The following is a 72089-nucleotide window of genomic DNA, read 5'->3' on the forward strand; positions in this document are numbered from 1 at the left end:
CGCAAAGAGTCGGACACGACTGAGTGACTGAACTGAACTGATTCTAACCAATGTGAAGTAATACCTCATTGTAGTTTTACCTTTCACTTTTCTAATTATTAGTGATATTGAGCACCTTTTCATGTGCCTCTTGGCCATGAAGACTAAAATTTTAAGCCATGGCCTAAAACTCTGTATTAGGAGTTTTATGGTTTCAGGTCTTATGTATAAGTATTGAATATATTTGAGTTGATTCGCATGTATGATGTAAAAGTTGTCCTGCTTCATTCTTTTACACATGGTGGTCCAGTTTTCCCAGCAGCAGTCTTTATTCAAGAGACTTTCCTTTCCTCATTGTATATTCTCTGTTGTGTGTATTATTTGACCATAAATGTGTATTTATTCTAATCTCTCTATTCTGTCCCACCGATCAATGTGTCTGTTTTTATACCAATACCAAAGTATTTTGAAAGTTATATAGCTTAGTAATACCATATGATCAGGAAACATGATGCCTCCAGCTTTTTCCTTCTGTTTGAAGCTTGATTTGCTATTTGGGGTTCATGGTTCCATACAAATTTTAGGATTCTTTGTTCTATTTCTGTGCAAAATCCCATTGGAATTTTCATAGGGACTGTACTGAATCTGTAGATTACTTTGGATAGTTTGGATATTTAACAGTATCAGTTCTTCCAATCCATGAGCACAGGATATCTTTCCATTTGTGTCTTCTTCACTTTCTTTCATCAATGTCTTACATTTTTCAATGTACAGGCTTTTCACTTCTTTGGTTAAATTTATTCTTAAGTATTTTTTTATGGTGCAATTGTAAATGAGATTGTTTTCTTAATTTCTCTTTTTGATAGTTCATTTTTAGTATATAGAATTACAGCAAGTTGATTTTTATATCCTTAATGAATACATTTGTTAGTTCTAACAGTTTTGGGGCGGGTTGAGTGTTTAGAGTTCTCTGTATATTACATCATGTCATCTGAAAATAGTGATAGTTTTATAGTTTACTTCTTCCTTTTCATTTTGGATGCTTCCTTTGTGGCTTTCTTGCTCTGGTTAAGATGTCCAAAACTGTGTTGAATAAAAGGAGCAAGAGTGGGCATCCTTGTCTTGTTCTCAATCTTAGAGGAAAAGCTTTCAGCTTTTCACCCTTTAGTGTGATGTTAGCTGTGGGCTTCTTGTATACTGCTGATATCATGTTGAGATATATTCCCTCCATACCCACTTTGTTGGGAATTTTTATCATAAGTGGATGTTGAATTTTTTCAAATGCTTTTTCTGCAGCTATTGAGATTATCATATGATGTTTATCCCTTATTTTGTTAATTGGTGTATAGCATTGATTGATTTGTGGGCATTGAACAATGCTCACATCCCTAGACTAAATCCTAGTTGATCATGGTATAGGATTCTGCAATAAGAAACCAGTTATTTTGAGTTCCTGCCTAGGCACTTTCCAGTATGGCAGTCCTGCTCACACCTAGAGTCTGCACTTTTAGAAAAGGACTCAACTTTAGGATTCCTAACAAAAATTCTCATTTTGCTTTTCTCAGGGCACCTTGGGAGGTGGGAGGGGGGTTCGTGTTTGGGAACGCATGTAAGAATTAAAGATTTTAAAATTAAAAAAATCAAAAACTAAAAAAAAAAATGTATAAAAAAATAAAATAAAATAAAATAAAATAACCACTTAAAGTTAAGCCTGAGAAAAGTTAGTGATGGCTACCCCAACCACCTTATAAGTAACAGGTACTTGCTACTCTGCTCTGTCTTCTGCTTGCTCATGATCAGTGATGGAGCACTGCCCTTCCCCCGGTTCATTGCATCCACCCCTTTGCTGGGATCTGTAAGGGATCAATAACGAGACTTGAATTTCTTTATATGAGTGCAATGAAACTGCAACTACAATGAATAGTTTGGGGTTGAATTTTTGGTTGTTGTTGCTGTTGTTGTTCAGTTGCCCTGCTGTGTCTGACTCTTTGCAGACCCATGGACAGAGGTTCCTCTGTCCTCCACTATCTCCTGGAATTTGCTCAAATTCATGCCCACTGAGTTGGTAATGCTATCTGACCATCTCGTCCTCTGCTTCCCCCTTCTCTTTTTACCTTCAATCTTTCACAGCATCAGGGTCTTTTCCAAAATGTCAGCTCTTCACATCAGGTGGCCAAATTATTGTTGCTTCAGCTTCAGCTTTAAAAGTGAATCAGCTTCAAGGTGAATCTTTAGGACTCAGCTTTAAAGTGAATTTAAGTAAATTCACTTTTAAATTTACTTCTAAACAATTCAGCTTTAGAGTGAATCTTTAGGATTTTCTATATTTAATATTACATCATCTGGAAATAACAATTTTATTTCTTCCTTTATGATTTGGATCCTTTATGCTTCTTCTTATTAACTAATTACTGTAGCAAGGACTTCCAATGTTATATTAAGAGTGGTAAAAGTGAGCACCCTTTTCTTGTTTCTGAACTTAAAAGTTTTCAATTTTTCACCCTTGAGTGTAACATTATCTGTGGGTTTGTCCTATATTGCTTTTATTATGTTGAGGTATTTTCCTTCTATGCTTAATTTGTTGAGGGTTTTTATTCCTCAGAGAATATTTGAAAGAATTTTGTCAAAATCTTTTTCCGCATCTATTGAGAGGATCATATAAAATTCATCTCCTGTTCTCTTCATGTGGTATATCACATTTATTGATTTGCACATGTTGAGTCATTCTTGCATGCCAGGGATAATTCCCAAATGATTAATATATATATAATTCTTTTAATATGCTTTTGAATTCAGTTTCTAATATTTTGTTGAGAGTGTTTATATTGATATTCTTTGGGGATATTGGCCTGCAGTTTTCTTATTGTGTCTTTATTTGGCTTTGGTATCAGGGTGACACTGGCCTTGTCAAATGAGTTTGAAAGTATTGTGTCCTCTTCAGTTTTTTTGGAAGAGTTTGAGAAGAATTGGTATTGATTATTCCTTAAATGTTTGGTAGAATTCACCTGTGAAGCCATTTGTTCCCTGGGTTTTCTGTGTTGGGAGGTGTTTCATTATTCTTTTAATCTAAACTTAATCTAACTTTACTCATTATTTATCTGTTCAGATATTCTATGTCTTCCTTGTCCAGTCTTTGGTATCTTGTATGCATCTGGGAATCTATCCATTTCCTCTAGTTTTGCAATTTGTTTGTGTGTAATTGTTCAAAGTAGCCTTATGTTAGTGCCAGCCTTTGCTGCCTGGAAAATTCCATGGACAGAGGAGCCTGGTGGGCTACATACAGTCTTTGGGGTTGCAAAGAGTTGGATATGACTGAATGACTTTCACTTACACAGTTTATACCAGGAATTGTCAAACTTTTCGTAAAATGCCAAAAACTTTCCTAGTAACTCTGGACACATAGTCAGACCCATTCTTTATCCAGTGCTAAGACGCTAAAGCTCTTTCTGGCTTCATGCCATCTTTATTCTGAAATAAGCAGAAGAATATGAAATATAAGAATCAGAAGAAATAACAATCTTGTTCAACCCTCTCATTTTAGAGGGAAAAATTTATTCCTAGAGAAGTTCTTATTTACCTCGAGTCACTCCTCGTAGTGGTTGAAGCCACGCTGGAACTTCCTAGAACCTGTGCGTAATCCTGAGTACAGGCACAGGAGCTCTGAAACATGAATGTTCTGGATGGTGAAGGAGTCTATTAGAAAATGTTTTTAGACAGGTCGCTCCTCCTTAAACTGAGCTAACATCTACCTCCAGTTTGAACTTTCTATTCTTTTAAATTTACTCCAAATCTAATGCAAGTCAGAATGAAAAACATGATAAAATCAAATGTAAGTGATACATAGAATGAGATTTTAGCCACGCTTTATTCAGGGAAGACCTTCAGCCTGAGGGTGGAAACAAAGACAGGTCATTGTGGGGAGATAATTAATGGGTATGGCAAGATTAATGCTTACCAATGTATTCAAGAATCTTGACTACTGACATTCAATAGAACTTTCTTCAGTGATGGAAATATTCTGTCTGCACTATCCAATATGATACCAGCCATATGAATCTACTGTGTACTCAAATGATGTGAATATGACAAAATTAAGACTCAGAGCTTTGCCACTCAAAATATGGTATGGAAACAGCAGCAGCATCATTTGGGAGCTCATTAAAAATGCAGACTTTCAGCCCCACCCCAAATCTACCAAATCAGAATCTGTACTTTTTACAGTGTAGTGACATAGTCTATACATATTTGAACTATAGTTAAACACACCATCCTACTACAGAATTAGAGTTTCCTAAGTCTGACTATATATTTACCTTTATGAGCAAGTTGTATACTTTCACATGTTTTCATGACACTGGTTAGAATATTTTCATTTCAGCTTGAAGAACTCCTTTCAACAGTTCTTGCAAGGCAGATCTGGGGGAATGAACTCCTTCAGTTTTTCTTTTCTTCTGATCTGGGAAAATTCTTATTTCTCCTTGATATTTGGAGAAAAAAATTTGCCAGATTGATATTCTTGGCTGGCAATTTTTCTTTTAATACTCTGAGTATGCCATTCTACTCTCCTAGCATATAGGGTTTCTGCTGAGAAACCCTATATGCTAGATTTCTCAGCATCAGTTCAGTTTGGTTCAGTAGCTCAGTTGTGTCCGACTCTTTGTGACCCCATGAATAGCAGCATGCCAGGCCTCCCTGTCCATCACCAACTCCTGGAGTTTACTCAAACTCATGTCCATCGAGTCAGTGGTGCCATCCAGCCATCTCATCCTCTGTCGTCCCCTTCTCCTCCTGCCCCCAATCCCTCCCAGCATCAGAGTCTTTTCCAATGAGTCAACTCTTCTCATCAGGTGGTGAAAGTATTGGAGTTTCAGCTTTAGCATCATTCCTTCCAATGAACACCCAGGACTGATCTCCTTTAGAATGGACTGGTTGGATCTCCTTGCAGTCCAAGGGACTCTCAAGAGTCTTCTCCAACACCACAGTTCAAAAGTGTCAATTCTTTGGCACTCAGCTTTCTTCACAGTCTGACTCTCACATCCATACATGACCACTCGAAAAACCATAGCCTTGACTAGACAGACCTTTGTTGGCAAAGTAATGTCTCTGCTTTTGAATATGCTATCTAGGTTGGTCATAACTTTCCTTCCAAGGAGTAAGTGTCTTTTAATTTCATGGCTGAAATCACCATCTGCAGTGATTTTGGAGCCCAAAAAATGAAGTCTGACACTGTTTCCACTATTTCTCCATCTATTTGCCATGAAGTGATGGGACCGGATGCCATGATCTTCGTTTTCTGAATGTTGAGCTTTAAGCCAACGTTTTCAGTTTCCTCTTTCACTTTCATCAAGAGGCTTTTTAGTTCCTCTTCACTTTCTGCCATAAGGGTGGTGTCATATGCATGAGGTTATCTCAGCATATAGAATCCTATACACAGATTCTTATCTGCTTCTTTCCCAATATTCTTCCTCCCTCCAGTCATGGAGGTTCTACTTCAGTACAAGTGCTTCTGATTGCTGGGCTATACAGATTCTAGGGGTTCTCAACAGCATTCTTATGTGGGCCCAGGAGACTCCAGAGAAGGTGAGGCTCAGCTCCTTGCCTGAGCTTGAGCAAATCAGACTCAAATCAGGCCACTGGTTGGGATTACTACTTGGGCACTGCAGATATGAACTCAGTTTCTACCAAGATTCCTGTGCTGGTAATAGCAAGTCCCTCCCCTCTTCTCCATCATAGTCAGATTACCAGTGGTTGAGACCCTGAAGATTCCACTATAATTCCTAAGGGGTGAGATCAGAGCAGGGGTTCCCACAAAAACAAAAAGACCCATGATGCTGGGAGGAGGTGGCTAGTTGTTCCTCTGGGCTCTCTTTCACCACTGGAGGAACAGAGGCTCAAGGAGACCTCTCCCGGTACCATGCCGGCCTGGAAAATGTGGTCAACTTGTACGTGTTTCTCTTGCCTTCTAATGTACTCTGTCTTCATCTCTGTGGTCTGGGGGTTGCTTCAGCCTTAACACTGTGTTCTAGGATTCTCTTGGTGGTATCTTGCTCTTGAATAATTGTTAGCTGTTCCTCTTGTGAGGGGAGTAAAGTCAGAAACAACCCATATAATCATCTTGGTGAAGTCATTCTCCTAAAGTTTGACTCTATTTGTAAAATTAGAATTCTATTAGGTTAAATCATACCCACTATAGTATTTTCATAAATATCATTGATATTACTCTAACTTCTTGCATTATTCTTAGAGCTATATTCTATTCTTCCTGGAAAAAGACATTGGAAATTCAATAGCATCATTGCACATAAAATTTTTCATCTAATTATCAAGTCTCTTCTTAACTGGGAAGAGGGCCAGAGGATGAGGAGGACAAGGAGGATGAGAAAGAGGAGGAGGTGGTAGTGGAGGCAGAAGCAGCTAGTAGACTTAGCAATAATAAAATATAATGTCTTTGCATCCAAGAGGACACATTCCTAGGGACCATGATAACTACTCTGTAACAAATTATTCTTTGGACTTGAAAGATTAACTTTGTCCTAAGGACCAAGTCCTTCTTTATGTATGTAGAAATATCTGCTCCATACTTCAAAAAAAAGTCAGTGGAAAGTATAATTAAGAGTGTCTCTAAATGTGTTTTAAATAAAAATATGAGGGTTTTTTTAAAAATTACAATAGTCAGTACTACAATGTAGCATCTGTAAAACTTTAAATTTAAAAATTAATATTGTAGCAATGTAGACTTCTTTAAACTGATAACTAAGTTTGAGATTCTTCTCTGAAATAAAACTCCTGATATATAACATTTGTCACCAGATTTCTAAAAGCAAAGGAAACATTTTGAAACTGTCTAACGACTACAAACCCGCATATGTGTACTACCCAGAAGAGGCAAGGAGGAACATGCAGGGTGAACAGATCAGGTTAACCAATTTACCTCGAGGGATTATTTTTGAAGTTTCTCAGGATGAAGGTGGAGTAAGAAATAGTGTACCACTGACTCGGCACCAACAGACCTAAGAGCTCTGAGGATAAGCACTCCACCCACACACAGCTGCATGGCCCAGTTTAAGCATGTGATTTTGAGAGGAAAACGTTGGGAAAAAACAGTCAGAGATTGCACAATTCAGGAGACTTTTGCCAAAGTGCTCCCCAGCTTGCCTGAGACACCCTGGATCTGGCTCTCAGACATGCTGAAAGGGCTTTCCTTGATCTCTACAAAGCCAGAAGCAAGGCTGCTATAGCAGCCAGCTGATTCTCTTGGGTCAGTTAGACCCAAGTTCAACAGCCTTGTAACATCTGGGCTACAGCAGAGAAAGATCCTTCTCTTTGTTCTTGTGTCCAACATCAGCACAGCGCAAAACTAAACTAACTAAATAATATTCTGTCTGCCTTTTTATATATCCATGTGTGATTGTCCTAAATAAAACTAGGGCAGAGTTTGTTTTTTAATCAAGTTGTAGTAGTAGACTTCCCATTATAATGTGTTTTTTTAAGAAACATTAAATATACTTATTCAGTGGTAAACTAGTTAAACATTGCCATAAATAAGAAAAATCAAATTCTCCAATGGTAAAACCTGATAAGATCAACAGTAAGTTAGAGGTAGAAATATAATTCTTTTTTTTTTTTTTAGAGGTAGAAATATAATTCTTAAAAGCATTATTATTCCTGTGAAGATAAAAATAACCCTTTATTCTATGTTATATTCTCTATTTCAAAAGATACTTGGGAGACCTGGGTTTGATCCCTGGGTTGGGAAGATCCCCTGGAGAAGGGCATGGCAACCCACTCCAATATTCTTGCCTGGAGAATCCCCATGGACAGAGGAGCCTGGAAGGCTATAGTCCATGGAGTTGCAAAGAGTTGGACACAACTGAGCGACTAAGCACACACACACAAAAGATACTTAATAGCTTCAGTATATTTGATTTTTTAAAATCTGGTTGTCAAGTCCTCTCTTCTAAACAAAGAAAGTAGGTGTGAAGGAGAGAAAAGAAACCAAAAAAAAAAAGAAAGAAAGAAAGAAAATGAAGAAAGAAGGTGTAAAACAATAAAAAGATTTCCCTTCTTTAATATCAGAGGGGTTACAATTCTGCTCAGTGTTATGTGGCTGCCTGGATGGGAGGGGAGTTTGGGGGAGAAATACATGTATTTGTATGTCCCTTTGCTGTTCACCAGAAACTATCACAACATTGTTAATCGGCTATACCCCAATACAAAATACAAAGTTCAGATGAAAAAAATATATCAAAGGGCTTGCAGTAAAGCTCCTGGGGATGATGGAAAGCAGTTTGATAAAGTATGGTGTGCTTTAGGACTTTTGTATTTATTTCTTCATAAGCAATACAAAAGACAATGTATGACTGTCAGAAATGTCCTAGGGTCCTAAGAGAAAAAATTCACAACCAACATAGTTTTTCTAACACAAATAGGTATCTAGATATCACATGTGGGCTTTCCCTAGTGGTCAAGGGGTTAGGCCTCAGCACTTTCCTGCTGAGGGCCCGAGTTCATTTCTTGGTCAGGGAACTAAGATCCCACAAGCCACATCGCATAGCTATCACATAAAAGATGTCCTATATGGCCGTGGTGTGGTTTATAAAACAAAAATGCACTTTAAGACACTGACTTTCCAGTACTGTTTTTACTTATTAACCCTTTTATTATGTTACATGTGAGTTCTCTCTATAACTTTGGCAGGGAACCAGCAAAACCATCTAACTGATGCCGGGATGATAGATATTTTAAGCTTCTTCAGCAGTCTACAACCTCTGTCTACTGGAATTCAAACTGTATAGAACCTCAACACTTCCTATTTAGCACAATTAACTTTTCCCTGGAAACAGTAAACTTACTGTTTTAACATTTAATTACTTTATGCTAAGGACATGTGCATTACAATAGATTCACTAAGTCCCTTAGTTGATCCACATGACATGGGCCTTTCTGATCATGGCTATAAGAAAATACAAGATATAGGGAGACAGTGTCTCTAAGGTAGCAGAAGATTTGAAGGAGTCCAATAAAGAAAGATATTCAGCATTCTGTATAATTGTTCACTAATAAATAAATTGTGACTTGTTCAATCAATGAAACTTTATGCAGCCACTGAAAATGAAGATTATAAAATGTACAAAAACCATGAAAATGTATATTCTATGTATTAATTTTTAAGAAAAAGTTATATTCTATATTATGTGCTTGTGCTTAGTGGCTTCAGTCACATCCAACTCTTTGCGACCCCATGGGCTGCAGCCCACCAGGCTCTTCTGTCCATGGGATTCTCTAGGCAAGAATACTGGAGTGGGATGCCCTCTTCAGAGGATCTTCTCCACCCAGGGACTGAACCCACATCTCCTGCATTACAGGTGAATTCTTTACCACTGAGCCACTGGGGATACATTGTATATGTGCATGTATACACATTTGGCCACAGGCTTGTATATACATTTGACCACAGTCTTGAAAATATATTGAAAAATATACCTGGAGAGAAAATGAATCAAAATGTTCACAATTTCTGTGTCAGAGTTAAAGATTATGTACTATTATTTTTGTTCTCTCTAGAAGAGTTTATAATTCATTTTTTCAAATATTTACTTATTTTTATTTTGGGCTTCTTTGGGTCTTCATAGCTGTGTGCAGGCTATCTCTAGTTGTGGTGAGCAGGGGCTACTCTTTGTTGCAATGTGCTGGCTTCTTATTGAGGTGGCTTCTCTCATTGCAGAGCACAGGCTTGAGAGCACAGGCTCAGTAGCTGCAGTGCATGGACTTAGTTGCTCCATGACACGTGTACTTTTCCTGGACCAAGGATGGAACCCCTGTCCCCTGCATTGGCAGGCAGATTCTTTACCACTGGACCATCAGGGAAGTCTGATCATTCATTTTGTTTTTAACCTTTTTGGTAAAAGAAAAAAGATGTGGAAGTCATTGTGGAAAACTTCTAAGAATTTTTTTTTTTGTAAGAAGCAAATCGCTAGTCTGGGTTCGATACAGGATACAGGATGCTTGGGGCTGGTGCACTGGGATGACCCAGAGAGATGATATGGGGAGGGAGGTGGGAGGGGGGGTTCAGGGTTGGGAACTCATGTACACCCGTGGCGAATTCATGTCAATGTATGGCAAAACCTATACAGTATGGTAAAGTAAAACTTAAAAAAAAAAGAGAGAGAGAGAGAGAGAAAGGACTTATGAAGTCAAGAAATACAAGAGAAGAAAAAGATCTGCAATATCAAACCCCCACCCAAAAAAAAAAAACAAATCCAGCGCGGCTTATACAATAGGTTTTACCACATTGGTAGAGATCTTTAGAATATATCCATCACGATTCAAGTAACTTTAAAAACAGATGTATACCCCCAATTAAAATATACAAATTAAAATTCCTGAGTGAAATGAGTTCTTTAGTTTCCAAAAGGCACAAATTCTTTATTCATGACAAAAGTTTAGCCACAAAATGGAAATCCCCTTTTCTTCTGAAGTAAGAGCATATAATTGGAATTTTTTAACATACAATGCAAATGGGAACAATTTTTAAATTATTAAGAAATTCTTAATTGTATGCTTGAGAATTGTGTTATTTCCTGACATAACTCTTCAATTTAACTATTACGTTCCTATTTTTAAAAAGTAGGAGTTATTAGTCCAAAGTGGAGAAAATAAAATGGCTACTTTTTATAGAGTGTTTAATGTTTAAGGGTTTCTAAGCATTTTATGCTGAAGGCTAATCATATATCTCCAGCTCTATCTGTAATGTTATTGGCATAATATTCTCTTACACAGCTTCACCAGCTTTTAACCTCCCTGACACTTTTCCTGTATTTGTGCTCCATTTAACACAAGCAAGCACAACGCTTCCTGTGTGATGGTGATAGCATATGCCTGGCTTTGTTGTTGGCTGCTGAAGTGAAAGGGAAGACAATGCCCTTTAACCTGTGCAAAGTAGAATAAAGCTTATCAGATCCTCCCCAGATATCATTAAAGGAAATGGGCTATGAAGGTTGCCTCTGTTAGGAAACACATATTTTAGAAAGCTGTCGCTGCTAATCTTTTTTGTTTGGGCACTAGAAAATTACTCCTACAAACTTCAGTCCTTCCAGACAATGAAATTATACCAGGATAAACTGGAAAAAGTAACAAGAAAAGCATAACAGGCAATAAATTATTCTCTTGCAATCATTATGGCAAATGCTCTTTACCAAAAGAATTAAGTCACTATGACTATTAGAAATTGAGTCTGAAATCCATTGTGTTTAAAAGTGAAGAACTAAGGCAAATTTTTATAAACTTGTTTATAAAATATAATTATATAATTTTACTTGTATTTAAGTTGCAGTTGTTTTATTCCCAACTATGTTTATTTAGGCTCTTAGGATATTCTGTTAGGCAGAGTATTGATGGTTGAATATTCAAATCTCCTTGCCCTCTCCCCAGTTTCTATCTTCACATACACAAGAAAATTGTTAGTCCTAATAAACAAAGTCAACAAAGTTGTAGGATAGGAAAATCAACACATAAAAATCAGTTGTGTTTCTATATACTAACAGCAAGCAGTCTTAAAGGCAATTAAGAAAACAATCATTTTTCTAATAGCATCAAAAAAGAATAAAATATTTAGGAATAAACTGAACTAAGGAGGTTAAAAAAAAAAAACTTGTATGCTGAAAGCTACAACACACTGCTGAAAGAAATTAGACACAAATAAACAGAAAAAGATTCCATGTTCATGGATCAGATGACATACCTTGCTAAAATTTCCCTACTACCCAAGATTATCTATAGAATCAATCCAATACCTATCAAAATCCAAATGGTATTTTTACAGAAATAGAGAAAACAATCCCTAAATTCATATGGAACCACAAAGGACCCCAAATAACCAGAATAATCTTGAGAAAGAACAAATCTGGATGCTTCCAACTTCAACATTTCAAAACATATTACAAAGCTACAGTAATCAAAATAGCATGGTACTGGTATAAAGACAGACATATAGATCAACAGGAAAGAACAGAGAGCCCAGAAATAAACCCATGCATATACATTCAACTAATCTTCAACAAAAGCGCCAAGAGTAACACAACCGTTTTCAACAAATGGTGTGGGAAAATTAGATCTCCACATGTGAAAGAATAAAATTAGACCCTTATCATACATGATATACAAAAACCAACTCAAAGCAAATTAAAGACTTAAACATTATACCTAAAACTGTAAAACTCCTAGAATACATCAGGAAAAGTCTGTGACATTGGTCTTGGCAATGATTTCTTGAATATGACACCAAAAGCACAGGCAACAAAACACAAAGTACACAAGTGGGACTACATCAGACTAAAAAGCTTCTTCACAACAAAGGAAACAACGAGCAAAATGAAAACACAGCCTATGAAATGGGAGAAAATACTTGCAAACCATCTATCTTATAAAGGGTTGGTTGCTAAGCTATGTGAGGAACTCCTGCAGCTCAATAGCAAAAAATAAAATCAGAAACCTGATTTTAAAAATGGGCAAAAGATTTAAATAGCTTTTTCTCCAAAGCAGACACACAAATGGTCAACAAGTATATGAAACAGTGTTCAATATCACTTGCTGCTGCTGCTGCTGCTGCTGCTGCTAAGTCGCTTCATTCGTGTCCAACTCTGTGTGACCCCATAGATGGCAGCCCACCAGGCTCCCCCATCCCTGGGATTCTTCAGGCAAGAACACTGGAGTGGGTCGCCATTTCCTTCTCCAATTCATGAATGAAAAGTGAAAGAGAAGTTGCTCATCATCAGGGAAATTAAAATCAAAACCACAATGAGATATCGCCTCACATCTGACAGAATGGGTATTATCAAAAAAAAAAGAAAAGTAAAGAAACCCAGAAAATAAAAAATGTTGATGAGAATATGGGGAGATTGAAAGATTTGTGCACAGTTGGTGGAAATGTAAAATGGAAGACAGTTTGAAAGTTCTTCAAAAAATTAAAAGTAGAGTTACCATATGCTCCAGCAATCCTACTTCTGTGTACAGTATTTATCTCCAAGATTTGAAACGTTGATCTCAAAAAGGCATCTGTACCTCTGTGTTCATTATAGCATTGCTCGTAATACCGATTGCAGAAACAACCTGAATGTCCATCAGTAGATTAATAGAGAAAGAAAATGTCATATATACATACAGTAGAAAATTATTCAGCCATAAAGTGTTTCCCTAGTGGTCCAGTGGTTGAGAGTCCACCTGCCAGCACAGGGGACATGGGTTCAGTCCCTGCTCCAGGAAGATCCCACATGCTGTGGGGAGACTAAGTGTGTGCCACAGCTGCTGAGCGTGACATTGGAGCACTGCAACTCCCGAAGCCCCATGCCCTAGAGCCTGTGCTCTGCAACAAGAGAAGCCGCCACAGTGAGAAGAGCACACACCACAACTGGGAAGTACCCCCACTCTCCACAGTAGAGAAGGCCTGCATGCAGCAATGAAGACCCAGCACAGCCGAAAATAAATACACCTTCTTTTAACATGAGAAAAAATTATTCACTCATAAACAAAGAAGGCAATCCTGTCATATGCTACAGCATAGATTAACTTTGAAGACTTGATGCTAAGTGAAACAAGCCAGTCATAGAAGAATAAATAATGTACAGTTCAACTTACATGAGATATCCAAGTAGTCACACTCCTCAAAGTACAAAGTAGAATGGTGATTTCCAGAAGCTGGGGAGAGGCAGAAATGTGGAGCTGCTGTTTGATGGGTATAGTTTCAATTTTAGAAGATCAAATGGTTTTAGAGATTTTCTGTGCAATATTGTGTTTATAGTTGTTAGCATTGTTCTCGTTGTCATTGTTTAGTCAGTTGGTCGTGTCCAACTCTTTGCAACCCATAGGCTGTACCCCACCAGGCTCCTTTGTCCATGGGATTTTCCAGGCAAGAATACTGGAGTGGGTTGCCATTTCCTTCTCCAGGGGAAGAGAAGGGATTCGTGACCCAGGGATAAAACCCACATCGCCGAGTCTCCTGCATTGCCAGCGGATTCGTTACCATTGAGCCACCTGGGAAGTTTGTTTAATACATATAAGCCTTATTTTCCCCATCTAAAAAAAATGGGAACAAAAAAGTACCTCTCTAATAAAAATATGGTGACATCAGAGATGTAAAGTTCTTAGAATAATACGTGTAGTTGTAAATTCCCTTATCATCTCTGCTTCTTTCATTGTCTACACTGAATCACTCAAGTTCAACATAGCTGTTGCCAAATTCTAAAGTCATAACCACCTAGTCCTTCTCCCCAACTGATTCATCATCCTATTTGAGCACTGAACATTACAACACAATAATTTGACTAATATTGGGTCCGCTGTCCTCTATTGCTTACATAATTTGAGGCATGCAGGGTATCCCTGTCAGGGTATCAGGCACGCAGGGAATCACATGACAGTGGAACATGTCTTAGGTACTGTGTCCTGAGTCTGGAAACTGCACACTCTAGGTAACTTACTAGTCACTATCACAATCATTTTTCTGTTGCTCTTTCCAACAAATTAGTGGCACATATAGGGCCAGAGGGCTTCCGTTATAGCTCAGTCGGTAAAGAATCTGCCTGCAGCGCAGGAGACCTGGGTTTGATCCCTGGGTTGGGAAGATCCCCTGGAGAAGAAAATGGCAACCCATTCCGGTATCCTTGCCTGGAAAATCTCATGGACAGAAGAGCCTGGGGGGCTGCAGTCCATGGGGTCACAAAGAGTCCGGCATGACTGGGCAACTAATACTTGCTTACTTATAGGGCCAGATCCAAAGTGGACTGATTTTTACTTGAGGGTTTTTTTCTTTACTCCATACCTCTGAATAGATATTTTATACTGAGTAAGTAATTTCACCTCTCTGATCACTTAGTTTCTCAACTATATAATGTGATTTTTTTTTTTCTGCATCACGTTGCTTGCAGAATCCTAATTTCCAGACCAGGGACTGAACCTGCACCATGGCAGTAAAAACACCAAGGCTTAACCACTGGATCACAAGGGAATTCCCATATGTAGTAATTTATATAGATCACTGTTTTTCAAATTATCTCCATGCAGCTATGGAACATGGCAGCTCACAGGCACAGCAGTCTTGCAATGAGATGGACAACGGGTCGTTCCTGGCACTTTCTCTGTAACTTTAGCCCTTTTCCTGCAACTCAAAATTGTATGCAAATCAGTTGGTAAATCAAGGCACTTAACCTAACTAGATAATCTCTAAAACGTCTTCCATTCTGAGTTCTAATTCTAAGATAGTTACAGACAAATTCAAAGTTGTTTTAGGTAATCTATGTAGCATAAATTTACTACAATTCTCCAGTCATCTAGTAGCCTTTTTATATTAAATTAACAAAGATTTGGGTAAGCATTCTCAAGAATGAGTGTTTTATATGTACTGGAAAAAAGGAAAGTGGTCATCCCTTAGATTGTTGAATGGCTAATAAATTCAAAGAATTATTCCTGCCTATTAACACTTGCAGAATTTTGTTATGAAATATTGAGAAAGACATATGGAGTTTACTATTCAATCCCAAACACAGCTTACTTTATTATTCTTAGCACTATTTCAAGAAGTAATTCATGGAATGTCTCATATACAAAAGGATAATTCATTTCTAGTATCTTTCAAGTATATTTTTGGTTCATCATTAAATATGTGCAATTCCTTCAGTCAAACACATTAACCCTCTTTGTAAAAGAGTTTGACAGAAAATAGACAAATCTAAAATTATGTTCCTTCTAAATTATTAGGATGTTTTATTAACAAAAAACATTTCTTAGTTTTATATTATCTTAGTCCAATATTTCTGTGGTGCTAAGCTCTCTGAAGCTATTCCCAGTGAGTGCACCCTACATTAATGGCAGAGAGAACAATTCTTTAAGCATAAGATTTCCAGTTCAGTGTCTGCAAAACGGCAAGGATCTAGGTTTGGAATAACTCTGAGCCAAATATTTAATAGTAAGTAATAATAGTATATATGACAGTCCCCAGACAAAAATGTGGGTCTACCTACAAAAATACTTTTTATTCATTTTCTATCTTGTCTTAAAGACATTAACTTATATTCCTTCAATTTTCCAAAGCAAATGATATGTTCTATTCTTTATTTGGGGCTTCCCTGGTGACTCAGTGGTAAAGAATACGCCTGCAAAGGCATATCTCTGAGTCAGAAAGACTCCCTGGAGAAGGAAATGGCAATACACTCCAGTATTCTTGCCTGGGAAATCCCATGGACTGGCTACAGGCCATGGGGTCACAAAGAGTCAGACATGACCCAGTGACTGAGCACACGCACATTTTTTAAGATTATATAGGAAACATGTATACTATTATGTAAGAAACGAATCGCCAGTCTATGTCCGATGCAGGATACAGCATGCTTGGGGCTGGTGCACGGGGATGACCCAGAGAGATGTTATGGGGAGGGAGGTGGGAAGGGGGTTCATGTTTGGGAACGCATGTACACCCATGGTGGATTCATGTCAATGTGTGGCAAAACCAATACAGTATTGTAAAGTAAAATAAAGTAAAAATAAAAATTTAAAAAAAAAGATTATACATGTCTAATTTAAGATAACAAAATGTACCAGTTAAACAACTTTATATTAACAATTATGAGACTATAATGGTGGAGAGCATGGCCAGGGCATTCCTATCAAGAATCACTATATTTTCTGATTCTCTTCTCTTTCTAGAGAATAATCTGAAAATCATGCTTAAATTTGACTTTAGAAGAGAATTGCAATATTGGAATCAGTGAACAATATAGTTTTCACAATTCTGCAACCATTCCATAAAATATTGGAATGAGCCTAGTAAGATCTCATGACAAATCATAATGGTGTAGAATTGTAATTATTTAAGTGAACTGAGAGATTGGAATTCTCCAGGAAAATCTTTAGGTGCCAGACCATTTTATGTATAGCATGAAGTTACTGTAGAAAACAGTAGTGGGCATTTTCAAACTATAGTAATCAGCATTCTGAAACTGAGCCTCAAATTTACCCTAAGCTGGTTTCTAAACTAGATGATACTATCTCATCAAGGAATGTCATTGACTGCAAATAACATAAATGTTGTTGTTACTGTTGAGTTGCTAAGTCATATCCAACTCTGCAACCCCAAGGACTGCAGCACACCAGGCTTCTCTGTCCTTCATCATCTCCCAGAGTTTGCTCAAACTCATGGCCATTGAGTCAAGGAGTTTCATCCAACTATCTCATCCTCTGTCGTCCCCTTCTCCTCCTGTCTTCAGTCTTTCTCAGCATCAGGGTCTTTTCCAATGAGTTGGCTGTTCCCATTAAGTGGCTGAAATATTGGAGCTTCAGCTTCAGCATCAGTCCTTCCAATGAATATTCAGGACTGATTTCCTTTAGGATGGACTGGTTGGATCTCCTTGCAGTCCGAGGGACACTCAAGATTCTTCTCCGACACCACAGTCCTAAAATATCAAGTCTGTGGTTCTCAGCCTTCTTTTGGGTCCAACTCTCACATCCATATGTGACTATTGGAAAAAACATAGCTTTGACTATAAGCACCTTTGTCAGCAAAGCGACGTCTCCGCTTTTTATATGCTGTCAAATTTTGCCATAGTTTTTCCAAGAAGCAAGTGTCCTTTAATTTCATAGCTTCAATCACTGTCTATAGTGATTTTGGACCCCAAGAAAATAAAATATACCACTGTTTCCATTTTCTCCCCATCTATTTGCCATGAAGTGATGGGACCAGATGCCATGATCTTAGTTTTTTAAATGTTGAGTTTTAAACCAGCTTTTTCATTGTCCTCTTTTACCTTCAAGAGCTCTTTAGTTTTCTTAACTTTCTGCCATTAGAGTGGTATCATCTGCATATCTGAAGTTGTTGGTATTTTTCCCAGCAGTCTTGATTCCAGCTTGTGATTCATTCATCTAGCCCAGCATTTTGCATGATGTACTCTGTATGTAAGTTAAATAAGTAGGGTGACAATATACAGCCTTGATGTACTCCTTTCCCAATTTTGAACTAGTTTGTTGTTCCATATCCAGTTATAACTGTTGCTTCTTGACCTACATACAGGTTTCTCAGGAGGCAGGTAAGGTGGTCAGGTATTCTCATTCCTTTAAGAATTTTCCAAAGTTTGTTGTAATCCACACAGGCAAAGGCTTTAGCATAGCCAATGAAGCAGAAGTAGATATTTTTTTTCCTGTGATTCTGTTGCTCTTCTATGATCCAACAGATGTTGGTAATTTAATTTCTGGTTCCTCTCTTTTCTAAATCCAGCTTGTACATCTGGAAATTCTTGGTTCACATACTATTGAAGCCTAGTTTGAAGGATTTTGAGCATTACCTTAATAGCATGTGAAATGAGGGCAACTGTATAGTAGTTTGAACATTCTTTGGCATTACCCTTCTTTGAGATTGGAATGCAAACTGACCTTTTCCAGTCCTAATGGCTTAAATAACAAACATATTATTATCTCACATAATAAAAAATTTGAAGGTGGGCAATTTTAAGGTTTGTTGACAAACTAATGATGATGAAGTCTGGAATTTTGTCTCCGCAATTCTTTTGGCCTTTCCTTCGTGCTTGCAAGATAGTTGCCATAGTTTCAGACATCATTTTTCTAAAGCAGGATTCTGGAAGGGAGCAACCAGTGGGACTAAAGTATGATAAATTTGTATTCCTCCCTCCTTTTTAAGAGAGGGAAAAATCTTTCCTAAATGTTCTATAACAGATGTTTCCTTTATTCTCATTTGTCTAAACAATTTCATATACCCATTCCTGGGTGCAAAGAATTGTGGGAAGGGAACTACTTGGCTAAGGTAAATATGATTGCCATGATTGGCTCAAACCACTTTTGTGTCTGCACAGGCAAAGTTGAGATTCCATTAGTATTTAAAGAGGGTGAGTCTCAGGGGGAAAAAAAAGGAATAAACTACTGACCCATGCAATGGCATGGATGAAACTCAAAAGCATTATGCTAAGTGAAAGAAGCCAGAATCAAAAGACTACATACTGTGTGATTCAATTTATGACATTCCAAAAAAAGCAAAACTGTTTTTGATAGAAATCAAATAAGTGGCTTCCAGAAGTGAGAAAGGAAATTTACTACCAAGAAGCACAGAGGTTTTTCAGACAATGGAAATCTTTTCTATCTTGATTGCCATGATAAATTACTATTTAAATTTGTCAATTTTCATAAAACTATATGCCTAAACACAGTTACTTTTACTTGTCAATTATACTTGAATAAACAAAAGTTAGAGGTTTCTCCTACAAAGGTAATTAGCAGTGTATATTACAGCTCCTGCTATTGCTATTTCTCCCTGAGACCCTTAGCATATTTTGAATCTCATGTGGAGATCTAGAATTAAATCAATATTTTAAAAACCCTACCCCAAAACTAGCGTACACCTGAAAAATCATTTCAATCGAGACTACTTAAGGAAAAAAAAAAAAAATCAGGTATGTCACAAACCTCCTGCAATAATCCTTAGCAGTTGTTTTGGCCAAAATCTCTTTCCCGAGGTCAGCAACAACATGTGGAGCCAAACTTAGCCAGAATATACTCCTCCAGCTGCTCTCTTTGCACACAGAAAGTTGTCTGCCTTTCGAGGATAGGTAATTAACATGAACAAGTAATCAGATATACATAATAGCATAGTTCAGTGTTAGAAAAATTTAGAAAATGATCTTACAGAATTTATTTGCAAAGAAATTTCTGACATAGAAAACTTATTTTCAGCCTCTTTCTTCTTCAATTATACTGTTAATATCAAGGTAAAGGAAGTAAAATATAAAATGGTTAAATATTTTCTTACAATAATTAAGCCTCAGTACTTAATCTTGTTAAAAGAGACAGTTTAGCTTCTCACATTTGGTTCATATGGTGCCTCTAAATTAACAACCAAGTTATATGGGATAAAATTCTAGATTATTTCTACTGAGTATTAACCTTTGGTCTAATGTTTAAATAAAAACAGTGTAAGAACAATCATAATTGAGCAAGACAGTCACTAAGACTAGGCAGCAGGCCTAAAAGACTTATGAATGACTTTCTTTGCAGTATGATTCCTCTTGATTTGGTTCATATGGCAGTATTTTTTATGAAGTTACTAACATACTAAATATACACAATAGCAAGTTTGAATAAAATCTGAGAAATTTTTCTATGATTATTTTAATATTTCTATGATTTAAAAAATCCAGCTATTTAAAAATCACATAGGCCAATCAAATATTTGAATATTCTTCACTTTATCAAAATGTTTTGATAATTTAGAGGAAAATTAAGAATGAGAAACTGTGGAAGCAAAATGAACTAAGTAAAATTTTTATTTTGAGTAAATTTTGTGAAACAGTTGATAGGCATTTGAATGAATATTTGTGTCATTTAAAACAATGGATGGCCTCTAATATCTGCTCTAAAATGTGAATGGTGATTTGCTACTATCTTACACCAATTATCTTAATGCGGTTAACTTGAGAGGTCACTTAGGGATCAGAAGTATTCTCTTGCATTAGCTTTAAAATGTGCAGCATCTCCCCCCAAATTTCTCAAGCTTATTAGTTGAAGATTCAAGCATAATACCCTCATAAATGAGTTAGTTCTGCTGAGTAACCAGTTAACCTCTCAAAGCAAAGCATTTCTATTAAAATAACTTGTTTGGCACATCATTAGGTCTGTACTATTATTAGTTCCAGGCAAACAGATGTCTTCCTGGATGAAATCCAAGCTAGGCATCTTACTTTTTCCAGTTCAGTAAGTTTTTAGCATGAGAAAGAGATAAAATCTTGCAATTCCATTTGATTTGAATTGTAATCTACTCCTTTACAGTAAATATTACAACAATCTGGTTCTTTACAGAAGCAAGAGAGTAAAATCCATGCTTTCTAAAAATGTAGATATACCAGCTAATGATGTAAAAATTAGTTCAAGAACAAAATATTTATAATCCTTTTGAGATTATCAGTATCCATTTTAATGAAAAATATGTGCAACTATTATGTCTATAATATACATAGTAATATCAGAAATTAAAACACCCCTCAGGAGGACCACTATTTGTGAAGGACTTTAAAATGTACTGAATTCCTACACTGCAACTTTTAATATAGAAGCATAAATCCCCTTTTCTCTTTTCCCATGTAAATAAAGGCACATTTTAGCAATGTTTTCCATAGTAAAAGTAGTTTTTTTTAATTTACTCTATTTAAGTTTGTACATCTAAAACTTAAAAAAAGTGTTACAAAGTCAACTACTTTTCCCATGATACACTCTGACCTTATTTCATTTAGTAGTAGAGTCCCCCTGAACATATCATTACCCAGCTAGATGCCATATTTCCCAGTTTCAGCAAAAAGATTCATCTCCTTCAGAACTTAAAGGCACTGAATAACAAGCAAGCTTGGATTCTTGAGGTTCTCTCACTAAGTGGAGAAAATCTGCCCAGAAATAAATGCAGCAAAAAAGAAAACAAAGAGAAGAAAGAGGGAGGTCTTGATTATATTATTTAAGTTTCTGCCTCCAGCTGTGCTAAAGCTACATGCATCCCGGGCTTATGACTTTTCTGAGCCAATAATTTCCCACTTTTGTTAAAACTGATTAAAGTTGGACTTCTATAATTTGCCATTAAATAACTCTTGACTAAAATAGCTGCTAATTACAGTCATTTAAATTGACAGAAAATTTCAGGACTTTTAATCTAAAAATTGTTCTTAACTTCAAAGTCATCCCCATGTTCCCAAGAATATCATCTGGAGATTCTTATTTTACGTGATCATTCTGGCTCATTAAAAGCTAAATCCATGACATTTTTAACTCTGTGACACCAAATCTGATTAGCAGTTTTAGGCTATTACTTATCTGCCAGAATCTGAACATATAAATACTCCTTAATACATGATTCCATAAACTAATGCTTCAATTATGATATATTAGAATGTAATTTAATGACATTATCATTTGAATTATACTTTTTCCCCGCTATTTGGTGACATCACCATCCTTTATTTCAGGTAATGAAAGAGATATAAGATTTATTTACAAGAGAACTTTCAAAATGGATTATATAAGCATAAGTATATAACTAGAAACTTTTTGTTCCATTCTATATGGATTGAACAAATAGTACATAAATTCAAATAGGCATTATTGCAGATGGGCAATTCAAATTAGTTCCACTAAGACTCAGGAGTCTTGCTTGCATGTGCATGCGATCTTAGTCGCTTCAGTCGGGTCCAACTCTTTGCAACGCTATGTCTCGGGTACCTTCAGTCACTGCCAACTCACTCAGCAGAAAATACTTCAGCACCCTAGGCCAAGCACGGGTCTAAGTATTGAGAATACTGTATTGAAGAAAATGTTCAAGGTCTTAAAATGTTCAAGGTCTTATTCCGTAAGAGGTGACTTTTCTTGGAGCTATTGAATCTCTTCATACCACCGGATGGGAGGGTTCTCTTCAGGATCCATCCAATCACAGTCATTTTTGTCTTGAATATATTTCTAAAGGTCAGGAATCCTGAAGAAAAGCTAAAGTCACAGATAGTTGACCTCACTGGACAGCTGACATCACCTAAAACTTCCATCTACATCTACTTAGAACTTTCAAACCTGGAGGCATTCATCTCATTCTGTGGCTATTAATAAGTGAAGTCGCTCAGTCGTGTCCGACTCTTTGCGACCCCATGGACTGTAGCCTCTCAGGCTCCTCCGTCCATGGGATTTTCCAGGCAAGAGTGCTGGAGTGGATTGCCATTTCCTTCTCCAGGGGATCTTCCAGACCCAGGAATCGAACCTGGGTCTCCCGCATTGCAGGCAGACACTTTACCGTCTGAGCCACCAGGGAAGCCGGTGGCTATTAATAAGTCCAGTACAAAATTCAAGCCCTTTCCTAACTTCTCCTTTCAGATTATCTCACTCCTGCACCACTCAGTGCTTCTTCAACCCTCTTTCCAGTGCTCTTCTCTTTCCCAACATTTTCCTCTGTATGTTCCAGAGTTCTTTTTCATTATTTTGTTGTTTTCTAATTGGGGCTTCCCTGGTGGCTCTGGTGGCTCAGATAGTAAAGAATCTGCCTGCAGTGCAGGAGACCTGGGTTTGATCCTTGGGTCGGGAAGATCCCCTGGAGAAGGAAATGGAAACCCACTCCAGTATTCCTGCCTGGAGAATTCCATGGACAGAGGAGCCTGGCGGGCTACAGTCCATGGGGTCACAAAGTTCTTTTTATAAAGTTCTTTTTCATCATTTTGTTGTTTTTTAATTAGTTTTTATAACAATGAATAAATATCACTCATGTAGAAGGCAGTGTTAAATGTGGACTTAATGCCTATCTTATTGTTTTTATAAAGAGCAAAATTGTTTACATAAGTACATAAGAACATGGAATGAGACAGATGGGAATGAAAATGTTGGTATTAGCAATCTAACTCAACTGTTGAACTGCTTTCAAGTTATTTGCCAAATATCACAGCGGTTTATCATCAAAAAGTATATTTCAGTGATCTATTAGCTCCTTCAATTGTTTTGAAAGTGAAAATTAGAAATGCCTTAATGTTCAAAAAGCTTTGTTTCTGAGTCCTTAGTGACATTCATTTTCTTACCATCAGTACAGATTTTCCTTTTATTTGATGTTGCAGTGATTTTCACACCCTGGGGTGATTAACACCAGATTGGATCTAAGATATGATTTTGTTTTCTAAAGTGAGAGAAGTATGGTTGCAAAAGGAGGTGAAAAAAGAACGCAAAGCATGATGTCTTAATTCAAGTTCTCAGGCTTATTAATATTAAGAAAGAGTGGATATGTGAGTTGAGGATAAGGACATTAAATCTCTTAAAATTATTCTAAGCCCATGTACTTTGTAAATTCTTTGCGGAGTTCAAGAAGTACACATATCTCAATTGAAAGATTGCTGGTCACTGTCCCATTAAATCCCACTCTTAGGTCAGCTGGCTTTAACAACATTGAATGCCATGTTCTCTTTCTCCCTTTCTTGGAATATCCATATTACATCAGAATGTAGTCTACAGTACATATTCAGTATCTACACTTTCTCACTTTTCACATATTCCTCAATCATACTATAAACAGTATAATTGCCTCAAAATGGCAAAACTAACTCAAAATCTTTCCTGCCAATGAAAGATTCTCTTTCCGGAGTCTCAAATTTTAATGAATGCCACTGTAAAGACTTCTAAAAGAAAATCCCCATTGTTCTTTCTCAATTTCTCAATCTTCTGCTTCCATATGTGACCATGCTTTATTGATCAAATTTCTTACACATGTATCATCTCTATTCATGTTTATTAATTTATCCTTTAACAAGTATTTATTACATACCTATTATGTTGCAGGTACTGTTCTAATCATAATTAACAGAAGGAAAAGATAGATATGTTCTTTGTACTTCTAGATGTATATATGTGTGTCTATATATACATATCCATATATATGTGTGTATATATACCCTCCATTTTAGAGTTGTATCTCTACAATAAAATAAATTAAATTTTATTCAACTTAAGTTTCTCAAAGTTTGTTTTGCCTTTAGAGGTATCAATTTCTTTATATTCCTTCCCTGCTGTATGGAATAATTTAATATCCTAAAATTTCTATAGTTTATATTGTTTGATATTGCCTTTTATTATGTAATTTGATTAATATTGTAAGTAAATTAACACTGAAAATAAGCCTTTTACTATGAAAGACTAGCATGAAGAAGTGAAAATTCCTGTGAATTCTAAGGAAATTTTTCAAAGAAAAATGACAAGATTATAATCCAAAATTAATTAATAAGATTTATGATATTTATTAAAATCAATACATTGCCACAGGAACTTCCTGCCCTCTGTTGCTGAAAACTCATTACAGTATTGACCATATTAAATACAAGTGCCCAAAACAGTGCACTTTAATGCTTTTTTATGTACTGAATTTGAAAAGTAATTCAGCATGTCACTTTTCCCCTTAAAAATGTAGCAACAGCTGTATTAAGCAAAATGACAAAGTTATTGCATGCTACGGAAATCAGAACTCAATATGAAATAATTTTCACAAATATAAAACTCTTTCTGTCCTTTGAAGATATGACCTAAGGCATGTCTTCACTATTTAATGTAAGATGAAGCTAACATTCAGATGAATTCAGGTCAGGTTGACATAAAGCCAAAATCAGAGATGTTATATTGAGTAGTCATGGGGAAAAAAATAAGCTGAAAATATCTAAGTGATGAATTAACCAACTTGTCCTCTTAACAAGAAAGTAAATCAGTCAGCATGACACTAATATTCAATTATTGTCCATATTCTTTAAATCATAAATGCTATACTTTGGATCTTCACTATTGGCCAAATAGTGAAGCTGTTAAAGGAACAAATCACTAACTGAAAACCCAAAATACTGATGCAGGAAATGTACTCATTACTGTCATTCCTATGTGCGATTGCTTTCTTTTTCCATTGCCTTGATGTAGACTACCACACCAACAGCTGACATTAATTCAAGTCGATGAAACAAAAATAGACATTTGGGTAGACAATAATTATTATACATACAAACTGACTACTTTATTAAATATACATTTCATATCATGATTTTTTAAGGATTAAAAGAAATGTGTTTATGAGCAAGCAAAGATTTAATATGTTCACCCAGAAACATTCAATTTCACGGTGCTAAAGTGACACCTAGTGGAATAAGAACAGGAATCCAGGGCTGCAAAAAAAAAAAAAAACTTTTTAAATTTTTCACACTTTATGGAGAAAATAGCACACACACACAAACAAACATCCAATACACATATAAATATATTCCAAAAGACAATATGGCCTTTGGAGCCAATTCAGTAAGAAATTACTTGACAGGAATTAAAAGCAGATGCTATTTGATCTCAGATAATAATACCTCACCAAATCCTTAGAAGAAATGGAGTACCCCTCATAATCAACAAGAGTCTGAAATGCAGTGCTTGGGTGTAATCTCAAAAACAACAGAATGATCTTGGTTCATTTCCAGTGCAAACCATTAAATATGGTAATCCAAGTCTCTGCCCAACCACAAATGCCAAAGAGCTGAAAGGTTCTATGAAGACCTACAAGACACTCTAGAACTAATACCAAAAAAGACCTCCTTTTTTGGGGAGGAATAAAATCATAGGGGAATAAAATGCACAAATAGAAAGTCAAGAGATATCTGGAGTAACAGGCAAGTTTGTTCTTGGAGTACAAAATGAAGCAGGGCAAAGGCTAACATATTTTTGTCAAGAGAATGCACTGGTCATAGCAAACACCCTCCTCCAACAACACAAGAGAAGACTCTACACATGGACTTCACCAGATGGTCAATACCGAAATCAAATTGATCATATTCTTTGCAGCCAAAAACGAAGAAGCTCTATACAGTCAGCAAAAACAAGACAGGGAGGTAACTATAGCTCAGATCATGAACTACTTATTGCAAAATTCAGACTTAAATTGAAGAAAGTAGAGAAAACCACTAGGCCATTCAGGTATGACCTAAGTCAAATCCCTTATGATTATACAGTGGAAGTGACAAACAGATTCAAGGGATTAGACCTGGCAGATAGAATCCCTGAAGAACTACGGACAGAGGTTCATAACATTGTACAGGAGGTGGTGATCAAAACCACCCCCAAGAAAAAGAAAGGCAAAAAGATTGTCTGAGGAGGCCTTACAAATAGCTAGAAAAGAAAAGAAGCAAAAAGCAAAGGAGAAGAGGAAAGATAAACCCACCTGAATGCAGAGTTCCAAAGACTAGCAAGGACAGATAAGAAAGCCTTCCCAAGTGATCAATGCAAAGAAATAGAGGGAAACAGTAGAATGGGAAAGACTCTTCAAGAAAATTAGAGATATCAAGGGAACATTTCATGCAAATGTAGGCACAAAAAAGGACAGAAACCGTATGGACCTAACAGAAGTAGAAGATATTAAGAAAAGGTGGCAAGAATACAAAGAACTACACAAAAACGATCTTCATGACCCAGATAATCATGATGGTGTGATCCCTCAGACATCCTGGAATGCAAAGTCAAGTGGGCCTTAGGAAGCATCACTTCAAACAGAGCAAACGGAGGTGATGTAGTTCCAGCCAAGCTATTTTATATCCTAAAAGATGATGCTATAATCATGCTGCACTCAATATGTCAGCAAATATGGAAAACTCAGCAGTGGCCACAGGACTGGAAAAGGTCAGTTTTCATTCCAATCCCAAAGAATGCCAATGCCAAAGAATGTGCAAACTACCACACAATTGCACTAATTTTACATGCTAGCAAGGCAATGCTCAAAATCCTTCAAGCTAGGCATCAACAGTATGTGAACTGAGAACTTCCAGTTGTACAAGCGGGATTTAGAGAAGACAGGAACTAGAGATCAAATTGCCAACATCCATCATATTATAGAAAAGGTAAAAGACTTCCAGAAAACATCTTCTTCTGCTTCATTGACTATGCTAAAGCCTTTGACTATGTGGATCAGAACAAACTGTGGGAAATCCTTAGAAAGATAGGAATAACCAACCACCTTACCTGCCTCCTGCAAAACCTGTATGCAGGTCAAGAGGCAACAGTTAGAACCAGACATGGATCCATGGAATGGTTCAAAATTGGGAAAGGAGTACCTCACTCCTTTGTGTATTGTCAACCTGTTAATTTAATTTATATGCAGAGTATATCATGCAAAATGCTGGGCTTGATCAACCACAAGCAGGAATCAAGATTGCAGGAAGAAATATCAACAACTTCAGATATGCAGATGACACCACCCTATGGCAGAAAACAAAGAAGAACTAAAGAGCCCGTTGATGAAGATGAGCGAGGAGAGTGAAAAAGCTGGCTTAAAACTCAACATTCAAAAAATGAAAATCATGGCATCCAGTCCCATCACTTTATGGCAAGTAGATGGGGAAAAAATGGAAACAGTGACAGACTTTATTTTCTTGGGCTCCAAAATCACTGAGGGTGCTGACTGCAGCCATGAAGTTAAATGATTCTTGCTTTTGCAAGTAAAGCTATGAAAACCTAAACAGCATGTCAAAAAGCAGAGCCATCACTTTGTCAAAGCAATGGTTTTTCCAGTAGTTGTGTACAGATGTAAGAGTTGGACTATAAAGAAGGTTGGGTGCCAAAGAATTGATGCTTTCGAACTGTGATGCTGGAGAAGACTCTAGAGAGTCCCTTGGAAGGCAAAGAGACCAAACCAGTCAATCCTAAAGGAAACCAACTCTGAAACCTAGACAGTGTATTAAAAAGCAGAGCCATCACTTTGTCAAAGCAATGGTTTTTCCAGTAGTTGTGTACAGATGTAAGAGTTGGACTATAAAGAAGGTTGAGTGCCAAAGAATTGATGCTTTCGAACTGTGATGCTGGAGAAGACTCTAGAGAGTCCCTTGGAAGGCAAAGAGATCAAACCAGTCCATCCTAAAGGAAACCAACTCTGAAACCTAGACAGTGTATTAAAAAGCAGAGCCATCACTTTGGACAAAGGTCCATATAGTCAAAGTTATAGCTTTTCCAGTAGTCATGTATGGATATAAGTGTTGGACCATAAAGTAGGCTGAACACTGAAGAATTGATGCTTTTGAACTCTGGTGCTGGAGAAGACTCTTGAAATGCTGAGTATGCAGGTGGAATTTGCTGACTGTAATGAGTACTTCCAGTGGTCTGGCCAGGCTATGTCATTGTCAATGGGGAGGCCCTATTGTCTATGTTTAGGTCTGTCATTTGGGGGAAGATTTATAAGACACTTCCTTCCTTCTTCTTGGAATGTAAATGTCCAACAACAGCGATTGAATTGTGGTTAGAGTAAGGGGCTGAAATTCAGCCTCTAATACATATATGTTTACTTAGTACCTCTGTTTTCAGTACGATACTACCAAGTTGATTATTCTCGGGTTCTCCCAATGCACAGCCCTTCTGTTTTTACCTCCTGCGGAAAATAAATCTCTGCTGATTTACCTGAGTGGAGGAAGTAGTCTAATTGTTCAGTATGAGGAAGAGGACCTAGGGATATCACTTCTTCCTAAGCAGCTTTTAATCAGTTTCCTATATTTTAGAACATCATTTCACTGTTCCTTCCAACTGCTAGAGGTACTTGATCTCATTTATCCTTAGGCTCTTTTGGAATTCAAAGTAAACTAGACTGGTTCTCACCTTTTGCAACAGAGGTTCAATATACATCTATCACCAGTTTGTTATGACACCTATCATTTTCCAAAATTATGTTGTTTTTGTGTCCACTGTCATCCTTCTGTACTTGTGGGTTCATTCCTTTTAAAACATTCCTATGCTATAACTTCACTGGAGTTTTGGAAGGTAGCTTAATTACAGTCATATGTTTCCTTTACAAAGCAGCAACCTTACATTCTCTTCAGCTAATCGTTTTTTTAACCACTTGGGGCACTGAGAAGGAAAGCCAAAATATACTCAGATATCAGTTTATAAATATTTCAGTGAACCCAGACTAAAAATGGTATCTACAGAGTCCAGCTGTCCACATCCACACCTGTTAATAAATCACCTTGGAGACATCATGAGCTCATGACTGGTTCCTCAAGTTTGTGCCTCCAGAAACTTATTTTTTTGATGGCTCAAAATTGCTCAGTCCTTTGGCAACTAGCTAATATTAACCTATAAAATTCACAAAGGACTTCTCTATTTAAAAGGATTATGATTTATTGACTTACAGTAAGAAATATATATTATCAAACGAATAAAATATTCAAGTTTTGTGAATTACAATTCTGTGCTCAAAGTAGGAAGCCAAATAGTATTCAGTTCAGTTCAGTCGCTCAGTCGTGTCCAACTCTTTGCAACCCCATGAACTGCAGCACGCCAGGCCTCCCTGTCCATCACCAACTCCCAGAGTTAACCCAAACCCATGTCCATTGAGTCGGTGATGGAAGTAGTAGCCATCTCATCCTCTGTTGTCCCCTTCTCCTCCTGCCCTCAATCTTTTGCAGCATCAGGGTCTTTTCAAATGAGTCAGCTCTTCGCATTAGGTGGCCAAATATGGAATTTCAGCTTCAGCATCAATCCTTCCAATGAATATTCAAGACTGATTTCCTTTAGGATGGACTGGTTGGATCTCCTTGCAGTCCAGGGGATTCTCAAGAGTCTTCTCCAACACCGCATTTCAAAAGCATTAATTCTTTGGTGCTCAGCTTTCTTTACAGTCCAACTCTCATATCCATACATACACTGGAAAAACCATAGCCTTGACTAGATGGACCTTTGTTGACAAAGTAATGTCTCTGCTTTTCAATATGCTATCTAGGTTGGTCATAACTTTCCTTTCAAGGAGTAAGTGTCTTTTACTTTCACGGCTGCAATCACCATCTGCAGTGATTTTGGAGCCCAGAAAAAATAAAGTCAGCCACTGTTTTCACTGTTGCCCTGCTGGGAGCCGCGTTAGGCATTACTGACAAAATGGAGGCATGGTCCCAACCCCCTCTCCTCATCTCACAGGCATGGCCCCAGGATGAAGGAGTTAGGCCTTGTGATTCTGACTTGTTCTTTGCTTTCTTTGGTTGAGTTGGCTGGAAAGAATGTTAAGGTGCTTGAGAGAAGCATGAGAAAGCACAAAGGCTTCTGAAGTTGTGCCCAGAAAATAATCTATAAAGTAACCATTGACATTTGTTCAAGGATCTTTACAAAGAATGTCCCAAGATGAGCATGTAGGCTGCAGCTTGAGGCCATGGGAAGGATTGTTATCTGAGACCTGTTTGTGAGGGAAATATTTATGGTAAAAGAAGTTTGCTGAGCTTAGGGTTTAGGAATAATTATTAATAGCTAGAAGCCTTTTTAGAAGATAGTGATCTTAAGATGCTAGGGGCAAACAGGATTTAGAAAGATAAGAAATAAACTGAGGAATGTAGCATGAGTTACAGTGTAATCACAAGTTAAGTATAGGACACATAAGAGGAAGTAAATAATAATAAACTCGATTCTGAGAGTATCACTGAAGTAGGAACTCTGTTTGAAGGACAACAATGATTTCTGGAGACAATAAATCTAGGTGGGGAAACTAAAAATGTCAAACCTCTGACCTAATGCTTTTGTCAAAGTATAAAAGAAAACCTGAACCTTGAAATAAACATGTAGTTCTGTACTATGAGTCAGAGGCTACATCATAGTCCGCCGACACCGCTCACCCCTTCAGGCTGACTCCCTGGCTGCTGGAGCTGGACTCTGGCATTTCCCTATTTCCCATGAAGTGATGGGACCAGATGCCATGATCTTCGTTTTTTGAATGTTGTGCTTTAAGCCAACTTTTTCCCTCCCCTTTTTACCTTCATTCAGAGGCTCTTTAGTTCTTCTTCACTTTCTGCCATAAGGGTGGTGTCATCTGCATATCTGAGGTTACTGATATTTCTCCCGGCAATCTTGATTCCAGCTTGTGCTTCCTCCAGCCCAGCGTTTCTCATGATGTACTCTACATATAAGTTAAATAAGCAGGGTGACAATATACAGCCTCAACGTACTCCTTTTCCTATTTGGAACCAGTCTGTTGTTCCATGTCCAGTTCTAACTATTGCTTCCTGTCCTGCATACAGGTTTCTCAAGAGTATTAAAATAATATAATTATTTCAAAACAATGAAAGCTTAAGTTATAATGGCATGTTGCTGTATTAGTTTGATGTACTCTTATTAAGTCAATTTGCCAATCAAATCATTGTCAAAATCCTGTTATAAATAATTCAAAATCAAAAATTTTCATGACAATTAAGTCTTATTTCTGTGGGGTGAGAGAATACTGCATTAAGATGAGTCCAAACTAATGTAACCAACTTTTTAATATGCATATTCATCAAACGTCTCACAAACACAACACTCTTAATCTGTAATTGACATGTTTAATTTGGGACTCAAGATCTTTCTGCCCAAATCTATTCTTTCTTCTGTGTTACTTGTCACAAGGGTTTGAGACTCATCTTTGACTCTTCCCTCTTCCTAGCATCTGTTTATCTCCGGTATCTAAGGCATTTTGATTCTATGCCCGAGATCCGTTCTTTCTTCTACATCCCCACAAACATGAAGCTATTAAAGAGTCTCATTTTAGCTATTAAAAAAGTTACTTCATTTGTAACAAAAAAGCAGAGACTCACTCAAGCTAATTCAAGCAAGAGAATTTGTTGTCCCAAGTAACTGGTGAATCACACAATAACCTGGGATATAAAAGGACAAGTGTTGATTAACAAAACCATTTAAGCATAAAATTAAGCAATAATAATAATAATAAAACATAAATACAAATTTAAGCAATCCTGCTTTCTCTGGTATATATCTTCTAATGCCTTATTAATTATCTATGTGTCATTACATTACTTTGATAATGTAGCTAGATATAAAATTATTGTGTTGGTGACATTTCCTTCAGAACTTCTGTCTTTTAGCATCACCTGATGTAAATGAAAAATTTGATGCTTATCTAATATTTGCCTCTTTGAACCTATTTTTCCCATTATGTGGACAGATTTTTTCTCATTCTCTCCAATGTTCTGAAATTTACTAACCACATATCTAGGTCATTCACTCATCTGACTCAGCATTTGATAAGCTCTTTCCACTTGAAGGTAAATTATCCCCCTTTGTTTTAGGAAATATCTTTTATTATATTTATTATATCTTTGATAATTTCCTCACTTTCATTCTTCTCTTTGGAAATCTCAGTAGTCTGAATTTATCCATCTTAATCTTCTTTTTTTTTAATATTTATCAGTTGCTTCCTTTTTTCTTTATATTCTGGATCATTGACTTCATCTTTCAAAAATTCTATTGAATTTTTTAATTTGACAGTCATTTTAATTTTTTTTATTTTTTTTAATTTATTTTATTTAAAGATATTTGATTTATAATGTTAATTTATGCTGTACAGCAGAGTGATTCACTTATACATATGTATAGATATATTCTTTTTCATATTTTTTTCCATTTTGGTTATTAAGGACAGATAAGGATTTTTAATGTGTCATTCTGGATGTTTTAAACCAAACCTGATTATCAGTTTTCTTATTTTCTACAAGAAAGTTTTGGTGAAAATAATTACTAGTTAAGTTTGCTACCATAGTCTCCATTACTGCTGTTACTCAGTTCAGTTTAGTCGCTCAGTCCTGTCTGACTCTTTTTGACCCCATGAATTGCAGCATTCCAGGCCTCCCTGTCCATCACCAACTTCTGGAGTTCACTCAGACTCGCGTCCGTCGAGTTAAAAGAAAAGCTCTTTCTTATTCTCTGATTGCTCCTTTTGACTGACTAAGCCATTTTAATCTCTTCCCTCTTACCCATTTTGGTAGCTGTCCAGTTTGGTAATATCCTCTTTTTGTATTTCTGAGATTTTTTTTTTTTCCTTTTCATCTCTAACATGACTAGCTTCTGCCAAGACTTGAAAGGCAGATGTGAAGTTTTTGAGATCACACAACCCAACTAGCAATCACAGTTTAAAAGTCCTTTAGTTTTTCTGTAGCAATAATAATGAGGGTACTAATATCTAATCCATAGCTTCTAGAGTGGGAAGGATTTCCACTGGCGAAATCTCATGGAGTAAACAGCTTTCCTGAGTGTCTCACTTTAGTGTGGCCTTGATTCTGTAGCCTTTCTAAATATTCTGTAAGCTAATTTATATGCTATGATAAAAATATTTATGCCTAGAATCAGTGATTCTGTTGTCCAGCCCAATGGTGGCAGATAAGAAGGAGTAAACTTAACCCCCTTTCCTCAGTCAGCACTTTTCATCCATGAATGTCCTAGTAATTTTTTGAGATTTTCCAATTCATTTTCTATTGCTATGTAAAAAAATTACCACAAACTCAGTGGCTTAAACCAACACCCATTTGTTAGTTTACAGGTCTGTAAATCATAAGTCAAGGCAGGGCTGACTTAGGTTCTCTGCTCAGGATATTACAAGGCCAAAATCAAGGTATCAGCTAGGCTGTGGTCTTATCTGGAAATTCTGGGAAAGAATCTGATTTCAACCTCATTAAGGTTGTTGGCAAAATCCAGTTTCTCTTTGCTATAGATCTGAGGACCCCATTTCTTGTCTGGCTATCAGTCAGAGGTTGCTGTTTTTTTCTAGAGCTGTCTCCACCCCAGCCTTATCACTGGGGTGGGCCCCTTCGTCTCCAAGATCAGCAACAGAATCATCTTTCAATTCTAGCCTCTCCTTCTAACACCAGCCAAAGAAAATTCTGCTTTTAAAGGACTTGTGTGATTAGATTAGAATAACCCAAATTATCTCCTTTTATTAACTTAATCAACTGGTTAGTAACCTTAATTACATATGCAAAATCTCTTTTGCCATATAATATGACATATTCACAAGAGGGAATTATGCAAGGGCAAAGGTCGTAGGGGCCATTCTTAGAATTCTGCCTATCTCATCCCTCTCTTGTTGTTGAGACGTTAAGTCATGTCTGACTCTGTGACTCCATGGACTGCAGCAACCCAGGCTTCCCTGTCCTTCACCTCCCAGTGTCCATTGAGTTGAACTCATGTCCACTGAGTCAGTGATGTCATCCAACCATCTCATCCCTCATCCTCTATCATCACCTTCTCCTCCTGCCCTCTATCTTTCCCAGCATCAGGGTCTTTTCCAATGAGTCTCTCTTCACATCAGGTGACCAAAGCATTGGAGCTTCAGCTTCAGTATCAGTCCTAACTGTGACTATTCAGAGTTGATTTCCTTTAAGATTGACTGATCTCTTTTCTGTCCAAGGGACTCTCAAGAGTCTTCTCCAGCACCAGAGTTTGAAATCAATTCTTCAGCACCCAGCCTTCTTTATGGTCCAACTCTCACGTCCATACATGACTACTGGAAAAACCATAGCTTTGACTATATGGACCTTTGTCAACAAAGTGATATCTTTGTTTTTTAACATGCTGTCTAGGTTGGTCATAGCTTTTCTTCCAAGGAGCAAGCATCATTTAATTTCATGGCCACAGTCACCATCCACATTGATTCTGGAGCCCAAGAAAATAAAGTTTCTCTGTTTCCATTGTTTCCCCATCTATTTGCCATGAAGTGATGGGACCTATCTTAGATTTTGAATGTTGAGTTTTAAGCCAGCTTTTTCACTCTCCCCTTTCACCTTCATCAAGAGGTTTTTTAGCTACTCTTTGCTTTCTGCCATTAGAGTGGTATCATCTGTATATCTGAGGTTGTTGGTATTTCTTCCAGCAGTCTTGACTCCAGCTTCTGCTTCATCCAGCCCAGCATTTTGCATGATGTACTCTGCATATATGTTAAATAAGTAGGGTGACAATATACATCCTTGATGTACTCCTTTCCCAATTTTGAACCAGCCTGTTGTTCCATATCTGGTCATCCCTGTCTGGTTTGTTTTAATGTCAGAAAAGGAAACCTTTTAATTTTTTTTATTAATTTTATAATCTTTTCAGACTGAAAAGGATTTGGCATTATCTTAAACTAAAAGTATCAACACCACTCACAGTTGGTTGCAAATTTATTTATATTAGAGTTGGATGTGCAGAATATCAAGGTATGTTTTCTCTATAAATGATCCAATCATCCTTGCTAGCCACTATTCCCCTAGTCACTGGATTGGGGTTGGAGAAGGGAGCAGGACTTAGTAAACTCATTTAGTCTCTTTTAATAAAGGTTTTTAGATAAACGGTATCTATCACCAAAAAATAAAATTGTACTGGCAGAGTAAACAGGCAAATAAGTCTATTCAAAACAGACAAGGGAGAGAATCTGACCACAACTATACTGCAACAAAGGTGAGACTTAAGTGAGACAGAAGGGAAGTACCAGAGGTACTTCAGATGAGATTGGTTAATGTGATTAGGCCATTTATTATCATAGAGAATTAAATGGCAACCCACTCCAGTATTCTTGCCTAAAGAATCCTGTGGACAGAGGAGCCTGGTGGGCTGCTGTCTATGGGGTCGCACAGAGTCCGAAACAACTGAAGCGACTTAGCATGCATGGATGCATTGGAGAAGGAAATGAGAACCCACTCCAGTATTCCTGCCTGGAGAATCCCAGGGACAAAGGAGCCTGGTGGGCTGCTGTCTATGGGGTTGCACAGAGTCAGACACGACTGAAGCAACTTAGCAGCAGCAGCAGCAGCAGCATTTATTATCAAAATTCAGCTCCACATTCCCTCAAAAACTGGGAGATAGGAGCAATATCTTTCTTGATTGTATTTCAAAGGGATGGCTAGCAGGTTCTTGAGAAAGATATTACTAGGATGTAAAACTGTGAGAAAATCTGTATCTCAAAAGGCAGTTGAAAAATTTACAACTGAACATTTTCTAAAGTAAATGCGTGAAAGTCTGGAAGAAATCTGACTTATGTTTAGTCAAACTAAGAGGAATGTTAAAGTACCTTCGTCATTATTAAGAGTAAAATGCTTAGCAATTCAGTTTTCTACCCATCTCCTATCTCTCTCCACAAATTATATGAGTGTTGAGGAAAGTGAAGCTTATATGACCTTGTGTCTGATGACAAAAGATAGAAACCTTGAATCCATACAGTGTCTCCTGGACTCTTGCTGGTCATTTCTGCAGTGTGGCCACTGCTGATCACCTGTTGAGAACCACTGAGGTGTGCTGGACCTATTGATTTATTTTAATAGAAGGTATCATGTTGTGCTTCCCACAAGAGTTCTTGGTTCTGTTTCCTTCCATTCTTGAGGTCATTGATTCCTGCATTCATTAATATTACCTTTATTTTGTGCCCATTCTCTAGAGGTAAACACAGATTCCTATGTTCATTGTATACCTTTACCCACTTGAGAATCAGGGCATTAATCCAGTTCATTTACCTGTCTTCCACCGGCACCTCTGCATATTGCTTATCATGTGTTAGGGCCCTAAGCCAGAAGCCTAAGTTTCCTACTAGCCTGTACCTCCCTAACATTATTCCAGAAGCAAGCATACTACACACACACACACACACACACACACACACACACACACACACCCAGGTGTTCTTAGTTCATAAACCCAGCTCATTGTTTGAATCCATCCCTCCACCCACTCCACATACTTACCCCAAGGTACACACCCACCCTGTTGAGACTGGTAGCTGACTTTCCACTGACTTCTGTTCTTCTTCTTCCTACCCACTCAGGGCATTCTCTTTCATACAGTCCCCAGGCCTAATATTCTAGGCCCAGTTTTTTATATCTTAATCTGAAGTTATAATAATTTTTAATTCCTATCTTTTATAATCAAATTGTATTGCTAAAGAGCCTAAAACTTAGCTCATGTTATTCAAATGACTTATCAGTGACTTTCTAGCACTAACCACTTCCCTCTTTCCTGGGAAATATGCTTCAAAATGTAATTTGGAGGGGAACAATTCCCTTATTTAGTATTTGCAAAATATTACCACTGTAAAATACTCTTAAGAGATGAAGCAAACATATGGGATAGTAACCTGGCTATAAAAATGTTTTTGACGTCTTAACTGACAGATACAAAAACAAATGTCTTACAGCTAGACTAAAGTTCTGTTTAGCAATCTGTGCTTTCCCTTTTTAATTTCAATAAAAGTGTGAATACTGTTACTGTCATCTCCCCCAATAGAATTTATGAACCTATATTCAGTTGACATGACAGATGTGTCTTAAGGACACGATCTTTTGAGAATGGTGTGTTTCACTTACACATGTAACAAGTATTATTACCTAATTATGATAATAAACAATTTTACTTATTTACAAAATAACTTTAACAATTATTTGCTATTTTTTTAAGTTTCTTCAGAGTAATTCTTAAATAGCTATATACATAATATATATGTAACCTATATGGAGACATCTATGTACATGGAGAGAGGAAAAAAATGGTGATTGAATAAAGTGCCTTCACTCTGAAACCTTACTCATCATAAAGTGCAGATTGTCTTTTGAGTCCTTTTAATTATAAGTATTAATAAATAAATTATGAATTCAATTTATAATTTCTTTTGGTTTGGATATGAGATTTTTTTCTTAATGTATTAATATAATACTTTAACATCTAGCACCATTAAATTGATGGTAAAGTTGGGAGTATGGTAGCATGTATGCTAGTTGTTGTTAGTCAGAATAGGAGAGTAGAGATAAAATTAAGTTAAAATCTTAGACCTAGGATTGGATGCTGTTTATTCAGTTGTCTCACATGTGAAAGCTGCCATTTCTATCATCTTCTTTCATATCAGGGCCTTTGACCATTTTCTCCTCCTGCTCTTCACATACCGAGTTGTGAGTTCCTTCCATGATAAAATAATAAACTTTCCTGGTGGCTCAGACCGAAAGCGTCTGTCTACAATGTGGGAGACCTGGGTTCGATTCCTGGGTTGGGAAGTTCCCTGGAGAAGGAAATGGCAACCCACTCCAGTACTCTTGCCTAGAAAATCCCATGGACGGAGGAGCCTGGTGTCCATGGGGTTGCAAAGAGTTGGACACGACTGAGCGACTTCACTCACTTCCATGATAAAATAGGACAAATATCCCTCAACTTTATGTTACTGGGTCAAAACTGGTCATTTCCTGATTTCACTTTTAAAGACAGATTCCAGTAATATGGCTTCTTCACTTGACTCACACTTTATTATTGCTGTCCTCCTGAACGTAGTAACAGAGCTCATAGTCTATTTGAACTATCCGATGAACATTACATACCTTATTCCTTAAACAGGTATTTGTAAATTTAGAGGGCATGGAGGCAATGGATTCTGCACCCACCCCTCCCCCTAACACCCATCCCTACCCAAACATTCAATATAAACATGCTGAGCACACCAACACATACATCGCTATTTAAAGAGTCTAGCTTCCAGGTTAGAATGCTGTGTTCCACATCATTGATCTTCCTCCAGCGATTAATTCTGATTATGCACCTAGTGAGCAATCGGGAAATGTTTGTGGATCGTCTTTCGGATAAAAACAGTGAATCATTACAAGATAATGTTAACATCCAGAAACCTAACTGTAACCGGGTTGTGCGGCTGTCCTAACAGAATTCACGAGCCCCGCCTGTGAGGAACCAGCAGAAGGAACGCGAGAGATTAGACAGTGATGTCTTCGACCGCCAGCGTTGGGGATTAGAAACACTCCGCGGTTAAGATCTTTGCTTCTCGAAGGAGTGGAGGCGGGTGTAATCTCGCAAAGCGACACCTCAGCGCAAGGCACGCCGGGATACCGGGGAGCCTAAATACCGTCACCATGCAACCAACCGGCACGCGGTTGTCATGGAGACCGGCTGGCGACTCCGACAGCCTGGCTGAACTGCTGCTGCCTTAGCCCTAACCCGGGCAAGATGCTTCGCGGGGGCTGTAAAGCCTCTGAGAGGCGAAAACACTTGATCGACCGCCTCAGCTGGCAACAAGACCAAGCGCTGAGCAGCACCATCTACCTTCTGCGAGAGATGGGCCCCACCGCCTTTCTGCTGAGAGAGGAGGAACCGGAAAACAGGGATTTCCGAGTAACTACCGCCCCCAACTCGCCTCGGCTTCTAGCCAGGCTGACCCGCCCATTTCCCCCAGACCCACCTTGTGTTGTAGCTACTCGCTGCCGACCCTCACCCGCGAGTGTTCCAGACTTTAAAGACGTGCGCATTGCCGAACAAAATAGTATTTGTTAGAAAAGTTCCGTTATTGGAGGTTAAGGCTCGAAATCGTATCCAGCTCTTCTAAGATGATGGCCCTTGATCTTCGGGCTTGGAAACACAGCAGGTTTTATTTGAGTATATGGTTTGCTTTTATGTAAATTCTCGGATCCATTAGCAGTCATTAGCCCTGTAACGCAGGTGAAATGAAAATCGACCAATCTGTTTACAAGCCGTATATATTTGCTGGATAAATAAAATTGGATTTTCTTTGCTTTTTTGTCTCTCGAAGGCTATAACGAGACACTTTTAAAGTGTGGCTTAAATGGCGTTTCCTTGGAAAGGTCTTGATGAATAAAAATTCTTTTCAATTTTGCTGAAAACTACAGATATTTAATTTTCACATATCCTGCTCTCATCAGTCAAAAATCAGCCACCACTCTACCTCCCAGAAGTTGACCTGGAATCTTTTAATTTTATGTTATTAAATTAAATTAATTTAATTTTAAATTAATTTTAATAATAAATTTAATTATTAAGTTGTCATGCATTTTAAGTACTGAGTACAGATTACTAATCTATGCTTATCTCAGACTTCCTTTTCCCACTTACAACACTTAGGGCGTTTAATAGTTTAAGCCAGTATAGACTTAGTAAGTAAAATTAAATACACTCACTAATTGAAATATATGCACAAAACAAAAACCCGGGAAGTACTCAATTACTAACAGTCTTTAGCTACACTGCAAAGTAGAAATTCCTTTCAGTTAAAATTTGATAGATTTTTCTTTCAAGCTTTTAAAATTAGATTTCTTTTCACTTGCCTAAGCATAGGACTTTTAAAAAACAATCTTAGCTGACAATACAATTTGTTGAGCAAGGCAAAGAATATTGAAGTGGAAAATTAGACTGGTGTCAAGAATTAAGATGTCGCATGTAGACTGGGAGAAGGCAATGGCACCCCACTCCAGTACTCTTGCCTGGACAATCCCATGGACAAAGGAGCCTGGTGGGCTGCAGTCCATGGGGTCGCTGAGAGTCGGACACGACTGAGCGACTTCACTTTCACTTTTCACTTTCATGCCTTGGAAAAGGAAATGGCAACCCACTCCATTGTTCTTGCCTGGAGAATCCCAGGGACTGGGGAGCCTGGTGGGCTGCCGTCTATGGGGTCGCTCAGAGTCGGACACGACTGAAGCGATTTAGCAGCAGCAAGTAGACTGTATTTAGCCTTTTGGAGTCAACTAAACTATGAGCTGAAATCTCTGTTAATCCAGTTATTAACTTAATTTTACTCTATAATCTAAAAATTGACGAGGGTTTTTTTTTATAAGTATGCGTTTTTCTTTTGAAGGTTTCTCTAGGAAATCCTCATGTTTGTAATTGTTCCACATTTCTGAAAGGAGGGGAACTTTGTAAGCACATATGCTGGTAAGTGATGTAATGATCTTCCACAAAAAAATCATGGTTTATTACATATTTTGCCTTTTTCATGGTTTGAGTTCCCTAAGATTAAAGAAATTTGGTGTTGAGAAAATATAAAGGTAAAATGATCATAACTTTTCAATATAGTCGATATAGTTTGAGGTATTTTATTTCAACCCAAAAATTAAGTAAGATTTAAATTGAGAAACATACTACCACCTCTACATGTTTGTAATTATATTGTTTTTAATAAGAAAAAATCAATGTTTAGATTTTTATTATGTACAAAGGTGAAATCTAACAACAAAACAATCTCCTGATTCACATCAGTGATGATAATTACATAGTTCATTATGATTTTTAAAAATTTTATTGTATCCTTTTCAGTAAGCATTTGACTATGAATTTTCAAAACTGAAGTAGGACTCTTAGATTACTTATGTCAAATCTAGAATTTTTCCGCTAGAGTCAGAACCTGTTTGTAGGGGATCCCAGAAATGAAAAACAAAAAACATGCCCTTCACCTATGGACCTTTCTAAGCTTGCAATTTGGTTTTATTATTTTACATAAAATAGATTTTTTCTATTTCTATTTTATGCCAGTTTCCTTAGGACAAGGGTGTTCTGTTCTGATTTTTATGTAATGTAACATTTTTTGCAGTATATTAACCATAAATTTAGTGGAAATATAATCCAAGTGTTTAATATACTAATGTATATTTAAGATATTTAAGTAATAATATAAAATATGCTTCCCACTTTTTTAAGAGTCATATTCCATTTTAGTTGATAATATTTGAAAGTATTTTTCTGTCATACATTAAAAGTGATATGTATAGGAAAACAGGAATTATCTAGAAAATTCCTCCATTTCCAGGAGTAGGAAGCTTTTGTGTTAGTTGCTCAGTTGTATCGGATTTGTGACCCCATGTACTGTAGCCCACCAGGCTCCTCTGTCCATGAGATTCTCCAGTCAAGAATGCTGGAGTAGATTGCCATTTCCTACTTGAAGGAAGCTTCCAGGGCAGTTTAAAAGGAGTGCTATGAATACTTAGATTCCCTCACTAACCTTTCTTTGTGAACTACTCTATGTCATAAAGAAATATATGGGTTCTCTCTGACAAATCTCTTTATTGCAAATGCCTTTTGTTTCCATGGATCATATGTTTTTAATATGTTTTTCACTTATTTTAAAACATAAATTTAATGTCTTGTAACAGAAAATGATGAGAATTTTAGATTTATACTTAATGTGTTCAGCAATGTAAATTCTGCAATGCCATTCCTGTTCTAAAATTAATAATACCTTTTGAGCTTATGTCAAAAATAAATGTTTCATTTTGGTTTTCTACTTTTGGATATTAGGGTCTTGTTGAAAAAATTCAGGCTCCCAAGGAATCATGAATGTAAGTTGTGTTTGTGTGTGTTTTTACTAATTTAAAGTTAACAAATTTTAGAATTTTTTATTTAGACATATCTAAATTTAGGCAGTTATTTTTCTAGGTGATCTGACAGCTGTCTGTAATGCAGTTTGTTACATTTAAGACAATTGGAACATTTTTCTGTATAACAAAAAAATGTAACTTTATATGACATTTCAAATTTAAAAGCACTTAATAATAAGTGAGATGAAATAATTGCCAGATTTCCAGTAGACTTTCCTTATGTATTCTAAGGAAGAATTCACAGTAGTCTCTATATCTAATTTTATTTCAATTGTGAGAAAAATAAAAAATTGTTCAGATCCCAGAAATAGACAGTTGACATGATACATAATTTCTTTTAAAATTATTTACTGACAAGTTTTTATGCAAAAATGTATATTTTTTAGAGTAAAATAACTAATGACAGTAAACTCAGTAAATCGAGTTTAAAATCAGGCATATGAAAATTTTTATAATTTTCAACTTAAAAATAAATTCTAGAATCCTCAAAAATAAAAGAGAAAGAAAAATAATTCTATCACAAGTTAATTAGATTTGTACATTTTATAATAAAGATGCTGTCATTATCAAAGTGTTTCCTGCAAAGATTTATTTAACCTATACTAGATTCATCCAAGAACTACAAAAGCATTTTAAAATTTATTAATAAATGTCTCTAATATTCATAACAATTAAAGTAATAATTAGTTTTTTTCCAATTCAGGGTATAGATTCTATTTAGGCAAGTTCATTCCCCTCAAAGTATTTTATAAGTACAATAACAGTAGACATTTATAATTTCTAATAGACAATAAATTAATATTAGTGTTTCACAGTCATTTTTCCTTTATATTCTTCTCTCCACATATACAGTCCCTGGTGGCTCAGCAGTAAAAGAAACTGCCAGCAGTTTAGGAGACCACCTGCCAAGCAGGAGACATAGATTTGATCCATGGGCCCAGAAACTGCATTTCCTGGAGAAGGAAGTGGCAACCCACTCCAGTATTCTTGCCTGGAAAAATCGCATGGACAGAGGAGCCTGGCGAACTACAGTCCATGGAGCCGCAAAAGAGCTGGACACACTTGGCAACCAAACCACCGCCACCACATATTTTCTTAGAAACGTCTCACGTTGCCTGTCTCCCCTTGTTAGCCCTGTAACAGTGATTTCTCCATCTCATCAGGAGGCCGGCACTTCCACCTGCCTTCTGAGCAGCGCAGTTCTGGAGGTCGCACGGGCATTTTGAGTACTCCGTTCCCCTCTATGTGTTCCCCTGTCGCATTCCCCAGCTCACAGGCTGACTTTCCCTTTTCTGTAGTCTCAAAGCTAGACGCTTCGGCATCCTTGGTTTTTCATTTCTCATCCTCTTCTCTGGTACAAATCCTGTCTATGTTACATCGTCCCTACTTCTCAACTGTGCTCTCACCTCTCCTCATTCTCACTTTCGGTCAAACTTCCTCAGCCTTTAGTACTATTCTCAGTAGCCTCCTTGTTTCCAGCACCTGCACTTTGCTGCTGACTCCTTCACATTGTAGACAAAAGGTTCTTTCTGAAATGTCACTTACTCTTCACTTCAGCCTCTCCCAATCCTTCATACACAGGCATATTGTTTTCTTCTCTATTTCTCTGTTCTATCTACTTACAGTTAAATGTTCACATCCTCTACACTATTTTCCATATCATGTCACAAGCTTCTTCTATACTACACTGCCCATTAGAAATATAATGTGAAGCACATGTATAATTTTCTAGTAACCATATTATAAAAAGTAAAAAGAAATAGGAAAATTAGTCTTAATAATATATTTTATTTTAACCCAATACATAAAAATATGTCAGCATGTAATCAATATAAAAATTATGAGATCGTGTGATGTTTTTCCCTTTGTCTTCAAAATCTAGTATGTCTTTTACACTTACAGTACATCTCAACTCAGACACTGAGTTGAGTGTATTTTCATTAGAAAAGCTTGATCTGCATTTAGATATCATAAAATATTAAGTTGAAAAATAGATTCAGATAACACATAAATTGTTGTAAACATACTTCTAAATTTCCAAAAATTGTAGATTATTAGCCTTCCATTTAAATTTAAATAAAACAACATTTAAAATTCAATTTTTCAGTCACACTATCCACATTTCAAGTGCTCAGTAACCAATGGCTATTGAATTGCACAGTACAACTCCACCCAATTATATTCAGCAAATATTTATTGTACTGCATTTTAGTTGAGAGCTCTGCTAGGTTATTTTTTAAGTAAATTGAATCACATGAATTGCCAATATTTTTTTATCTATGAAAATAGTAATTTCATATGGATAACTTTAATATTTTGTATCATATTATCCTTTGTATTCTTGAAAGCAGAAATCGTGTCTTATTCTTTTTATTATTAAGTATCCCTGTAGTAGGAAAGTTTATAAATGCTTAAATTTGATCCTATATATGAATTTTGAAAAATTATATGTCCTACTAAAAATATTTCATATAATATTTAAAATATGTTTTAGCTACTCAACATTGAGAAAATCCTTTGTGTATAAATATTCAAAGAAAGTATGTCTCAATAATGTTGAAATGTATCATTTAAATGAAAGCTAGAACAAACATGCAGGAAAATTAGAGTAATCCAAAGAAAGCTATAAACAGCTATTCATTAATATTATGTAAAGTATATAAATGTAGAGAAGAAGGTTACTAATAATGAAGCAGAAACATTTTGAACATTATTCATAGATTCTTTCCTAAAACAAATCTGGAAACAATTATTTGTACCTTAGTGTTGCATTCCAGAAACCTGAGACTTGCTTTTATTTTTGAAGACCTACAAAGATGGTTGAAGAAGGAAATGACAACCCACTCCAGTACCTTTGATTAAAAAATCCCATGGACAAAGGAGCCTGGTTGGTCACAAAGAGTGACCAGTGAACTGAGCACAAAGATGGTCACATAGGAATTTTTCATAAAAATATCAGTTTTTGAACACTGAATATTTTTCCCATCACCCCACAAATATTTCCCAGCAAAACCTAGCTTTATTGCCTAATGAGTTTTTTCTAAATGCAATGTCTAGTAAATCCCATCTATTCCTTTTTTCAGTTAAATATTTATGGATAAAAATAAAAACCACACTTAATGAAAAAATTTTAAATTCCAACCACAAAGATACAATAAACATTTATTTTCTGTTTTCTTTTTTGAATTTGTATTTATACAGATAATAAATGTAAATGTGGGAATTCTGTGTTCTGCTTTTATCACACACTGTTACTTTATAAACACTTTCAATGCTATATAGTCTCTCTAAGTTGTCAGTGAATGTTAAATGAATTATGATATACTCAGAGTATTATATGTCATAATTTATTTAACATTCTCCTGTTGTTTAGCGTTTATTTCTAAATACCTGTTATATTCTTTTTTATCATGACTCATTTCTATTGATTTTTTAATTAATTTTTATTGGAGTATAGTTGTTCCTGTTATATTCCTTGTATATGAAACTTCTTCTTCTCTCAGTTATTTCTTTAGCCTAAAGTCTCATTAATTGGATCTTGGAGTAAAAGTACTATTGCTGTTATTTAGATATAATTGACATAAAACATTATATAAATTTCAGGTGTATGACATAATGATTCATTGTATATGTATATTGCAAAATGATCACAAAACCACACAATTATAACTTTTTTCTTGTGATGAATATTTTTAAGATTTTTCTCTTAGCAACTTTCAACTACGCAACACAGTACTATTAACTGTCTTATTAACTGTAGTCACCATGCTGTGCTTGATGCTCCCATGACTAATTTATTTTACACATGGAAGTTTGCACACTGTGACCACCTTCAGCCATTTCTCTTACCTCCTAGCCACCCTCCTACACACCTTCAGGCAACCACCAATCTGTTCTCCATATCCGTGAGTTTGAGGGTTTTTTCCTTTTTTAAGTATTAATATTTTATGTCTGTCACCCATAAGTATAGCTTTATAGCAATACTTTTGCTGATTTATGATTTCAGCAGTATATCAGTTTTCTGCTGGAAACTGATACACTGGATTCATGTTTTAGTCATATTTAATATACTACATATATTTAACAGCATATTTTAAGTCTCCAAAGTAAATAAAGATACATGGAAAATTTTGAAAAACTGAGATATTTCTATAATACTAGAAAAAAAAAAAGACTAAGTCACACAAAGTAAGAAAAGATACAAAGTTCATAGTAATCTATTCATTCCCAGTAAATTAAGAAAATAGTTTTCATTATTTCATACATCTGACATACCTTTAGAATCCAAAATGGGCAAATGAAACATAGCCTTATTTATTTATTACCTTTTATTTAGGTTTTATTCTATATCTGCGACTCATTTTGATTTTAACCCACTTTTCTTTGATATTAATGAAATTGAACATCTTCTATTGACTTATTTGTACTACATGTGTAAATAGTACTTTTGCTATTTATTTATTGGAGTAAAACTATAAGCTCTTCCTAAATATAAGGTTTACCCCTCTTTGCAAATGTTTTCCTAATGACATAATTCTTTTTTATATGGTTTTATTGTTTTGTTATATATATGTGGGCTTTTGTGTGTTACTAATCTTATTTTTATTTTTTGTGTATATTGTTCTGATACTTTGAAAGTTGTCCTTCCATAGTATTTTAGAGATTTTTTTCTGCTAACTTTTTCATTTTATTTTTATTTTTCCTTATGGCATCCATGTGTAGTTGTGTTGGTATAAATTGGAGATTGGTATTTTTTTTACTTAATTTAATTTTCTCCATATTTTTACATAGTTATCTCAGTAACAGCTAATAAATAGTGCTTCTTTTCAGCCTTGTTTCATAATTTTTATTCTTTAATGAGTTTTGTATATACTTTATTGTTTTTATAATAAATTGTGATATCTGATAAGGTTAACTGTCTTTCTCTTCTCTATTAAAGAGGATTCTTTCATAGTCTCTTACATTAATTTTTCCAAATTAATTTCAGAAGAGTTTTGTTTCTCCCTTTTATTCTCTGATTCATGTTATACCACAGAGAATATTTTGTAGCCAGCTCATCTTACGAAATTTTATTATTCAATATTTCTGCTACTGGGGAGAAATCTTTTGTTCTTCATTTTCCTCCTCATTTTTTTAGGGAGCAGATGTTGCTCTGTCTCTGTGACAAATAGCCCTCATCCTCCAAAGTAATGGTTAATTAAAGTATAATAACCTCCCACATTCCACCTGCCACCCCACCTTAGACAAGGAACAGAGATCTCTATAGTCAAATGTAACCGTGATGTTTTCAGTATTTTTAGTGTGTAAGTGGTAATTTTTTTAGGGGAAAATGAAGTTTTTCATTATCTTGCAAGTTTTTCATTATCTTTCATTATCTTTTTAATCTGTTTGTTTTAAAGAATGTATAAAATGACTAGAACTCATGGGGGCCAATAACAGCTGGCATTTTAATTATGGCATGTTAAGGAGAGAGGAAGAGAAAAGAACATGGGAATGGGCCAGAGAAAAAAGGAATCTAGGATGCCTTGATCAAAACCTACATGCCCTGAGAGCGCCAGGTCGGACAGAATTCAGAAATTGTACATCCCAGGGTGTAGATAATACAGTTCCTCATAGGTTGTCCCGAGGAATACTGACCAAAGCTGTGAAGGATGTGGCTACCCAGATGCTCTTGTAGGGGCGTAAAACTGAGAAAGGAAAATAGGCACCGTGGAGTCTTGCTCTCTCATAATCTACTTACTAATTTAGTCATCTAGCAAATATTAATTATACTAACTGCTCAAATATCTCTTCCCCTTTCTGAATTTGCATCCATTCTTTTAATACTCTTGTATGTTGATAAAGTATTTGTTTTGAATAAGAGATAAAAATGTAAGAGTTGATTACAGTACCAGTCCAAGGATGAACACTCATATAATTAATCTGAAATGTTTATAAGGTACTGCTTGTACCAACTTTTTACAGTAACAAGAAAATAAGAGATAACTTCCATTCTTTTTATAAATAACCCTCTTCTGACCTTTTGGCTCTGAAAGGAATACAAAAAATAGTAAATGTCAGTGTAATAATTCAACCAAGTCTGTCTTTCTGATATTTGGAATAAAAAATGCTAACTTTCAGCTTAAGCTGTTTCTGTATCTTCAATTTGCCATCAAATTTTAATACTTTGGAATTTATCACTAGCTGCTTTGCAGTTAGGTCTTGTGGAAAGAGAAATCAACGATTTGCTTCACGGAATACATCGAGTTCAAACTCCCCAACGAGAAATGAACAATGAAAATCCACAGATTGAAGAAGACGGTTACATTAAACAGAAAGAGATCAGTTCAGATGATATCTGCTCTATTTGTCAAGAAGTACTTTTAGAGAAAATGCTTCCTGTCACCTTTTGCAGGTGATGTGAGTTTTCCTTAGATTCTACAAACTTATGAAAAAATCCTAATTTAATGTGTTATAATATATTGTTATGAAACATGTTGATAGAAAAATAATACATATTTAAGCAATCATATTTAATTGGCCTTTTATTTCCTAACATATATGTTTAAAGATGTCCTTTTCTTATTCTAAATATTTCTGGCTACATTTAAAGGGTGAAAATTAAAAAATAAATTCTACTTTATTTCCCTTTTCACTTTAAATTATCAAAGTAGATAATTTTCATGTTTTTGTATTATACACATGAACAAATGCCATGGCTTATAAGCCGCCTGTTAATGCAGGAGATGTGAGATGCAGGTTTGAACCCTGGGACCCAAAGATCCCCTGGAGGAACACGTGGCAGCCCACTCCATTCTTCTTGCCTGGAGAATCCCATGGACAGAAGAGCCTGGTGGGCTACAAGTCCATGGGGTCGCAAAGATTCGGACACGACTGAAATGGCTTAGCATGAACAAATGCCATTGCTTAGAGTGGTTACAAAGAGTTTACTGAAAGTAATGATTATTTTAGTTTAAAATGATAAAAAATTTTCTTAAGCTTTTCTAAATTTTATCTTTAAACCTAAATAATTCAAAATTCCACTTATACATAAATGTTTATTAAGAGTTTTGTACTCAACTATTCTTAAAGGCACTATAAAGTTGGAAAATTTGAGCAACCACTTGGTATTTAACTTTTTAACTCTTTTTTTTCCTTGGTTATTTACTAAAATTTTCATCCACGTTGTATTTTTTCACATAGCTGCTTCCTTTGCATATTTTGAAATTATTAACTATTTCCCCAAATATTATTTCTCTCAGCAGATATTAACTGGGTACTACCACATTCGTGTTAGTGTAATTTCTAGAAAATAAGGTGACACCTCTGCTCTCAGTAACAATTTTTATTTAATAATTATTATTATTATAATTTTCCTCTTTGCTAAGACTGTATTCATTCTCAATTTAAAAATGAAAAACATAATGATGCAAAATCTTTTCCTGCCAATTTCATTGAAATGGGGAACATTTTGTCTGGAATTCTGATATACTAAATTAAATATGATGGATTAGATTAGACTAGATAGATAAGATAGTATTTACGTGTGTGTGTGCGCTCAGTTCCTCAGTTGTGTCCAGTTCCTCGTGACTCTGGACTATAGCTCACCAGACTCCTCTGTCCATGGGATTTTTTAGGCAAGAATGATGGAGAGGGTTGCTGTTTCCTCCTCCAGGGGATCTTCCTTACCCAGAGATCAAACTTGTGTCTCATGCCTCCTGAATTGCTGGTGAAGTCTTTACCACTGAGCCATCAGGGAAGCCCCGTCTATGTCTGTAATCAAGCTATAAATGATCAGTTCCGAATCTATTTTTATGGGAAATAAAAATGGTAGCACAGAAAACTTATTTATGTAAATAAACTTTGCTGCATACGAATGGTAAACATGGATTTTATTTCTAACAGGTTTGGCTGTGGCAATAGTGTTCATATAAAATGTATGAAGATCTTAGCTAATTATCAGGATGTGACATTGAACTCTTCCATGTTGAAATGTCCTCTGTGTAGGAAAGACTTCGGACCATTAAATCTTATTTTAGAGGAATTCAAAAACTCTAACAAACTTGTGACTGCATCTGAGAAAGAACGATTAGACAAGCATCTTGGAATTCCTTGTAATAACTGTCAACAATTTCCACTTGAGGGGAAGTGTTATAAGTAAGTATCAGTTAGTAAAATTATAAGCTTGTGCTCTTTTTTTTAAATTTAGAAAACTTTGAACATTAGACTATTAGTCATTTAAACTTCTTTTCTTCCTTTATTTTTTGTTTCTGTTTTGTTTGGGGGGTTGGGTTTGGTTTTGTTTTTGTGTTTGCCCTATATAAGATTAGGCTGCTTATTCAGGATTTTCAGACTAGTAATCTATGTCAGCCCTGTACCTCAGGAATTTCAGTTGTTTTATTTCCTTTACTCACACAGAGTATTAACTTTGCATTCTGGTCTAGATTGTGAGTCTGAACTAGCATTCCTTCTTGGAAGCTCTGAACACAGGATTTATGAAAATGAAAATGAAGTCGCTCAGTCGTGTCCAACTCTTTGCGACTCCGTGGACTATAGCCCACCAGGCTCCTCTGCCCATGAGATTCTCCAGGCAAGAATACTGGAGTGGGTTGCCATTTCCTTCTCCAGGGGATCTTCCCAACCCAGGGATCGAACCCAGGTCTCCCGCATTGCAGGCAGACACTTTATAATTTGGCTTAAATCAGTTTGCAAGCTCAGAGCCCTGCTAGAGAGACCTCTCATCTCCTGTATTTTCTTTGAACCGCCTATGAAGTCATTGCCGAAAACTTCTAGGACTGAGCCAGAGGGATATTGACTAGATCAACTGAAGTTAATTTCCCCCCAACTCCAAACTGCAATGATGCATGTTTTGTTTTCTTTTATATCTTAAACCACCACAACAAGATACTTAGGAGAGAAAGAAATTTTCATTACTTTTTAAGTAATCCTCAAACTTTCCCACAAGTCCCACAATAATTGCTCTGCTTAGAAAATTGTTCTTTAATAATTAAAATCTTAAAAGTTAACTGTATGAAGAAGAAAATATCTTGTTTCAACCTTTGTTAAAAATTTTCTAAAATGCAGTCAGTCTTCCTGGAGTTACATTATGATGAGTCCAATTAATAAATTTTTAAAACCCTCTCATAAAACTATAGACCTGTTTCTATCACCCCAACAGTGAATGATACCTCCCTCTTGGAACTGTTCTAATACTTTGTTTTCTCAATGTGTCACGTAAAAACAAATCAGCCAGAGCACTGTTCGCAAAAGTCTTTATTGGAAAATAGCTAGCCTGAGAAAGCTCCAAAGGAGCCTTTTCACTTGAGGAAGAAGGGCAGAATTTTTATAAGGTTTAGCAGGAAGTGTTCAGACAGTCTCTGGAATATTGGTTAAAAAAATTCTAGAAAAAGGAAAGACTTGATATTTGGCACTAGCACCCATTGTTTTGGCAATCTGAATTTTTTCAGGAGGGGTGAGTAAGAAAAATAAGGGACTAAGATAACGCGTGGAAAAGTAAGTTGGGAGAAATAGCTCGGGTGGGGAATAAGGACAGGTGAACGTCACTGTAAATTTTTCAGTCTTTATAGTGATGTGTTCCTCAAATGGTTAATGTGTGAATGGCTTTGGTAAATTATCTTGTTTTTGTTAATGACTATTCTCCTCTGTCCCTCTGACTGCACTTTCTGTCCCCATGGGTGATTCTTCCTACTACCCCTCAATTCAGGCATTCTCCACTGTTCTGCTCCCTGCCTGCTGTTCCACACTCTCAGAATAACTTCTATGTGCATTTGATTCACAATTATTCATATCCATATCAATTTTCTTTTACAAATTAAAGAATGCACTATTCCACTCCCTCAAATACTAAGATTTCATCCCTTAGCCTGAAAGAACTATTTCCAGTAGTTTAGTAATGGTTTGAATAAGAGACAAGATAAACTAGAAAGCTTTTAAGTTCTTTCTTCATTAAAGTTCATAATATAGCTATTAATATTTATTATCTTTTAATTTCAAAAATATCATATGTATATCAATACAGAGATGCTTAACCTTTTCTAGCCCAGCATAATCTGATGTATTGAATAAATTACACCATTGATGGTAAGTCACTTCAGTTGTGTCCGACTCTGTGCGACCCCATAGACGGCAGACCACCAGGCTCTGCCGTCCAGGGATTCTCCAGGCAAGAACACTGGAGTGGGTTGCCATTTCCTTCTCCAATGCATGCAAGTGAAAAGTGAAAGTGAAGTCCTCAGTTGTGCCGAGCCTCAGCGACCCCATAGACTGCAGCCTTCCAGGCTCCTCCGTCCATGGGATTTTCCAGGCAAATTGCTCAGATGTTATTAAGAATCTTTCTTGTGTATATAAATAATACTAATGAATAAATTAATACTTGCTGTTTCTAAGATGTCTGAAGGATATATTTTCCCACATTTCTCTTGGAAATAATCTTCTCATTCTTTGATAACTTGAGTAAGAAAATAACATTATTATATTGCTTGAAATGTTATTTTTGGTGAATATTGCTGCAAGTAAATTAGAATTCTCTGCTTGTGCCAAAATTTTATGTAAGTAACGTATGTTTAGATTGAATTTGACAGAAAATGAAAATTTTTATCATATCAATAGTTTTTATTGCAAATTTTTTTATACGTATATAGGTTTTTCCATTTTGTGAGGGAAGAGACGGAATATAGTACACTTCTATTTTCAAGAAACTTTCTACTAAGTATAACTCTAACATTCATGAAATCATAGGAAAACACTGAGTAATCAAATGATAGAATATCTAATAGGCTGTTCGACCTAAGGAACTTAGAGAAAGATTCAGGATAAGTTTCCAGGAAGACATGGTGGGTGGGTGTTAGGCAAAATAATACCCTCCCCAATATATCCACATCTTCATGCCCAGAACCTGTATGTTGGGTTACATGTTGTAGGAGAATTAAGGTCTGGTGAAATTCAGACTGCTAATCATCTGATCTTGAAACAAGGAGATGATCCTGCACTGCCTGGGCTCAGTGTATAATCGCAGGGGTTCTTAAAAGTGGAAGAGGGTGGCAAAGAAGACAATCAAAAGGGATATGTGACTATGGAAGGAAAGCACGGAGAGATGCTGCATTGCTTGCTTTGAGGAGGAAAGGGACACACTAAGCTAAGGAAGGAGGGCAGCCTCTAAAAGGACGGACAGAAAAGCAGATCTCCCCTATAGCCTCCAAAAAGGAATGCAATTTTTGTGGACCCCTTAATTTGAAACCCATTGAGACCCATGTCCAACTTCCAACCTACAAAACTGTAAGATAAAGTGTTGTTTAAGCTGCTAAATGTGTAAGTGGTTACAGTAGCAACAGGAAACTAATATAGGTGAGACTTAAGATGGGCCTTGTCATTATCTGCATAGTTCCCAGGAAATGTTGACCAGAGTTTTTCACCAAAAACCATCAAAATAATTAGGTTTTTTTTTTTCCCTGTATGTTTTGGTGTTTTGCGTTTTTAGGTGTACCACATGTATAGAATATCACTTATGCCAGGATTGTTTTGATAGCTGCTGCCATCTTTCTCACTCATTTATGTTTCGTGAGGTACAGTATCCTTCTTGAATTTCATCTAGTGTTTGTATTTGTCCCATTGTAAACCTAAGTAAAATCTAAGAATAGATAACACTCTGGACTAGAGCTGACTATGTCTGAATAAAAACCAAAGACCATGATTTTTTGGATAACTTTTTCATAAGGTTTTCTAGGCAATTGGTATTACAGCAGCAATTTATAAAATTCAACACAATAACAAATATGTGATGATATCATATATAAATCTTAAGGACAGAAATTAATGGCCATCAAGCTTGAAAATTCATTTTGAAATAAAAGATCTCAACACACCAAATGAGTTATTACTAACGATGATTTATGGTTTTAAAATTTCTTACATCACTTGAATTTAACAAGTAAGTAAGTGTCTCCTGGTGCTGAACTTACTACACAAGATAAAACATCCACAATTACCATTACTGATTAATAGGTTAAAATTTTACCTTTAAAAGTAATGTTAGAGTAGCTGTACAACAGTATATAAGAATGACTAATAATTTGCAATTTCTTTAATGTGTTAAAAAGCTATATTTTAAAATGATGAGTCGTTACATTATTATTTTACTGATATGCATCCTACTGATTTTAATGCACAAGGTAAAAAGTTTCCACAAATTACCAAGTAACATTCACTTTTTATGTATTACAGAAGAGAAATCAAAAATGGAGATCGCTGGAGAAAAGGTCAGATAAAACTGTAAAATATGTCGATATTAAAAATGAGATAGAGGAAAAGATGCCACATTTTCAAGAAAAGCAAGAGTAAGATTCTCAGTGAAATTTGTATTTGGGGATATATTTAAATAATTTTTCAGTTTGGATAAGTTTTATTCATTTCTCTATTCAATAAATATGTATTTATGAAATACTATTATGGACTAGATGATATAGTATTCAAGTGAAGAGCAAAGCTCTGGAGTCAGAATGCTTAAATCCAGTCCTAATACAGCTGCAGGTTGGCTATACAACTTTTGGGCTAGTTATTTCACTGCTCCCTGCAACATTTTTCTTTATCTTTAAAATGGGGACAGTTAAAAAACCAGTCTTATAGAAATTTTTGTGCATGTGAAATTAATACAGTAAATATTCAAATATTGCTGTCTACTATTATATTATTAATATTAATTCTACCAAAGGTTATATTAAGGGTATAGTAGTTTCCTTAGTAATGATCATCAAAATAAATATAAAATTAAAATGGATAGGCGTTAATATAAAGAAAAAATACAGTTAGCTATGAGATTTGCTTTGAAGTAATCAGCCACTGGAACTTCCCAGGTGGCTCAGTGGTAAAGCATTCACCTGTCAATACAGGAGACATGGGTTCAATCCCTGGGTCGCGAAGATCCCCTGGAGAAGGAAAAGGCAACCCACTCCAGTATTCTTACTGAGAAATCCAATGAACAGAGGAGCCTGGCCGGCTACAGTCCATGGGGTTGCAAAGTCATCCTTAGCAAGTCTTTCTCTTCTCATTGCCCCTCTACTCCACCCCCATGGAAGAGTGTTGAAGGGACTGGTTGTATTTCAAAACCCTGACTCAGCCTCTTTACTAGAGAACAGTTTTTGTCATACTTCTTATCAATGAAAGAAAATTAAGCCTACTGTGTATAATTACTATATTAGGTACACTATAAAACATTAACAAAGTTCATTTTAAAAGAATGGAATAAAAATATTTTTTAAAAGACAATTTCAATGAATTAACCAAACAAAACTTGTGCTTGTTCATTATAATATATATTTAAAATTTTATCCTATGTATATATATTTCTATCCTGCTGCTAATGCTGCTAAGTTGCTTCAGTCGTGTCTGACTCTGTGCGACCCCATAGACGGCAGCCCACCAGGCTCCCCGTCCTTGGGATTCTCCAGGCAAGAACACTGAAGTGGGTTGCCATTTCCTTCTCCAATGCATGAAAGTGAAAAGTGAAAGTGAAGTAGCTCAGTCATGTCCAACTCTTCGCGACCCTATGGACTGCAGCCTACCAGGTTCCTTCGTCCATGGGATTTTCCAGGCAAGAGTACTAGAGTGGGGTGCCACCACCTTCTCCAATTTCTATCCTACATATATATATATATATAATATATATATAGATAGATAGATAGACAGATAATTGATAGAATTCTGCCCAACCCAGTAGACAGTAGATACCTAGCCCATGCCCTGTGGGTGCTCCACACACTTCAGAGACCATAGCTCTTGTGGACTATAAAATGCTTTGTGGGTGTGAAATGAGCCTGTACAAAGGCTCTCCATCTTCATTTTCCTTGGCCCTGGCTGGGTATCACACCTCAACCTATTAGAATGATAAATTGTATAACTAATGGTTTAAGAAATATTGTGGAGGTAGGCAAGAGAACATCAAGGATAGAAGGACGTTCTAGGCAGAGAAAATGGAATAAATAAAAGAGTTTCAAAATGAAAAAACTGATTAAAAACCTGAAATAATAGAAACACACAATTTTTTTTTTAGTTGATAATTAAGTAACCTTGGTAAAGGCAATTTTTGTAGTTTATCTGCAGTGTTAATGAGAAGTGTATCTATAGAGTAATGAAAAGTATAGTTTTCTAAGAATATATTTTAACTTTAAATAACCTTTGAATAACAAGAATGCATCTAACCTTTAAACCAAGCTTTTGTTTTTAAATATTTATCTGTTTTATCAGCTGCTAGTGGCATCAAATTTACATTGCATAATCAAGTTATGTTTGCTGGTACTTTGGGTACAAAAATGGGATTGGTATATTTACAGTACATTTACATAGTCTAACAGTACTGAAGTAGTAAGCATATGCCCCATGTGAAATAAGTTTCTTCATAGTCTATGACCTGCCAATTTATCATAGTAGCCTGAAATATTTAATATGGCCTACCATCCACCTTACTTCCTACCAGATGACAAAGTGAATTGGGTTGTATTTTTCTAAACACCAGCCTTTGTGTTAGCTCAGCTCATATATATGAAAGTATATAGTTTTCATCAAAATTCTGTTCTGGTTTCATTGATGTGAAAAAGCTCAACTCAAAAAATTTCAAGTTAGTATTTTTGTTTGAAATGACTACATTTTGTTCTTTATGAAGTTGATGTTGAAATTGGATCCATCTTGTTCAAGATCAAGACAATAGATTTTTAAGCTTTATAATGCATGAGACTTATTATCTTCAGTTCTAAAAAGTATTGGGTTCAGTTGCATTATTTATATGGAGGTTATCACCTGTGCTATTGATTGCTTCCTGATCTATAATCACATATGACCATCATATCTCTCTGCTTATTCTCACTTAGCCACATTTATACACCAAAACACGTGGTAAAGTCACTGCCTCTCCTTCTGATCACAAAGAAGAGTAAACTGCTTGCTCCGGGATACCAGTGTCGACTTTGTTTGAAGGCATTTCGTCGTGGCCAACTTACGAGACTGCTACCGTGCACTCACAAGGTAGAAGTCACAGCATTTTAGTCTGGCTTTCCCTGTAGGGCCAGTTTTCACAAATGGAATGGCAATTTAAGTCTCTTCTTTTACTTTTTTAGTTGGATATGAGCAGAGATGTTCAGATTGAGCAGTGTGCGTTAAAAGCTAGAGCAGAGACTATTGAGAAGGTGGCTCTGCCTCCCAAGAATGGATTCCTATGAATTAAGATTCATTTCTGTATATATTACTGAGGAAACATAAAATGACACTTCAAGTTAAATACTTTTGTCTCTTTGTTTACTGATAAAAAGAAAAAGCTTATAGACTATACTAACTTATGATTCTTCAGATGAAACAGAAATGCTTCATTTGACATAGTTTACTATTATTTCAAATGGACTCACTGGAATCAAAGTCTTAATGCTGCTGAATCACTATGTGGTGGTAACCAGGTTTTTTCTGAGATAAAGTTGTTTTAATAAATTAACTTTTAGGATTTATGATATTATGTCTTACCATCATCATATAAGTTTTCAACACAAGTTGGCTATGACATTTTTATTATTTAATAATATTCATTAGAAAGTAACAGTGAAATGGTATCCATAGAGGGCTTTTCATTTTAATTTGGAAAATAGCAATCAATCTATAACCAACTACATTTTTAAGAGAACTTCTTCAAAATATTTCCATAAAACATGATAAATTGTATTACCTTCCAATTTTATGAAAGTTTTAAAAGTAACAGTAATGATATGGAAAAATTCATATGAATACTATATATTATAAATAAGATATTGCATCTCTCATTAGCATAACTTTTTTTCAAGTTTCATAGGAAATGTATTGACAGTTGGTTACTCCACAAGTGCAATTCATGCCCTATTGATGGACAAGTTATATACAACCCTTTAATCTGGAAAGATAGAGCGGTGAATGGACATGTACATCATTCTGTTTCAAACACAGACATCACTCATCTGCCAAAAAGGGAAGAACCAGAACTTTTTATTCCTGGTACTGGATTAGTCTTAAAACAAAACAAACCTGGAATTTTACCTGTCTTACCTCAACGTAATTCTGAAAAATTGAATACACCTCAGAGTCCAAATGATGCTTATCAGAATATAACAATAGACAATCTATATTCTATCAAACTAGATGATTCAAATTCAAGAAAATCTATCTATGAATGTAAAATTAACCAACATTTTTCCAGCTATCTCCAAGATTTACCCACTGGATCCTTTGGAAAAACATCATCTCAAACACTTTTTCCTTCTATTGATCACAAGAATATAATACATCCAACTGAAATGAAAAACCCATGTATAAATAAAAAACACCACACTAGTCAAAGCCAGAAGATGAACAAAAGTTGTAAAGGAACTAACCACAATTCAAAGAAGATTCTTGGTAATAAAGTAAGAGAGGACAACACGAGATCAAATACTTTGCTTCCAGATTTAAATCTTATTGTCAATTGGGGTACAACAAAACTTAGTTTGTCTAACAGGTATAATAATTGTATGGGGAAGATTAGACCAAAATGTAGTCATTTATCCAGAAGGCCTATATCTCACCCTTTAAATACAAAAAGTCCTGAGTTATCTTTAATATTGAAAGGTGTTCATTTATAAAAATTAATTTATTAAAATCAGAAAATATTTGAATATCAAATGTAAAATTTTTGTAAAACATAATAAATGCTATATACTCTTGAAAAAATATATAAAATTCTCTGCTATTATTTTGCCTACTTGTCTATGAATAATGATATATATATATATATATATATATATACACAAAATTCTCTGTTTTTATTTTGCCTATTGTCTATGAATAACAACCTAAGGAAATGACCTCATTTCTTACAAGACTTAAAGTATTGACAAGTATGTTTCAAGGTCTTTTGAATTATAAATAATTTTTAGAAATTTTACCTATGACTTTGCATTGATTAAATTAATTATTTTTAATTAAGGAAATAGATTTTCCTTGCATTGAGTTACTGTTTTCAAACATTTCGTTTGATGACATGTAACATACAGGGATTCTTTCTAGTTATTTTTTACGTTTTGCAAACTAATGATCACCACAACCTTTTAGGAAAATCCAGATGGTGGTTTTCTTTTTTTCTTTATGTTTAATTAAAGGATAATTGCTTTACAATATTCTGTTGGTTTCTGCCAAACATCAACATGAATCAGCCATAGGTATATATGAATCAGCCTCCCTCTTGAACCTCCCTCAACTTCCCAATCCATCCCACCCCTCTGTTGTCACAGAGCCCAGGTTGAGGTCCCTGAGTCATGCGGCAAATCCCACTGACTATCTGTTTTACATATGGTAATATAAATGTTTCCATGCTACTCTCTTTGCTCATCCCATCCTCTCCTCCCCACCTTGTGTCCATAAGTCTGTTCTCTACATCTGCCCTAAAAATTGGTTCATCAGTACCATCTTTCTCAGTTCAGTTCAGTTCAATTCAGTCACTCAGTCGTGTCTGACCCTTTGTGACCCCATGGACTGCAGCACGCCTGGCCTCCCTGTTCACCACCAACTCCCAGAGTCTGCTTAAACTCATGTCCATCAGATCAGTGATGGATCCAACCATCTCATTCTCTGTTGTCCCCTTCTCCTCCTGCCTTCAGTCTTTCCCAGCATGAGGGTCTTTTTCAATGAGTCAGTTCTTCACATCAGGTGGCCAAAGTACTGGAGTTTCAGCTTCAGCATCAGTGCAGAGGGTTCCTTTACTCCACATCCTCTCCTGCATCTATTATTTAAAAGGTTTTTGATGATTGCCATTCTAACTGGTATGAGTGAGATCCCACTGTAGTTTTGATTTGCAGTTCTCTAATAATGAACAATTCTGAGCATGTTTTCATGTATTTATTAGCCATCTGTGTGTCTTCTTTGGAGAAATGTTTGTTTAGGTCTTTTGCCCACTTTTTGATTGAGTTGTTTATTTTTCTGGTATTAAGTTGAATGAGCTACTTGTATCTTTTGGAAATTAATCCTTTGTCAGTTGTTTCATTGCTATTATTTTCCAGGTGGTGGTTTTCTTTTCTACTTTATGTCCTTAAAGGAGTTTTCATGTACAGAAAATGAAATAAAATAATTATTATATAATTATATTCTTATAATGCTATAAACTATGCCACATTTACAGTGAGTTTACTGGGGTGTTTTTTTTTTCATCAAGGAATATATAAGTACTACCAAATTCCATCTTTTATTGTAGAAACAGCTCGATTCAGTAACTCAGTAGTGTCCAACTCTTTGTGATCCCATGGACTCCAGCACACCAGGCTCCTCTGTCCATCACCAACTCCTGAAGCTTGTTCAAACTGATGTCCATTGAGTCTGTGATACCATCCAACCATCTCATCCTCTGTCATCCCCTTCTCCTCCTGCCTTCAATCTGTCTCAGCATCAGGGTCTTTTCCAAAGAGTCAGTTTCTTCACATCAGATGGCCAAAGTATTGGAGTTTTAGCTTCAGTGTCAGTCACTCCAATGATTCAGGACTGATTTCCTTTAGGATGGACTAGGTGGATCTCCTTGCAGTCCAAGGAGCTCTCAAGAGTCTTCTCCAATACCACAGTTCATAAGCATCAATTCTTCGGTGCTCAGCTTTCTTTATAGTCCAACTCTCACATCCATACATGACTACTGGAAAAACCATAGCTTTGACGAGATGGACCTTTGTTGGCAAAGTAATGTCTCTACTTTTTAATATGCTGTCTAGGTTGGGCATAACTTTCCTTCAAAGGAGCAAGTGCCTTTTAATTTCATGGCTGTAGTCACCATCTGCAGCGATTTGGGAGCCCAAGAAAATGAAGTTTCTCATTGTTTTCATTGTTTCTCCATCTATTTGCCATGAAGTGATGGGACCAGATGCCATTATCTTAGTTTTTTAAATGTTGAGTGTTAAGCCAACTTTTTCACTCTCCTCTTTCACTTTCATCAAGAAGCTCTTTAGTTCTTTTTCCATTTCTGCCATAAGGGTGGTGACATCTGCATATCTGAGGTTATTATATTTCTCCTAGCAATCTTCATTCCAGCTTGGGCTTCATCTATATATATATAGATGAGCTTATATATATACAAGCTTGAGCTTCATATATATAATAGATTATAGTCATATATATATATATATATATATATATATATATATTGGATTTGAGTTTGTTGAATCATCCCTTGTGATACTGGAATAAATCCAACTTGATCATGGTGTATGATCCTATTGTTGAATTAGGTTTAATTTTGTTGAAGATTTTTTCATCCATATTCATCTGAGCTATTGGTCTGTAGTTTTCTTTTTTGTAGTGTCTTTGTGTGTTATGAGGGTAATGGTGGCCTCATAGAATGAATCTGGGAGTGTTCTCCCCCTACAGTTTTTTTGAAATAGTTTGAAAAGATAGATAAGAGTTGTTCTTTATATGTTTGGTAATATCCACTGTGAAGCTGTCCAGACCTAGACTTTTGTTTTCTGGGAGTTTTTATTAGAAATTAAATTCCACTTCTAGTGAGTGGTCTGTTCAACTTGTCTGTTTCTTCTAGACTCAGTCTTGGAAGGCTGTCTTTTCCTAGAAATTTGTTCATTTCTTCTCCTTGTTCAGTTGCTAAGTCATGTCCAACTCTTTCCAACCCCATGAACTGCAGCATGTCAGGCTTCTCTCTCCATCACTATCTCCCTGAGTTTGCTCAAACTCACGCCCATTGAATCCATTAATACCCCAAATGAACTTTTTTAGCCAACCCAATAAATAAGCTCTCCTTCCCAATCTTATTTTCTAGTCCCCTTAATTAAGCCCTCTTAGAATTCAGACCCACAGGTTCTCCTCCAGCACCTGTCAATACACAATGGCTAAGTCTCGTTTTCTCTTTAGAATACTAGGCATTATTAACACCAGGGTATCACAGAGATGTCAGAAGAGCCTAGAGGTTCAAAATGTCCAGGGTCATTCACCCAGATATTCTCTTTGCAAATGTCAAGATCCCATTTTATCCCAACTAGGCCCTGATCTTGTCTTAACTAACCCCCTTTGATTGGGCATTTAATCTTATCTGGAGCTCTACACTCCATTAACTACTAGTCATCAGTTTCTTCTGCCTTCCTGTTGCCTGAGACTGTTTTGTAAGCTTTCAGAAGTTCTATAGATTTTCATGCGTGGTGATCAATTGCCCACACCTTTCCATGATCTTTTTCTGGGGCAGTAATGGGCTTAGCAATAGCCATTCATTCCCATTATTTTTAAAGTTTGTTTCCCAGTTCTTCTCAGAGGTCTGATACTTTCCACTAGCTAAAGCATAGCTCCTGCAGTGGTATCCTTCACCATTCACCAGTGGAGTAAGGTTTAATAATTGGACGCCCACTTTATGTCCAGGCACATCTGTGTTCCCCTTACCAGTTGGACTGAAAGTGATCCTAGTCCCAATTAACATCTTATCTCAGTTTTCAGATGCCTCTCACTACCAACTGGCATAAGTTATTTATTCCAAAAACAATGCTTACATAGAATTTGGGGGCTTCCCAGGTGGTGCTAGTGGTAAAGAATCTGTCTGCCAATGCAATAGACGCATGATCCATCCCTGGGTCAGGAAAATCCCCTGAAGTGGGGAATGGCAACCCACTCCAGTATTCTTACATGGAAAATTCCATGGACAGAGGAGCCTGGCATGCTCCATGGGGTTTCAAAGAGTCAGATGCACCTGAGCACACAAGTAGAATTTGATGTATAAACACCTATGGAAAGAAGGTGCCCAATTCTGTTTTCATTTAAAATGCTTATGTTTTGTTCATCATCTTTCCTCACTCTAGTCCCTTTCCTGGAGAAAGAAAACCAAGTTTGTCAGAGAGAAAAATGGGACTATAAAGCCTTGGTCCTCCTCCAGTTACAGTCAATTCGGGGGTGTTGCCATCGCAGGAAAGGCGTGATCTTGGCCTAGGTAGCGATCGCCAGCTAAGGCAGGCTCCGGAGAAGCTGACAGCTGCAGGATGCCTTCTAAGTGCGATCCCAGCAACCCCAGCAACCCCAGCCTTTCTGTAAAGGCCCATTCATAGGTGATGCATCCCTTGTTTGCCATAAGCAAAGTGCTTATTGGTAAGGGGAAGGAGAAAAAGAAGTCTAAAATAGATCTTTTTGTGGTAGATATTGCTCAAGCTAATCAGCATCTGGGAAACTGCATTCCCCAGTGAACCAGTGAAGTTCCTCAGTCATGTCTGACTCTTCGCGATCCCATGGACTGTAGCCCACCAGGCATCCATGGAATTTTCCAAGCAAGAGTACTGGAATGGGTTGCCATTTCCTTCTCCAGGGAATCTTCCCGACCCAGGGATCAAAACCAGGTCTCCTGCATTGCAAGCAGACGCTTTGCCATCTGAGCCACCAGGGAAGCCCCTGCCCCCTTGTAGTAAAGCTCTGTGGCTAGCTCAGGATGAACGGAATGTGGGAAAAATTAAATTCTATCACTGCAAGACAGAGACAGTTGAAAGCTCCCTCACCACCGAGCCTGACTTCCCCAGCTACAGTAATTGGGAAGCCACTTACTCCAGGTGGCACAGCGACACCATGGGTCCTCCAGCAGCCTGTGGCCTTGAGGTAAGCACTTAAAGTGAGGAGTGAGATTTTAAATGTAGAGGTTATAGGCACATAGACGAAAATTGTTTGAGTAAAGAGTGAATACAGAGTAAATAAGAGAGCTTTGGACGGAGCTCTGGAAAGCTCCACCATTTAAATCTCAGAAGACTCTGGCAAAAGAGGTTGAGGACGAGTGAGAAGCACTTTAAGTTGGGTTCTAATATAACTATTCTACTATTTTCATAGCACTTTTGAGAATTATGTGAAATTACTTAATCCCTCCTCCCTTAAAATGTAAAGTACTTAGGAGCAAGGATCTTGTTTTGTTCACTGTTAACATGCTCAACATACAGTCCTTGACATACACGGATATTCTGTAATATTTGTTGAACTATAAAGGGAAATGACCAGATAGGGAGTGGAGGGGAAAGAAAAAAAAATATGTTATTAGGAAACCAAAGAAAGAAAGTGTAGTCAACTAGCAGGGGCTGGTCAAGTAAGAACAGGATTGAGGGAGGCAATTTTGCATTAGCCATGAGGAGGGCAATCCTGACGATGGCTAGGAATCATTTAGTGGAGTTATGGGACCAAAGTCCAGATGGTGTTGGGGTGTAGAAAGAATGATGAGTGAAGATATAGAAACAGGCTGTATACATAACTCTCATTATGAGAAGTTTATGAAAAACAAAGTAGCTTCAGGGATTTTTTTTAAGCTAAGACTCAAACATGTGTAAGTCTCATTGAGATACAGCTGGTGGTAATAGAGTAACAAGGATGGAGAGCACAGACGATGGAACAGCCTATGGCAGGATGCAGGCACATAACCGCTATAACAGAGGGACGAAAAGGGGTGGGGGATATTAGAGACGTAGGCAGATGTGAATACTTGCTGGCAGGAGATAGTGAAATTGTCTATCAACAATTATTGATAGATCAACGGAGAGTGAATAAAGAATCAAAAGGTTTGCAGTCATTGAAGATGAAAGAACCTTTTATTTTTCTGAGAGAGAAAGAAATGGAGCTGACTTCTGACACATGACAGAAATTCAGGCAATTTTAAGGCCCTTTTAAGTTTGTTGGCTATGAATTTATAGACTGTTACCAGTCTGACTTGTCTGGATGATTTTTAGCTGCACAAAGCAGTCTATGGGCAAGCTAAAGCTGAAGAGCTGGATTCATTCATGGTTGCAGTTTTGGTAGGCAGTTAGAATTAAAAGAAAATGAACAGGTTTGGGGCCTTATTGAAGAGAGAGACTCAAAATCTAAACTGGATTAGAAGAGAAGAGAGGAGAAGGCTGACCTGTAGGTAAAATAAATGAGTAAATGAATCGGAAGACAAAGAGTGGTCAAAAAAAAGTGCTTACGCAGGCAAACTGCAAAAACAGGAAGTTTGAATCCGAGATCATGCCTGAAGAAGAGATTTCAGAGGTGGGGCAGGTTTGAGTGAGGTCCCAGGTGTGGCCGTGCCCTGGCGGAGATGGTGGAGAGAGGGCTGCAAGGGTGAAAACACAAGGGAACTCAGCAGCAGTGGCAATAACTGGGTCAATCTGTTGGCAGCAAATCTGAGGCCCAGTCATGTTGCCAAGGGTTGTGGCAGAAAAGCATATAGTGAGGCAGAAGGAGCTAAAGTCAACAGGAGGCTGGTGGTCAGCAGGGCTGTTCAAGGGTAACAAGATGAGCCAGGCCTGAGAGGGGATCACAGTGGTGGACTCGGGTGAAAGCAAACTGGAGGCCAGCGACTGGCTCAAACCCTTTTCTGTGGTCTCCTAATTTCTCTCAGCCTTTCATGCAGAGCTTAGGACCTGAAAGAATTTTTGGGGATCCTACTTTCTTTATGAAGAAAATGATGTTTAATGGACTTTCATGTTTCACCCAAGATAAGGAGTCAAAGCTACGTTTAAAAAAAAAAATCCACATTTTTTTTTGCTCTTAGTTTGATTTTCTCTCTTTCTATGTCTCTTTCCTTCTTCCTCTTTCAGTCCCTCTCAGCATTTAATTGAGGGAATGTTGTATTATCCCATTTTAAACTAATCTTTCTTATCATGGGTAGAAAATGTTTTTTGAAGCTTGTAAAGGCAAAATTTTAACAGTGGGATGTAGTTAACTCATATAGAGTCAATATTATGCTGAATAAATACCTTCATGAGTATTATCATGATTAATAACTGCATATGTAAACCATGTTGCTTGTACATATGGTAATAAATATTTTATTCAGATTAGCTGTTATAATGAAATATTTAGTGACACATGATTGCAGGAACATTTCCAAAAGCAATTAGAGGATTCAAAACTGATGGAACTGCTGTTTTCAAAGTGATGACTCCCTATGAAACACATTCTACTTTTAATGTGCTCTTTGAAGAGAATGACCAGTTTCTTTCAAGCTAAAATGTCATTATTACTGGGTGAGTGACTGATCTCCCTGAAGTAGAGGAAGCATCTTTCAAGCTAGAATAGAAAACATTGATTCATACAAAAAAACAATTTGGCATACCACAGAGGTTTAAATCACTGGAAAGGCTCTAGTGTTTAAAAGTTGGATTTCAGTTTCTAAGTAAATTGTACTGTTTTGTAGCCATCTGTTTCACAATTAAAATACATTTTTGAGAAGTATGTTCAAACATTAAAATCCTGAGAATGAGAAATAGAAGACATAATACTAAAGATCAAACTGTGGTTCAAATGCATCTTTAATAAAGTAATATACTAGTATATTATTATTATAGTATAAAGAAGCAAGATAAGAAAGAAAATACAAATATTTGTAAGTAGTTGCTATCATTTGAAAAAATGCCAACCACAAACTAGAGGTATGTTTCAATGATATGTCAATAATATCTGAATAAAACAATTAAGGTATACTAACAAAAATTCCTCTCACCAAAAAAAACCACCAGGTGAGTTATAAATTTAGAAGAAACATGTTCAAGCTAGAAATAATATCCTTTTATTTTTTAAAAAACCACTAGAATATAATGTTAATTTTCCAAAAATCCACATGCCTGTCTTTGATTAATTAAAATAAAAACAATTGTTTACTAATTTTTCTCATGAAAAATTAATAACTGTTAAGTGCTAAAATTCTAACTATACCCTGCAGAAGAAAAATAGAGTAAGAATCTAATAAGCTTTCAAATGCAAAATTTCATAAAAATCACTTTTGATCAGATGAAAATTATTAAAATGATTTTTCACTGTTCCGTCACTAACTCGTATCTAACTCTGTGACCCCATGAACTGCAGCACACCATGCTTCCCTGTCCTTCACTATCTCCTGGAGTTTGCTCAAACTCATGTCCACTGAGTTGGTGATGCTATCCAGCCATCTCTCATCCTCTGTTACCCCCTTCTCCTTTTGCCCTCAATCTTTCTAGCACCAGGGTTTTTTCCAATGAGTCGGCTCTTCGAATCAGGTGGCCAAAGGATTGGAGCTTCAGCATCAGTCCTTCCAATGAATATTCAGGGTTGATTTCCTATAAGATTGACTGATTTGATCTCCTTACTGCCCATGGGACTCTCAAGAGTCTTCTTCAGCATCACAATTCAAACGCATTAGTTCTTCAGTGCTCAGCATTCTTTAGGGTCCAATTTTCACATCCATACATGATTACTGGAAAAACCATAGCTTTGACCATAGGGACTTTTGTTGGCAAAGTCTCTGCTTTTTAATACACTCTCTAGGTTTGTAATGGCTTTTTTCCCAAGGAGCAAGCATCTTTTAATTTGGTGGCCATAGTCACCATCCACAGTGGTTTTGGAGCCCCCCAAAATAAAATATGTCACTGTTTCTACTTTTTCCTCATCTAATTGCATGAAGTGATGGGACTGGATGCCATGATCTTAGTTTTTTTTAATGTTGAATTTTAAGCAAGCTTTTTCACTCTTGTCTTTTACCCTTCTGGCTTCCCTTGTGGCTCAGACGGTAAAGCGTCTGCCTGCAATGCGGAAGACCCAGGTTCAGTCCCCTGGATCGGGAAGATCCCCTGGAGAAGGAAACGGCAATCCATTCCAGCACTCTTGCCTGGAAAATCCCATGGACGGAGAAGCCTGATAGGCTACAGTCCATGGGGTCGCAAAGAGTCGGACACGACTGAGCGACTTCACCTTTCATTTAAGAGGCTCTTCAATTCCTCTTCACTTTCTCAAGTGGTATCATCTGCATATCTGAGATTGTTTATTTCTCCCAGCAATCTAAATTCCAGCTTGTGAGTCATCCAGCCTGGCATTTCCCATGATGTACTCTGCATGTAAGTTAATTAAGCAGGGTAACAATGCATCCTTGACGTACTCTTTTCCCAATTTTGAATCAGTCTGTTGTCCCATGTCTGGTTCTAACTATTGCTTCTTGACCTGCATACAAGTTTCTCAAGAGACAGGTAACATGGTCTGGTATTCCCATCTCTTTAAGAGTTTTCCATAGTTTGTTGTGATCCACACTGTAATAGGCTGTAGCGTAGTCAATGAAGCAGAGTAGATTTTAATTCCCTTGCTTTTTCTATGATCCAGCAGAATTTGGGAATTTGATCTCTGGTTCCTCTGTCATTTCTAAATCCAGCTGGTACATCTGGAAGTTCTTGGTTCACGTTCTGCTGAAGCCTAGCTTGAAGGATTTTTAATAATTAGATTCTGACAATTTCTCTTTGTAGTACTAACTATATAGTTACTTTAAATAAAATAATAAAACCATTATACAAGTAACATGGATTTTGAAAATAATATATAGCAACAGCACTAATTTGTACACTTTTTATGAGAAAACTTTCCAAAAGTACAATTTAAAGAATCTCAGTTCCTAATTTTTCTATATACTGTATATGCACTAAGGAATATTGCATTTAAAAAAGGACTATGATCTTGATAATTCTCAAATGTATTATTTTTAAACTTCAATTGATTATTTTGGCAGCAAGAAGTTTTAAAATGTATTACTTTTTTTGAGTATAGTTGATTGATTTAATACAATATTACCAATATATTAGTTTCATGTGTACAACAGAGTGATTCAATATTTTTACAGATTATAAACCTTTTAAACTTACTATAAAATATTGACTATATTCCCTGTGATATCCTTGTATCTTGTTTATTTTATACATAGTAATTTGTATTTGTTAATCCCCTGCCTTTATCATGCCTGTCCACCCCTTCCCCTCCCTACTGGTAGCTACTAGCTTATTCTGTCTGTTTGTTCCTGTTTCATTATTTTCATTCATTTGTTTTGTCTTTTAGATTCCGAATGTAAGTGATAACATACAGTATTTTTTTTTTTTTGTCTTTCTCTGTCTGACTTATTTCACTAAGCATGATAATCTCCAGGTCCAATCATGTTGCAGATGGCAAAATTTTATTTTTTTTATGGCTGAGTTGTATTCCATTGTATGCATGTGTATGTACAAGTATGTGTGTGTGCACGTGTGCACATGTGTTTTTATCTATATCCATGTGTCTATTGATGGACACTGAGGTTGTTTCCATATTTTAGCTTGGCTATTATAAATAATGCTGCTACGAACATTGGGATGTATCTTTTCAAACTAGTGTTTTCACGTTTATATTTTTAAACACCAGGAGAAAAATGTATGGGTTATATTGTGGTTCTATGTTTACGTATTTTGAGGAATCTCCGTAACATTTTCTGCAGTGGCCACACCAATTTGCATTCCCACTGACAAAGTACTAGACTTCCCTTTGCTCCACATCCTTGCCAACATTCGTTATTTGCATTCTTCTTAATGATGGTCATTCTAACAATTGTGAAGTGATATCTCATTGGGGTTTGATTTGCATTTCTCTGATCAGCAGTGTTGAGCATCTTTTCATGTGCTGGTTAGCCATCTGCATGTCTTCTTTGGAAGAATGTTCTAGTTGGGTCTTCTGCCTATTTTTTTTATTTTTTTTGGTATTGAGTTGGGTACATTGTTAATATATCATGGATATTAACCCTTTATCATCATATAATTTTCAAATCTTTTCTCCCATTCAAAAGCTTATCTCTTCCCTTTGTCAGTGATTTCCTGTGCCATGCAAGCTCTTAATTTTTACTGAAATACAGTTGATTTACAATGTGTTTCAGATGTAAAGTTATACAAATATATGTAAATATATTTACTTCTTTTACTTTATCTTCCAATCTAACAGTGTAGGAGCTTCCCTTTTCTCCATACCCTGACCAGCCCTTATGGTTTGTAGACATTTTGATGATGGCCATTCAGAACAGTGAGGTGATACTCATTTTGGTTTTGGTTTGTATTTCTCTAATAATTAGTTATGTTGAGCATTGAGCATCTCTTCATGTGTTTTTGGCCATTTGTATGTCTTTGGAGAAATGTCTGTTTAGATGTTCTGCCCATTTCTTGATTGGGTTGTTTTTTATATAGAGCTGCATAAGTTGTTTGTAAATTTTGGAGATTACTCCTTTGTCAGTCCCTTCATTTGTGAATATTTTCTCCCATTCTGTGAGTTGTCTTTTCTTTTGTTTATGGTTTCCTTTAGTATGCAAAAGCTCTTAAATTTAATTAGGTCCCATATGTTTATTTTTGTTTTTATTTTCATTAGGGGGTAGATTGAAAAAATTCTTGCTGCAGTTTATCTTAGAGTGTTCTATGTTTTCCTCTAATAATTTTTATTGTATCAACCTTATATTTAGGTCTTTAATGGATTTTGAGTTTACTTTTGTGTATGGTGTTAAGGTGTGTTCTAATTTCATCCATTTACATGTGGCTGTCAAGTTTTCCCAGCACCACTTCTTGAAGATGCTGCCTTTTCTCCATTGTCCATTCTTGCCTCTTTTATCATAGATTAGGTGACCATGTATGGATGTGAGAGTTGGACTATAAAGAAAACTGAGCGCTGAAGAATTGAGGCTTTTGAACTATGGTGTTGGAAAAGACTCTTGGGAGTCCCTTGGACAGCAAGGAAATCCAATCAGTCCATCCTAAAGGAAATCAGTCCTGAATAATCATTGGAAGGACTGATGCTGAAGCTTGAAACTCCAATACTTTGGCCATCTGATGGGAAGAACTGACTCATTTGAAAAGACCCTGATGCTGGGAAAGATTGAAGGCAGGAGGAGAAGGGGACGACAAAGGATGAGATAGTTGGATGGCATCACTGACTCAATGGACATGAGTTTGAGTAAGCTCCAGGAATTGGTGATGGACAGGGAGGCCTGGCGTGCTGCAGTCCATGGGGTCACAAAGAGGCAGACATGACTGAGCAACTGAACTGACTGACTGAGGTGACCATAAATGTGTGGGTTTATCTCTGGACTTCCTATCCTGTTCCATTAATCAAAATGTCTGTTTTTGTGCAAGTAACATGGTGTTTCATACTGTTTTGACAACTGTAGCTTTATAGTATAGTCTGAAGTCAGGGATCCTGGTTCCTCCAGCTCCATTTTTCTTTTCAAGATTGCTTTGCCTATTTGTGGCCTTTTGGCTTCCATACAAATTGTAAACTTTTTGTTCTAATCCTGTGAAAAATAATCTTGGTAATTTGATAGAGATTGCACTGAATTTGTAGGTAGCCTTGGTTAGTATTGTAGCCATGCATTCCAGGAAACAAACTCACTCAGAGGGACAATGCAGATAGTGGAGTGCAGTTTATTACACCAGCGGGCCCAAGGCAGAGTCTCCTCTTAGCCAAGGACCCCCACCAGCATTTGTGAAAATCTTTTATACCCCATGTGTACGTGTCTGAGCCCACCACTCCAAATTCATTGAGACTTACATAAACCAAGGAAAATACAATCCCAATAACCCCATCATTCACGTACTATGTGCTCATGTGCTCAGTCAAACAATTAGCCAATAATCAATAAACCCAAGGTTATACTCCGATAGATACAGAAAAATTTATGGCCTGTCTCGAGGAAGGGGTGATTAGTGTATGTTTTCTCTTAGGTGATGAGTAACCTAGATATGATCTTCAAGATTGCCCTGTCTGGAGGGGGGCTTATCCTTCTGTTATTGTTTTCATAGGCACTAAACACAGAGTTCAGAGTCCGTTGGAAAGGTGGCTGAGCATGATCACCATGAACAGGCCTAAGATGGAGTCCAGGCCCTATGAATTCCTTCTTCATTCCCTGCTCTTGATGCTTTTAACTTATATTAT

At 36.5% G+C, this 72089-nt stretch overlaps 1 protein-coding gene across 1 annotated transcript; it reads left to right on the top strand.

The window, feature by feature from the left end:
- Positions 1 to 39233: 39233 nt before the first annotated feature.
- Positions 39234 to 59026, top strand: ZSWIM2 (zinc finger SWIM-type containing 2). Its single transcript, XM_069577036.1, has 9 exons — positions 39234 to 39408; positions 40886 to 40962; positions 42322 to 42362; positions 48585 to 48795; positions 50286 to 50537; positions 53878 to 53962; positions 54621 to 54733; positions 57260 to 57413; positions 58217 to 59026. Exons 1-9 carry the CDS (start codon positions 39244 to 39246, stop codon positions 59024 to 59026), a joined length of 1908 nt encoding a protein of 635 aa, XP_069433137.1. The 5' UTR covers positions 39234 to 39243.
- Positions 59027 to 72089: the final 13063 nt, after the last annotated feature.

Source organism: Ovis canadensis, chromosome 2 (assembly GCF_042477335.2).
Source record: "Ovis canadensis isolate MfBH-ARS-UI-01 breed Bighorn chromosome 2, ARS-UI_OviCan_v2, whole genome shotgun sequence".
Classification (NCBI taxonomy): domain Eukaryota; kingdom Metazoa; phylum Chordata; class Mammalia; order Artiodactyla; family Bovidae; genus Ovis; species Ovis canadensis.

Coding starts and splice junctions, on each gene's coding strand:
- ZSWIM2 (XM_069577036.1), top strand. CDS start 39,244: ATGCTTCGCGGGGGCTGTAAAGCCTCTGAGAGGCGAAAACACTTGATC. Junction 48,796..50,285: donor CTTCCTGTCACCTTTTGCAG/GTGATGTGAGTT, acceptor TATTTCTAACAG/GTTTGGCTGTGGCAATAGTG. Junction 57,414..58,216: donor TGCTACCGTGCACTCACAAG/GTAGAAGTCACA, acceptor CTTTTTTTCAAG/TTTCATAGGAAATGTATTGA.